The sequence below is a fragment of the Capsicum annuum genome, chromosome 12 (genome assembly GCF_002878395.1).
Source record: "Capsicum annuum cultivar UCD-10X-F1 chromosome 12, UCD10Xv1.1, whole genome shotgun sequence".
Taxonomy (NCBI): domain Eukaryota; kingdom Viridiplantae; phylum Streptophyta; class Magnoliopsida; order Solanales; family Solanaceae; genus Capsicum; species Capsicum annuum.
Window position 1 is genome coordinate 104,774,252 of NC_061122.1, and position 72,089 is coordinate 104,846,340.

Consider the following 72,089-nt stretch of genomic DNA (forward strand, 5'->3'; position numbering starts at 1 on the left):
AGGTATTAATCTCTTCAAAAGCTCTATAGGAACAGCCCAAGATTCTTTGGGAGGCACCAAATTAATATTCTCACTATATGCCATTATATATTTTTCCACTGAATAATATGGAAAAGGGCACTCACAATTTTTAGTTCCATATTTTGCACCATATTGAGCTTAAAGCACTGCCATAACATGTGGACAGGGTATTTTTTCCAAGCGAAAAACTCTGCACGTACAAGATCTTGTTTGAATATTGACCATGGCAACATCACCATGAACGTTGATACTAAACTTGGAATATGGTATTTGATGAGAAAATAACCTATTACCAGAATGATATTTGTTGATATTATTTTTCCGCTTTTAGAACAAATTTGGTTCCTGCGTTCTCGAACTTCATACGCCTTTCATGAAAATATTTGTCATACTTCTGGTTTATTATATCAAATAGAGCCATGATGGAAAATCTCTTTCATCACCAAACAATGAATTCACTGATTCAACTATGATTGACGTCATAATATTATACCTATACAAAAGAATCACTTAGTACGACATCATACTAAACCAGTAACTCAAACAAGACATTAATTTTAAAAGAATGTACCTATTTGCTAAACAGAATACCTAGCTCTATATCTTAAAACTGACACGTACGAGATGTTTTGCTGCCTTGGGATGCATATCCGTTATTTGATTGAAATGGTCTAAAAATTCCTCTATATTATATGCTTTAGCTACTCTATAAAAAGGGTCACGACCCTTACATTGTGAAAGTTGTTTCAAATATTTTCTCCAAGATGCCTTATACAACAACCAAAGTGAGCAGAAGTTTAGAAAATTGAACCCATCTTTGGAATACTTAGATGCCTATCTGAAACAAAACATAACTCTTCGGTATCTTTGATGTTGTTCCAGATCAATTCAAAAAAATATTCATAAGAGGCCTTACATTCCATGTTTGCTACATAAAAAGCAACAAAAAAATGTTATTCTCTGCATCTTGTGCCACCGCCGCTAGAAAAACTCCATTATACCTGCTCCTCAAGAAGGTCCTGTCGACGGCTATGCATTTTCTCAAATGTTGAAAACCTTAAATCCAAACAACATAGGATACAAAAAAGTACTTGAACCTTCTGTTTTTATCAACATGCAATGTTGTCTTACTTTTGGGATTTGTGGACTCAAGCATGTAATGGTAGGCACCAAAGACAGTATACTCGTGCCCGTGTGTCTCCCTAACCAAGTCCTTGACAATCCCCATGGCCGTATATATCTTCCAATAACTGGCCTTGACACCCAATTCTGTAGGTAATTGATTGTCCATATCCCTTGTAAAAGGGCCCTTGTCACTGGGGAATCTATTCTTGAAATTGACTGAGGACCTTTGTTGTGCATGAGTATTTTGGCCCGAAATGTGCTTCAAACCACATGTGTGATACTTTTCATATTTTTGAATGACAAATCTGTCAGAACTTAAATACTCCACTGCTCTCAACCACCACTTACAGTTTGGATTAGTACATCTAAAGCAAAAGACTTTGCTCGAATTAATCACCTTTATTATTCTGAAATCATTTTTCAAGCAAGCAATAAACAATGAAGTAGATAGTTCATCCTTATCCATGAATGAAATTCCCTTGTAAAAGATGGTCTCATCATCCTAAAGATTGGTAGACTATGTCGATAGAGAAGAACTGCCCATCGTATTGCTTGCAACAATAGGCATAGGTGTTTTATCATCATCTAGAATCTTCATGTCCAAATCATCCAACTTATCATAGAATATGTCTTATTGTTATTCTTTTTCTATATTTTTGTTCTCACTCTCTCTCTCTCAGTTTTTTAACCATGTACACCCATAACATCGGCCTGGATAAAACACTAAGAAAAGCACGTAACCGAACATGATCGGCTCTCTTGAAAGGTAGTACCCTATGATTTTCGAAGGAGCTATGCATATAGCTGATGGCGAGTTCTTTCGGTTGAAAATTTAGTCCACAATAGTTGATGATTAAGTTCACAAAATCATCATATGAAATATCCTTTTAGACTATCATAGTTACCGTCTCTATTATTTCACCCTTCTTCCAATGTCATTGTAACGCCCCAAATCTGGTACCCAAAATACCACACGGTGCTCATGACCCCAAAGGACCAATCTAACCCATGACTAATATCTGTAACTAAGCACTACATAACATACTATATAAATGCGGAATAAAAGGCTGAAATTCCATAAGGTTCAAATATCTGATAAAACATAACATCTGAAAAATACGGTACATCAATACCAAAGCAACTAAAATAACTGTCTGAACATGTTGTAGTCTGAAAGCCTCTAAAACTGACTGAATAAGGAGTTGATGGGACATGTCCCCAACTAACTCCAACTACTGAAATAAACTAAGTACTAAAAGAATGAAATAACAAAATAATAATATCCTCGAATGATGAGGACTCACTAATAGTCTGACTGATGAAACTGGAATGTTACTGATGCTCTAGAGCTTGTGCTACTAACCCTATGGTATAAAACACCATAGCTCAAAAGAAAAGTATGCATCAGTACGATTGAATGTACTGGTATGTAAGTGAGGTAGGATGAATGCAAGGGTTCATATGCATGAACAATACTGACTGACTGAGTAACATAAATGTGGGAATGCATGAACAATACTGTCTGACTGAGTAACATAAATGTGGGAATACATGCATAAATACATAACTGTAAATGAGATTGTGACAACACTAATTACTGAGTCTAAATACTAATACCATGGATTTTTGATAACTGATATAACTGATATTGAGCAACTGTGTCTGACAGTCTAGGTTCTGATGGAACTAGCTAAGTTTCGTACTGAGCTGAGTGACTGTATCTGATAGTCCAAAATTTTGTAAAACTATCTAATTTCTATTAATGAGATAGAGACTGAGACTGTAACTGTAGGAAGTAGTCATCTTACCGATATGCCCCAAATAAAATAATATAATTGAGTTGGGCAAATCTGTAACCCCAATTGGAAGGGTGTCAATACCATGCTACTGGTAAGGACAAGCTGTGAGTAATCCCTTATCTAATAAGTACTCTATGGAGAATGGTGGGACCCACATCTAACAGGTTAAGTCACCTCATCAACCCTCAACTAACAGGTTATATGTCTCAACCTATGTTGGCTACGTAGTTGTGGAGCGCAAACATTGCTTCTAAGAATCACACCCTCTACTCGCAGATGTGTTCCTATCCTTGGGCTCACTCGGTGTTGAATCCTACTCCCATTTGATTAGACACTAAATAATTATACTAAACTGACTAGATTGAGTTTACTGAGTTCCATTGACTGACAAAATATTACTAAGATCTGATAACTGACTAATATTACTGAGATTACTTAGTTTTCCTGAGTCATGAGACTGATTGAATTCTACTAAACATGGCTTGACTGAGAGTATCTTGAAAACTAACACTGGTTCTAGGCAAACAGCTAAATTGTCGGGTACAAGTACCCCTAGGACTCAATAGCATGAAACTGACAAGACGTGACCCTTCTTAACACATGACCATAGTCAACAATTCATAGTACAATCATTGGGGATTTTCATGAATTATTCGCATGCTATAAGCTTACACATGAATAGGAATGCATGTAAACATATCATAATTTCATAAGCCTAATCACATGAGCATTACGTGAATCCATTACAAAGCATAACAATAACGTGGGAGTCATATTGAACATAAGGGAGAAACATGGATTCATCAATTTTAGTCACAAGTGAGTCATAAGGCATAATTCCTATTCTCTTAGGCATTTTATCAAACACCTTGCATGCATATCTTTAGGCTTAGGCATGAATATTGAAATAATATTTCATGGCTATATTGAACACTTACAATGCAAGAATTTCAACTACATACTAACATATTTTCATGATAGTCATTAAAGACTTCAACTTGGAAATCAAACAACAATATAAACATTGATATAATTCAATTCATACCATGGAATCCAAAGTTTATATCTCAAATAGGGTTTCTTGAGCTTCATGGGTGAAAGAAACCCATGAATCAACACTTGACATACCTGGGTGGATAATTTCTTAAAGATTGGTGGAGAAAACCTTAAATTCTTGCCTTGGGACTAGACACCTAGGGTTTCTTATTCTTGGGGATTGATCTTTGAGAGAAACCCTAATTTGGTATTGTGGATAAATAATGAAGTTATAAGCTCTGGTTTGGTATAATTAGGGTTTAAAAAAGGTGTAAAAATACCCCAATACCCTTTTAAAAATGGCTTAAAATCATTGATCAGAAGTGGCGACGGTTTGGGCAACGGTCCACTGCTGGCTCGACGGTCCGGCGCTGGCTCGATGGTCTGTCAGTCTATCCCATCATACTTTTCCAGAACCTGAACTTCCTGCCTTATCTATGATGGTTTGGACAATAGTCCATCGCTATCTCGACGGTTCGTCGGCCTAACCGTCACTTCTGGGAAATTCCAACAGTTCTTTGTAAAATGTCTATAATATTTTTGTTCGATACCGGATTTGGATGAAATTGGTATCGTTCGAAAGATAATTCAATTTCCCACATCATAAAAAATTAAAATTATGGAAATTCTATCTGATTTAAATATTAATCATTTAGGAAGTCATCAATAACTCTTCTGAAGACTAGATTTATCTTAAAGAAAGTTTGGGGTATTACAGTCGTACACATCGATTGCTTTTCTCGATCCATTGACCATGAAAATTCAACCCTATTCTTATTTATCCCTCTATTAGTGGTATCTAAATAAAGTCATTTGTTCAAAAAAAGTTAATAATGATATCATAATAAAATTAATAGTGATTTCATAGTGTTGTAACATGAATCCCAATAGATATGTAATTTATTACAACAGGTGAAAAATATGTTGCAACAGGTAAGTGATCAGTTGCAATAGATTACTTACCTATTGGGATTCATATTATGCTCCTGAATCTTATTTTAACAAATGCGTCATCTATTGTAACAGGTGAATCATATATTGCAACACTCAATAAATCTACTACAATAGATGAAGTTCCTGTTGGGATAGATGTTATGTTATGAAATAATGTTTGAAGCAACAAATGAGTGACATGTTACAATAGATAACTAACCTATTGCGATAGGTGACTTACTTGTTGTAATAGATGACGCATCTGTTGGAATAGAGTTTAGGTTTTATTACAATAGGTGATTAATTTGTTGCAATAGATAACTAGTTTATTGTGACAAATAACCACTTTGTTGTAACAGAGGGGTCATATGTTGCAACAGATGACCTATCTGTTTGATTCATGTTATGGCACTATAGAACCATAAACATGAATCCAACATATGAGTCTTCCATTGCAACAAATGGCTTATCTATCAAAACAAATGAGCGATCAATTTAAACAGATGGCTCTTATGTTGCATTTATGTTCACGTGTCATCTACTGTTGAAAAAATAGCATAATAGCAGTTACCCAGATGAAAAATTCAACTAAAAACCATAATTTGACTTACCAAAGTCTCCTATAAAGTAATGTCAAAGTAAAAAGTAATGTACGAAATAATATTTGACCTAAGAAATGTGTCAAGTAGCAGTAGTGGTGGTAACAACAATAACAACAACAATGGTTAACAAGAAGAAGATGAAGATGATAATGAAATAAAATATGAAGATGAAGATAATGAAGTAGAAGATGATGAATAAAGCAGCGGCAACAATGAACAACAAAAATCACTAAGAGAGAGAACATAATAATAGATGAGAAAAGAGAGAAATATGGCTTTTTTCCCTCCGTTTTTGGTTATATTAGGTTAGTATTTGGATAAAAGTATAAATTTAAAAACTTATGGTCTATTCTCAAACTTCTTCAACTTTCTTAATCCATAATAAAGTAATTGTCACCTACACTCAATTACTAAGACTTGAGTCACCTACATCTCATTTTGAAACTCTTTTGTCACTTTTAACAAAATGCCCCCTGTTTCTATATCAAATAGATTGAGTCTCAATGGAGAAATTGTTAAAGTTAAGTGTCTATTACTTTTCTCTTTACTTGTTATATGTTTAAAGTACTTATCTGTTTTGTTTTAACACAATAATAGTTAATACCATTCACAAGACATTTATTTAAGTCTAGTGACCCTCCTAATCAATATTTCTTCCATACCTCCTGAACATTAAGATTAGGATTGGGTTGGATAGGTAAGAATTATTTAGGGTACGCCTATAAGTAATAATAAATTAAAAAATCCAAATAGAAATAAACATGATGGAAATTGGCCCAAGTAGGATACGACAATAAAATTTGAAATTATCTTTAGTAAATATGTTAGGCTCTGACTCGAATAGGATAAAATCAACCCTTTTCCAAATATTTTAAACCTATACTATCCTCAACTAGTTATTTTTATTTAATTTCACTTCGCGTATTTTATTTTGGGGCAATATAGGTTTATTGTCTAATAATTTTTTCATTATATAATTGTGTCCCTTTTATCTTCTCGCTTATCTGACTCATGTTTTTATTATTTATTTATGTGTTTAATCAATTTATCATTTAGATAATTATTAGTTAGATAAAATTGAATCATGCACCTAGTTTATCAAAAATAAAGATTTTCATGTTTAAATGCCTATTCTTTAATTAATAAAATAACTAATCATGCTTATAACATAAGATCCCTCATGTAATCTATGAATTCAGTCGGGACTCATATTTGAGAACCTCGAGAGGTTCTTAACACCTTCCTTTTGAGGTTAACTTGAATCCTCACCTGAATTTATAGTGATGTAGATTAATAAATAACATATTCGTAAATAGTTTATAATGGTCCCCTAACACACCTCAATTTGTTAGGTAGAGACTTTGTTATTTTAAATATTCCTAAAAGAGTGGTCACATCAAATTTTGTTTTTTGCGAGAAAAATAAGGTGCGGCAATTGTAATTTATTTTTCATCACATTAAAATTTGCGGCATCAAATTAACACGCTAGTGGAATCAAATCTGACATTCATCTCCTCTCTCACAAATTAGATCTGCAAATCTGAAGCAACAAAAATGCGAAGATGAAAGCATCATTTTTCTTTGAGTTTCATGAGTTTACGCTCCGATGAGCCTTGAAGAAGGGTAAGGGAATATTTGTAGGCATTGAAATTTTGTTGTCCAATTCTATTAGGTTTCTAGGAGGCTAATCTGTCCTAAATCCTAAATCACATCTAGTAAAATAGTAACATATGTTCTCAGGCATCTTGCGATCCTATAAGTTCTTTGGGATATTCATAAAGAGATCATCATGTCAAATATCATTTTTATGAAAGTAACTGTCTAACAATCCTAAAAATTAAATACATCACAAGAAGGTCCAACTCATCCTACATTTGAGAAATATGCTACTTCTAAAAGCTCGTGAATTATTGAATCATGAAGAAAATTTAGTTAGAAGAGTCAAAGGAGAAAGAAAACTGTACTCACAAATATTCATCAGCAAAATCTTGTTTAATCATATCTTATTTGTGATTACAATCTCTTTTTTATCACTTTAAAATTTGTTAAAAACATATATAAAGAGTGGTTTTAACATATGTGCTACTTGCCAATTAATTTTAGAACAAGAGTGTTTTGGTAATTTAACATTTATTGCTTTACATATTATTTTACCCTGCGTGTCTTACATTTGTTATTCAATTGACACATAACATTCAGATTTATCCTTTGAAGTTTTATGTCTCCATCTCTTTTTCTTTTCTTTTCAATGCATGTGCATATACAGGAAAGAGCATCTGCGCCTCTTCTATGTGGTATCTCTCTTGAAATTCTCGACCTTCTATGTGGTATGTTTATTTATCAAAAAAAATTATACCATATTATGATTTTTAGGTTATGCATTTTATATTATGTTTGGGTTTCTCTCCAACTTCCAAAATTCTAATGAAAGAAGATCTAATATGATTGTTGTGTTTCTAACTTGAGAAGATTGTGTTATAAGATCTATAGAATTTTGTTTTGTATTATAAGAAATTTCATAATTGGATCTGCAAATTTAAGGTGATAACAGAGATGCTAGCTAAAAAATTTAAAACTTTCGACTTTTATTGTAGAGTAGTACATTTGAAAAAAATAAAATAAGAACCAACAATTTTTTTCCTAGAAGAATAGAATTTCTTTATTTTTTGAATGAAGAAGAATAATAGAATTTTTTTATTTATTCCTATCTAAGTAGATTTTGGTGGATCTCAAAATGAATTTATTATTTTGATTTTTGGATTAATAAGCACAAACATTATTGATTTGCTTATGGTGTTGGTTATTGATAGTTTGTTGTGTTTCTTTATTTTTCCTTCTCTGTGATTACAGTTTTTCATCCTCGATCTCTTTTTGTATGGTTGTAGCTTGATGTTGTTCAAATAACACCTCCTAAAAAGTATAAAATGGTATTTTAATCAAAAATAGAATCCAACAAGGTTGGAATCAAACCCATAGAGAATAGGACGAAATTCAATCATGTTTTTGTCTAGGTAACTGACGAATAAGTAAAAGAAGGAAGAATTTTGTGAAACAAAAGAGCAATAATAACAATTATTGATTACTGGAGTTGTAATCAATATGATAAAGTACTATGATTTTGTTCCCTATGACTTAATAGCTACACGGGTTTCTCATGCTAGCAAACTATTCCGATGTGTTGCATGCAAAATTTGACAATATAAGATCATCTAAACATCTATTTACGTTGGTTAGATGAATTTTACTCTGCTCATGTCAGACTCTAAGTGTCTTGCTACTAAGATATTCTTGATCTTCGATTAACTATCTTTGTCATGGCTCAAGTTATTAGATAAAGGTTGGTAGCTTCAAAGATCTATTGTTATTTGGTTTTTCTCATATCTAGCTCTCTCTAAGAAAGTTTAGAATACAGGAAATTTTCAAATGTTTGCATCCATTAGACGATTAATCATAATGAAGGAAATACAGATACATGCAAGGACACCAGTTTAGAATTGCGCCACACGTAACTTATCTTGTTAATTCATCATGGTTCCCACAACCCTAATTATGATTGTTAGATACTCATGATTTCAAGAACACAAGAAGAATTCATTAATGAAAACATTATTGTGAATTTACAATAAGAATAAAACTCCAAAATCTCAACTTGAATCAAAACCCTAGAAACAATGTTCATAAAATTCAGAAAGCATGCCTTATAATCTCACAATATAATATTGTAAAATATAAAATAGTGTAAACACATATAAAATAGTATAAATCATAAAAATAACCCTATAAGAGTATTTATAAACAAAATAACTCTTATCCTAAACAAAATATGATATTTGGGTTGGTGGCCTCGAACGACAAGAAGGTACGATCGTGGTTAGAACCCATGATCCATCCTTTGATACTCATGATTTGGATCATGGATTTTCATCTTCAAATCTTCACTAGTATGGTTCTCAGTAAGGTTGGTATCAACCTATGATGGTTCTATATTATTGTTTGATCATCTTTTACCTCAACCTCTAGGTCTTGCAATTCTGGACTTCCTACCCACAACCTTATGCTACGATCATTACTTCAATGTATGATCATATGATGCTACCATTTGATCCTCTTCAGTTAACTTCTATAGATGGATTTTGAAAAATCTTCCTATGATCTCTTAAAACCATCTTATGATTCCTTATACGACATGCTTGTTATGACCATGGTCAGATCCCATAATCATGGATTTGATCATCTGATGCTCCTTAAGCTAAACTTTTAGCACTTTATTTCTACGAGTCTATTTATCCTACAATCATGCAAAAATCCACCATTTCTCATGCTTGTAAATATTCACAGTTTTAAGTATCTTAAATGCAGAAAATCCAAGACACATAAAACCTCTCAACTTAGAATATTTGCATGTTTTTAGGCAAAAAATAAACTAGACTAACTATGACGCTTAACTTACAGCAAATCAAGATCACTATGGTAGTTACTTGTATAAAGACAATTTTCATGCATACAAACAACATAAACATTTTCAACACCCTTCACCTTTATGAATAGATAACCTAACACATAGACCAATACACTACCTAACTAAGCAGCACCTAGACTATAACCCTTACACCCTCATATCAAAAAAGTACCCTAATCACTCAGTTGATGTGATGAATTTATTAACTGGAACTGAATTAAATCTCTCACCCTCACAAAAAAAGTCATGTTGTGTGTGTTTGATAACATAGGCTTGCCCTTATTTTCTATGCTTCAGCTTTTGAACAGTCGAGTTAGGATCACTATAGGTCTTTTCTAGGCTTGTAAATAGGCTTGTAAATAGGTGTGGCGCATTTGGGTATAGTGACTTAATCCTCTTTGGTACTACACTACTTATGGCTCCACTTTCCTACTTTCATGCATTATTCTCCCTTTTCCATATTTTCATTTCCTGTTTAGACCTTGAGTGCGGTTTTATTTTCATAATTCACTATTTTTTTCTTTTATCTTTCTATCTTTTCTCCCTATTTTTTTTCTCCTTTTCTCATTCTGCACCCGAATCCTTTTTCCTTTTTACTACTAATCCTTCATATAAACTTTCTACGCACCCCTACACAATAGCCCCCTCAACTTAAGTGATTTATCTGAGTTGGGGAACACAATTTCTAAGAAAGGACCAGGGACAAAGAAGGTTCATTGTAAGAATTGGGAAGGTGGATTAGGTGGTACAAAGAAAAGGACTGTTAAGGCTCAAAATATGGGTCCAAGAGATACATGATCATTTGGTAGGTCATTTAAGGTATAGTGAATTTTTTCAAACATGGTCTATGATACTTTCCGAACTTCCTACCTATATATTTGGGAAGACTAACTGGGCAAGTTCTAGATTGCACACACACTCCGACTAGGTAAAAACCTTACCCACTCTTGGCTTAGGGAATTTGTCTAAGTTATTACCTACTGAGCTCATGCAAGGTTGGTCAGGTTATCGCACTAATGATCCTAATGTCATATCTAGATCCTATTTACAACACAGGAAAACACACAACACTTAAAAACAAAAAAACAAAACTTTTGGAGGGGCATCATTTTTAATCTTTCAAAACAAGTTCACATTTTTATATTTCGAACGTATCAAGTTTTCTCAAATTACACTTAATTACATAGAAAACAATAAAAACACATAAACATGTTTTTTACTTATTTTTCTTTATTCTTTTTTTCTCATACCACACCCGACTCCTTTTTTCTTTTACTACTAATCCTCCATGCCCACTTTCTACATACCCCTACATAAAAAAAACCCTCAACTTAGGTGATTCGACTGAGTTGAGGTACACAGTATCCAAAGGAAGAACTAGGGCTATGGAAGATTCATTGTAAAAATTGGGAAGGTGAATTGGATAGTTCAAAGAAAATGTCTATTAGGCCTCAAAATTTGGGTGCAAGGAATACATGATCATTTTTTATGTTATTTAAGATATACTGAACTTTTTCAAACATGACCTATGATTCTTTCCCAACTTCCTATCCTATATATTTTGAGAGACTAACCCAGCAAGTTTCAGATCACACATACATGCCGACTAGGTAAAAATCTTACTCATGGCTCAGAGGTTCGTCTAAGATACATCCTACAGAGTTCATGCAAGGTCATCCAATTTATCATAAAAACAATCTTAATGGCATATCTAGATCCTAACATTGGTTACAACTCATGCAAACACAAAACACTTACAAAATAAAATAGAACTTTTGGAAAGATATTTTTTTTAAGATTTCAGAACAAGTTTGCATGCTTTTTTATTTTTTCTACTCCTTGTTTTCTCAAATTACTCTAAGTTACACAAAAAATAACAAAACAACATAGAGAATAATAAAAATACTTTAAAATATTAGTTCTAAATAGATAGCACAACGAAGGAAAAGAAACATAACAAGAAAAATCCTCTATCATGATACACCTTCACCTTTAACTTGGAAATTATGCGATGTTCCCACTGAACGAAATCATTGAAATCTAAAAGCTAGGGTAAGGGACAATCCTGTGGTTCTTTTGGCACCAATAGAACTCTGATTAGGAGGGAATAAAGGTTGATACCTAATAGTCTACTCCAATCTAGTGGCATCGTCTATGGTTGTGGTACACTCAAATGAGTTGGCATCGGTGGGAGTACAAGGTACTCAATTTGGTGAAAAACTCCGTACCCTTTCTAGTTTGTGCAACCACCTCTGTGGTAGGTGGTATCCCATCCCTCTCTAGTATCAATGCCTCAAAGGTTTGCCCAGTTGTATTATCTTTTTTCTCTTCTTCTTTTGCTTCTTATGCAACTTCTGTTTTTCCTCTTTATCAATCTTAACACCTCTCCTGCTCTTTCGAGGCTTCAAGTGTTTTCTCATCACCTCAACATCTATCTCCTCTTATTTGGTTTAAAAGTATAAACATTAAGAACCAATGAGTCCACGTCCATCATAGAAAATACGAATGAAGTCATATGTGGTGGTAAAAGAGGTGGATCATCAATTCTCTCAGTCAATACCCTAATTACTTTCTTAAGCTTGGTTAGGTCTACCCTAATATCAGTCAAATTTAGTGCCTAGACTACATCTATCCTAGTCGGCATTTGGCTCCCAAGCCTATCTGCTTAGGTTTGTACTATCCTAAATAACCCCAAATCTCATCACTAACATAGGGATTAACCCTAACATCTAACTTATTAATCTTAATATTGTGTTAATAGGATCGAAATGATCTATTCCAATGGTGAAGTTAGAATCAATATATATTTAGCCAAAACTAATGGTTGACTATGAACGAATGTCAGTGGTGCAGAAGAGAAAGCAGTACCGATATTGGACATCGATAAGTCACTACTTGTCGTACCACCAACTACATCTAGAATATCAAGACATCTCATTGGGGAAATTAGGTTAATTATATCCTTTATGAGCGCCATGTCAGTCACCTTAGTAAGCTGAATGGTAATGTGGTGCTAAATTGGAGTACCCTATCTCGTATCTCCTCTATGATGATTCATGGGATGTTCAAATCTACTCCCAAAATAAAAGCAACTACTAGATAGGCATTGGTTGTATCTAATGTATTATCACTGGTTGTAGGTGTGATTTGGTGTGTGAAAATTAATCACAAAACATAGGTAGTATCCTTTAGACTATGCTTGTATATTACAGTCCCATTGATCCATAGGGCATTGTCACCTACTTCAGCAATGTGGCACTCCAACCATATATAGTGCATCACTTTATCATCCATATTTAGAATTTTAACTTGCTTTAAATCATTCATCTAGAATTTATACTCTACGGTCTACTCAGTATGCTTAAATATGTCTCTGAACAAGGCTTTAGAGATGGCTCGATAGAGATGTCGACCTTAGTATCCCAGACTCATATAGTGAGTCTAGGCTATTTTTTCATGTCGTTCTCCTTCCCCGACCAGTATAGTGAGTCTAGGATATTTTTTCATGTCTTTCTACTTCCCCAAAGGAGTCATATTATCCAGCATAGCCCTATAGTTGGTTTACAACTTACACACCAACTTCGACTCATAATTCTATAGGGATCTTGTCATTAACCCCGCTCATACTTCTCAAATACTTGAACTAAGGCTGGAATATTCTAGAGGGACTCTAGCAGTATCTAGGGTTCTTCTTAAATATTCTTTTTCTTGTTCCCTGATCTATCACTGAGACCCCATCATTGTAATAGTCCCTATACTTTTGGGACTATCCAACATATCAAATCCATTCCCCTTTAAAGTATAGTAATAGCACCCTCGGAGGATTTGGGGTTGGACATATCCTTCTCTTTCTTTGATAAACTCTCTTTTTCAGAATCCTCTTACAACCTTAGTTCCTTCTCTCTTCAGACTGGTGGGTTTATTGGGGTTGTGACCTCAACCACGGACATATATATATGAACTTGGCTTGGTATATCTTTTTTACCTTATCCCTCGTGATTTGAGGGAAGTATTTTTCTTATATGGAACTGGGGAAAAGTCCATCTCAATTCCACTTGAGTTGTTGTACTCATTCTCCAAGACTGGAGGTATGTCATTGGGTTCATTTATCTTGGATATTTTCTTTTGTAGCTTTGTTTGTGCCTTTTTTGCCATTGTACATGTATGGGAAAAAGTTAGTATTAATTTTGAAAATTTAAATAGGTTTAGTAAATGTATCAGAAGAGCCTTCCTACAATTATTCAATGAGGGCAGGATCGTGCCTTTCGATCATAGGAAGGGTTCTATAAAAACACTGGAAAGACATGTGCTCAGACGTCTCTATCCTATAATCCTGTAATAAAGGTACGATTATACCTTTTGATCATAGGATCATCACTAAAGTAATAAGGGTATGTCTTATTAGATGAGTATATAACATAATCGTACCTAGATAGGGTGATTATGGGATGTGCTCATATAATGAGCACTTACTAGATTTGAACTAGGACCCATAATAACTCAACCTATGATCATATATAGGTACCACGATCGTAGGTTGTGTCATGGAGTATACTAACACTTAACCAGATTTTAACATAAGATTTTGGCCCTCTTTTAACCTTCATTGGCCATAAATTTAACCGAATGCTTAGGTACTCAAGACTTCTCAATCGGTCTTACTCATTCTAAACTCAATCTATAATTTTCTTATACATTACAAACTTGATCTAAACTTATTTTCTATGATTTGACATTAAAAATAAAAAAATATAGTTTTACTTACTGATTTTTTGTTAATTTGTGGAGTACTTGATGAACAAAGAGGTTGAATCACTTAATATAAATAAATTAGAGGTTGAATTTCTTTAATTTTACTCTCTTGATTGTAATTGATCCAATTTGAGTTTTAATGAATTGTATCTTAGTTATAGGATTTTAGGGTTTAGTATTGAGTTGGATTAGGTCGGGTTTCAATTTCATTTAACAAAAAGACATAATAGAAGACTTGACTATATGATCATGGTAATGAACCAGATTGTAATTGTCTCTTGTACTATGGCTATTTAAGAAAACATACCTTAGAACCTAAGAAGCTTAAAAACGATTGTTATACCTAATAATGATCATTCCATAAACTCATAGGTTCGATGCCTATATTGATGGCCTACAAGAGTTTCATCAGACAATGTGTACCATGATCTTGACAGCTAAGTACAATCTCTATAACCCATCATAGCATAACTCCCAATTGTGTAACTCGTGAGACTTCCATCCACATTACTTAGATAATTGAACCCACAACCATGGGATCTTCCCGTAGCTGTACAATTCTTATATGGGTTCAGTCTAGTTCAACATTGAAAAACATAGTCTTGAATCATTGAAATACAACTTTATTTTTGTGCCCCTAAGTTAGGTACGACTAAGAGACTTGAGTTGCACCCTTGGTCACAACTAATACCTACATTGCCCTCCTATTTCGTACCTTGATTAGTGAATGAGAGTATCATACTATTTCCTATACGACATGACCTCTCTTTTGTCATAGCTAATGCATACAAGTCATATACTACTTAACTGTAGAGACGGGAGCCTCAAACCAAGTGCATAATTTTTGTTATGAGTGAAGCTTCCGAGTTAAGGGTAAGTCATACCCTTTGGATATGACTCAAGAGTGCCCACTTGTACCCAAAATAGTATGGTTGACCTAGGAAAAGCCTAGGGTTTGATTTAGGGTACCACTTGTACCCTAGGGTATGATTTCTATGGGAGTCGTATGGGGGAGTCGTACCCCTGGATGAGGACACTTTTAATATTTTAAATAAAGAAATTGTGGTCATTTTTCTTGCCTAAAATCCTTTTTCCTTTAACTATGTAAGGCATTATTGCCTTCTAACCCGCCATTTACAAGACTCAAATACTCTAAAACACTCTGAAAGCTTCTTGAAGCAAGGTTAGAGGCTCGGTTTTGGAGGGAGCTCATCTAGTGGCAAAAAATAGCCAAGATTTTTGGTGTTTCATCTTCTTTAAGGCATATATCTTCTCCCCTCTTTAAATATCTCCAAACTCTTGGATTATTAAGTGTACATGGTGGTTTTGAAACCAAATAAAAATTATTTTCTTGACTAATGATGTATGATGTTAAATCTTTCTTAGACTTATATTTATAGGTGATATTGATGATGAACTATATGTCTGGGTGCTTTTTGTATGTGGATTAACATAAGGGTCTTGAGTAACCCTAATCTTTATAATATATACCATAGCAATGGCCTTGTTAAAGGTATGTATCCAACGTGTTTGTGAAAATATCTAAGTGAGTTGTCTAGTCATATGTTGATGATGTATTAAACTAGGTCAATGGCCCAATCAATATGGATGAATGATACATAATGTGTTAAAGGAATTATGAATAATGTGTGATGAAATTTGTAACCTTGGTTGTTTGATAATGAAAGGGTAAAGTCCTTAGATATAAAGATGAACTTAAATTATAGGTTGCACCCAAGTGTGGTAAGAATGTGGTATAGAATTGTGGTAAAGGTTTTAATGACTATAACTTTCTTTGTATGTTTAATTAAGTGAAGGCATTGACCTATTGAGGTAGTTAAGCAATGAAGGCTCCCATATGGACCATGTAGTCATGCATAGTCTTGAATTGGCTCAAATGGTTAAAATCCTTAAATGTTCAATTGAATGTATGTTGATGCATAGGAAAAGGGTTAAAGTCTTAAATTCCAACTAATGATAGTCGTGATTTCTTGAGGTCAATGTCCATTGCCTTATATGATGGCTTGAGGTTGACGTCCTTTGCCTTATGAATAGCTTGAGGTTGAATTCCCTTGCCCAATGATATTTCTTAAGGTTAAAGTTTCTTTCTTAAAATGATCTCTTGAGGTTATAGAACCTCACCAAATGGAACAACTTATGGTTAGAGTCCAAGTGTAGAATGAGGTTAAAGTCCCTTTCCTAATGTGTGAGATAGAGGTATAAGTCCCATGCTTAATTGAATATGTGTACATATAGTTAAAGTCCTATGTCCAATTGGATGTGTGTATGGCTAGAGCCCATTATTTGAGTGATTGCATATGCGGTTAAAATCCTTGGCTAAAAAATGAGTAATCATGGTTGAAGTACCTTGTCTAAGTGCATGTGAAGGTGGTTAAAGTACTATGCATACTATGAATTGTTGAACCTATAAGTGTGGAGGGTTGGAGTCCCCTACTTCATGTCTAATGAATGAATGTTTGAGAAAACTAATGAGCCTTGATATCTTGATTAGCATGTGATATATCTATATGTATATATTAGTGTGTGAATGAGATAAAATATGATATATTGACTTGATGTTTATTGATGATGATATTTTATCACTTATCCTCTAGCTATATGTTAGCATTCCAACCGCTAACCATCTCTGGATGTTATATCCCAATGCGACATAGGGGTCGAAGTATCTTCTTCTCTTCATACGCAGTGATTAGTAGATTCAAGCAGCACGTGCATTGACTTGAAATTGAGAGCTTATTTACTTCGAAAGACATGCACCTCTTGGTCTCTTATCTTTAGGGTTTGTCTTTTTAAGAGTTGTTTTGGCTATTGTGGGGGGATTGTCTCGTCATATGCATTTATTGACTTTGTTTTTCCATATAGGTATTATAAACAACTATTAACTTCGGTGCGAGTTAGTTATCATGAATCTAATGTTGACTTATGATTTTATTTTTGCAATCGTAACTTGTGAGTTAGAGTTCCTTCAAATCCTATTGTATAATGAGATGCATGGGTTAGGTTATTAGGGAGACCTCTGGTTCATGTGAGGTTGGTGTGCCCATATAACATGGCCTAGGGTTTAGATCGTATTAAGTTGGTATCAGAGCCTAGTTGGTCAGTTGGTTTTTCACAATGTCATGTCAAGTACAGTCTCTTTTATAGGTATTTAGCGCACCAAACTTGTAAAAGATATGCTATGAGACATCTTAGGAATGTTTCTTTTTCTTATGTTTCAATCTTAGGCTATAATGTCTAAGGTCTTGAATTCCTCTAATTTTGTTGGCCTTTTTTCAGATCATGCCTCCAAGGAGATCTGAGACTCAGGCAAACACTTTGGCCCCAACTGAGGGTCCTATGGACAAAGTTCGTCCAACTTTTGGTGTTCAGACCTGGGCTAAGGATGCAGTATCTAGCCATCCTCATGTGGTTTCACCCACCAACCCTGCTTATGAGAATGATGCTCCTCCTCAATCCCCTTAAGGAAATGCTTCTAATGTAAAGATTCATTACTCTATCAACCTCTTGGCTCAATTAGTGTCCTCTTAATCAGAGTGTGGTGCTCCGGCTATTATTTATTCTGAGGCCACAAGAATTAGCCAATTTATAAAGTTGATCCCTCCTATGTTCACAGGTGCGAATGTTGAGTAAGATCCTTAAGGCTTCATCGATGAAATAGAGAAAATTTTCCAAATCATGCAAGCTTCAGAAATTAAGGGTGTTGAGCTTGCTTTATAACAATTGAAAGATGTAGCGTACCAATGGTACAAAGGGTGGGAGTTTTCTAGAGGTGTTGATACTAGTCCGGCTTCTTGGGTGGATTTCTCAGAGGCTTTCTTAGACTGCTTCTTTCCTCAAGAGTTAAGGGAAACAAAGGTGGAAGAGTTTGTGAAATTAATGCAATGGAGGATGTTCTTTCAAGAGTATGTCTTGAAATTTCATCAATTGTCAAGGTATGTTCCCGAGATGGTTTCTAGCATAAGGGCTATGCGTAAGTTTGTCTCGGGATTATCCCGTAAGTTAGTTCTTGAGAGCGAAGCAACCTTGTTGATTAAGAACATAGATATTTCTAGGTTTATTATGTATTTGAAATAAGTAGAGAAAGAGAAAAAGAAGCAAGTTGAGCCTAGTGAGAGGCAGGTCAAAATATTTAGGCCTTCTGAGAGTTATGGTAGAGATAGTGGCAAGTGGCCATGAAAGAAGTAGGGGAGCTTGGATTCTTTCTCCTCATCTAATATTTGGTCTCCTTACCTGAAGTCATCCGGTGATCGTCGATCTCATTTTAGTGGCGGATTTTGGGCACCAAGTGCCCAATTTTAGTCTAGTGATGCTTAGTCGGCTCTACCCATCCCTTCTTGTAGATTCTATGGTAAGAGTGATCACGATTAGTGTAAGAAATGAAGAAACAGGTGTTTTCATTATAGTTAGGTTGGGAGCATGCAGTGTAAGTTCCTCTCTCTAGCAGCTTCTTGGGCCAACAAGGCCCCTATTGCTACTCCACGTCCTTCCATACCAAAAAATGCTATGTCTGTCTCTGCTTATGTTTTTGGTGCCAGTGTTGTCCGGAACCACTTGTATGCACTTGTTACTCGCCAAGATTCTGAGGCGTCTCATAATGTTGTCACGGGTATGTTGTGATTTTTCTTCCATGACGTATATTGTTTGCTTGATATAGGGTCTACTCTTTCTTATATGACCCTGTATGTGGCTATGAATCTTGATTATGGTCTCGAGATTCTATCGGTTCTTTTTTCTATTTCTACTCCTGTTAGAGACTCTGTGATTGTTAGAAGAGCTTATAAGTGGTGTGTAATGTCTATTGGTTATAAAGATACTCTTGAAGACTTGATACAGTTGGACATAGTTGAATTTGATGTCTTTTGGGGATGGATTGGTTGCATTCTTGGTTGATTCCTTAGATTGTCAGACCCGTAGGGTCATCTTCAAATTCCCTAATAAGTCAGTAATTGTATGGGAAGGTGGTTCTCTAGTTCCTAATGGAAGATTCATTTCTTATCTTATAGGTAAAAAGTTGATTGTAAAGGGGTGTTTGTATCATTTAGTCTGAGTTAAAGATTCTAACTCGAAAGAGCCTTCCCTAGAATCCTTAATGTGGTGAATGAGTTTTCTGAGGTGTTTCCCAATGATCTTCTTGGTGTTTCTCCCAATAGAGAAATCAGTTTAGAGATTGATCTTGTTTCAGACACTCGTTCGATTTCCTACCTCCTTATAGAATGGCTCTAGTAGAGTTAAAAGAGCTTAAGGAGCAATTGAAAGACATCTTAGATAAAGGTTTTATCCTTCCTAGTTTGTCTCCATGGGGTGCTCCCGTGTTGTTCATGCACAAGAAGGATGGTTCCCTTCGTATGTGCATAGATTATCGTTAGTTGAAAAAAGTGATCATAAAGAATAGATATCCTCTTCCTAGGATCAATGATTTTTTTGATCAGCTTCAGGGTGCGAAGTGTTTCTCTAAGATTGATCTTAGATTGGGTTATCATCAGCTTAAGATCAGGGATACGGATATCCCTAGATGGCCATTAAAACCTGATATAGTCACAATGAGTTTCTTGTTATGTCTTTTGGGTTGACCAATGCCCCGACGGCATTCATAGATTTAATGAATAGGGTCTTCTATCTATTCTTAGATATATTTGTCATTTACTTTATCCATGATATCTTAGTGTACTCTAAGGGTGAGGTGGATCATGTAGCTCACCCCCGTGCGATGTTGTAAACCTTGAAGGATCACCATTTGTATGCCAATTTCTATAAGTGTGAGTTTTGGTTAAAAGCCGTAGCTTTTCTTGGTCATGTCATCTCTAGTGAAGGGATTATGGTAGATCCCCGAAAGGTTGCGACAGTTAAGAAGTGGCCTAGACCTACGAATCCAACCAATATTCTGAGTTTCTTAGGTCTAGCCAATTATTATAGAATGTTTGTGGAGATTTTTTCCATGATAGCTTCCCCTTTGACCAAGTTGACCCAAAAGAAGGTCAAGTTCTTGTGGGCCGATATGTGTGAGGGAAGTTTTGAGAAGTTGAAAGATAAATTGACTTTGGCTTTGGTTTTGACCTTACCCAAGGGTAGTAATGGTTTTGTGGTTTATTGTGATGCTTATCGTATGGGTCTTGGTTACGTGTTGATGCAAAATGGTAGGGTGGTGTCCTATGCTTCTACGCAATTAAAAGTTCATGAAAAGAACTACCCCACCTATGACTTAGAGTTATTAGTCATGGTCTTTTCTTTGAATATTTGGCGGCATTATATTTATAGTGTCCACATTGATATCTTTTCTGACCATAAGAGCCTTCAATATGTGTTTAATCAAAAGGAGTTGAATCTCTGGTGAGTCTTCATTACCATCCCGGTAAGGCACATGTAGTCGGCAATGCTCTTAGTCGTGTGTCCATAGGAAGTTTGGACCATACAGATGAGGGCAGGCAGGAATTGGTGAAGGACATTCACCATTTGCAAAATCTTAGCGTTCTACTAGTGAACTTTGAGAATGGTGGTATGTTTTTGCATCAGGTATCTCAATCATCTCTTTTTTTGAGATAAAAGAGACGCAAGTATTGGACCCCTACTTTATGAAGATAAAGAGTAATGTGGGTCAATATAAAGTTGTAGACTTTCTGATTGGTAGTTATGGCATCTTGAGGTGCCAAGGTAGGCTATGTGTTCCCGACGTCGATGGATTGAGGGAAAGGGTCATGGTGGAGGCTCATGGAGCCCGCTATGCTATTCATCCCGGTTCCACAAAGATGTATCATGACCTTAGACAGTTCTATTGGTAGAGTAATATGAAATAAAATATGGCTAACTACATGGCCAAGTGTATGGTGAGCCAACCAGTGAAAGTTGAGCACATGAGGCCCAGTGGTTTGTACCAAGAAGTTGTGTTGCCCAAGTGGAAGTGGGAGGCAATTAATATGGATTTCATTACCAGTCTCCCTAGATCTAAAAAATAATGTGATTCCATTTGGGTTATTACTGATAGAATGACCAAGTCCGCCCATTTCTTATCCATGAGAACTAATTTCTCAACTGAAGATTATGCTAAGTTATATCTTGCTGAGATCATGAAGTTTCACGGTGCTCCATTGTCTATTATCTCGGATTGTGGTCCTTTATTTTCATCCCACTTTTGGAAGTCATTCAAAAGAGATTTGGGAACTAAGGTGTGCCTTAGTATCACATTCCACCCACAAACGGATGGGAAAGCAGAGAGAACTATCCAAACATTGGAGGAATTGTTGCGAGCTTGTGTGATTGATTGTGTTGGTAGTTGTTATGACCACTTGCCTTTGATTGAGTTAACCTATAATAATAGTTACCACTCTAGTATTGGCATGGAACCTTTTGAGGCATTGTATGATCAGAGATGTCAATCTCTTATTTGGTGGTACAAAGTTGGCGAGGGTAAGTTGTTAGGCCCCTATTTAGTTCACCAAGCCTTAGAGAATGTGAAGGTGATTCATGATAGATTGAAAACCGCTCAAAGCCTCCAAAAGTCCTATGCAGATGTGAGGCGTAGGGACTTAGAATTTAATGTAGGCAACTGGGTATTCTTGAAAGTATCTCCCATGAAAGGAGTGATACAGTTTGGCAAAAAAGGGAAGCTTAGTCCCCTCTATGTTGAGACCATCTAGTATGGACTCCATTCACCCAGTTTTCCATGTTTCCATATTGAAGAAATGTGTGGGTGACCCTTCATTGGTTGTTCCCTCAGAAGATGTTGGTATCTCAGACTCTTCGTCCTATGAGGAGGTCCCAGTGAAGATCTTAGATTGTCAAGTTTGCTGGTTCCAAATGAAAGAGGTCGCTTCATTGAAGGTTCTATGGAGGAACCGAAAGTCTGAGAAAGCTACTTGGGAGGTGAAAGAGGATATAAAGTCAAAGTTCCCACATTTATTTCCCATTACGAAAGCTTGTGATGGAGGTATGTGTAAGATCTCTTTGCTTGATTTATGTCTTTGATAGACAATGTGTTGATGTCCTTAATGCTTGAAATTGAGTTATGCCTTGTTACATAAGGGGCTAAAGTCCCGAAGTTTGAATTGATTTGTGCCTCGTTATACTATGGGTTTGAGTCCCTAATGCTTGAAACTATGTGTGTCTTATTTTGATGGGTTTAAGTCCGTAGTGCATTGAATTTATTCATGTCTTTGATAGGTGTTGGGTTGAAGTCCCTAAGTTATGAAATGAGTAAGTGATTGATAAGTAGTCTGTTTGAGTCCCAAGACCAATGATATGAAATGGTGGATTAATGATGATCATGAAATGTGTTGTGTTGTATCCTTATTGTGTTCTTATTTCTAACTTATGTCAGTTTGATGCATGTTTATGTGTTAATTTATGTTTATACTTTCCTTACCATTCATTCGCGGACAAATGATTCAAGTGGGGGAGAATTGAAACACCTAGGCTTGAATGATTTAAAAACAACTTCATTTTGGTGCCTCTGAGTTGGGTACGACTAGGAGGCTTGAGTCTTACCCTTGGTCATGACTTGTACCTGCCTTGTCCTCGCCTTTTGTACCTTGATTAGTCTATAAGGGTATCATACTGTTTCCTATATGACATAACCTTCCCTTAGTTGTAACCAATGTATACGAGTCGTTTACTACTCAACCGTATAGAGGGGAGCCTCAAACAAATTGGACTATTTTTATCACAAGTAAAGCTTATGAGTTAGGGGTGAGTCGTACCCTTGGGATATGACTCAAGGGTTCCCACTTGTACCTACAATAGTATGTTGACCAAGGAGAATCCTAGGGTACGATAGAGGGTACTACTCGTACCCTAGGGTACGATTGCTAAGGGAGTCGTATGAGGGAGTCGTACCCCTGGACGAGGACACTTTTCAGATTTTAACTAAGGTCCTTGTGGTCATTTACCTTGCCTAAAACCCTAAGCCCTCTCACTATATAAGGAATTTAAGCCTCTTAAGCCCTCAATTACAAGACTCAAACACTCCAACACTCTAAAAGCTTCTTGAAGAAACATTGGAGGTTAGGGTTTGGAGGGACCTCATCTAGTGGCAAAAAAGAGCCAAGATTTTTGGAGTATCATCTTGCTTGTGGCATGTATCTCTTCCCCTCTTTAAATATCTCTAAATCCATGTATTTCACTCTTGGATTAGTAAGTGTACATGGTGGTTTTTTAAACATATGAAAAGAGTTTTATTGCCTAATGATGCATAATGTTAAGTCTTGCTTAGACTTATGTTTATATGTAATATTGATGATGTATTGCATGTGTGGGTGATTTTTGTATGTGGATTAACATAAGGGTCTTGAGTAACCCTAATCTTGATAATCTATACCATGGCAATGGCCTTGTTAAAGGTATGCACCCAAGGTATTTGTGAAAATATCTAAGTGAGTTGTCTAGTCACATGTTGATGATGTATTAAACTAGGGAAATGGACCATTGAACATGGATTAATGATAAATGATGTGCTAAAGGAATTATGAATCATGTGTGATAAAATTGATAACCTTGGTTGTTGGCTAATCAAAGGATAAAGTCCCTAGATATAAAGATGAACTTAAATTTTGGGTTGAGCCCAAGTGCGGTGAGAATGTGGTATAGAATTGTTGTAAAGGTCTTGATGACTATAACTTGCTTTGTATCTTGAATTAAGTGAAGGCATTGGCCTATTGAGGTGGTTGAGCAATGAATGCTCCCATAAGGACCATGTGGTCATGTATAGTATTGAATTGGCTAAAATCGTTAAAGTCTTTAATGTTGTATTGAATGTATGTTTATGCATGGGCAAAAGGTAAAAGTCCCAAATGCCAACTAATGATAGTCGTAATGGCTTGAGGTCAAATTCCCTTGCCTTATGTTATGGCTTAAGGTTGAAGTCCTTTGCCTTATGAGTGGCTTAAGGTTAGATTCCCTTGCCCAATGATATTGCTTGAGGTTAAAGTCCCTTGCTTAAAGAGATCTCCTAAGGTTAGAGAACCTCGATGAATGGAATGGCTTGTGGCTAGAGTCCAAGTATAGCATGAGGTTAGATTCCCTTGCCTAATGTGTGAGCATGAGGTCAAATTCCCATGCCCAGTTGAATGTGTGGACATGTAGTTGAAGTTCTATGTCCAATTGGATGTGTGTATGGCTAGTGCCCCTTGTTTGAATAATTGTGTATGCGGTTAAAGTCCTTGGCTAATGAATGAGTAAGCGTGGTTTAAGTCCCTTGTCTAAGTGTACGTGAATGTGGTTAAAATCCTATGCATAATGTGAACGGTTGAACCTATAAGTGTGGCGGGCGGAGTCCCCCACTTCATGTCTAATGAATGAATGTTTGAGAATAATGATGAGCTTTGATATCTTGATTAGCATGTGATATACCTATATGTATGGATTTGTGTGTGAATGAGATTAAATGTGATACATTGACTTGATGTTGATTAATGTTAATATTTTATCACTTATCCTTGAGTTACATACTAGTGTTCCAACCGCTAACCATCTTCGAATACTATGTCCCCATATGACATAGGGGCTGGAGCATCTTTTTCTCTTCCTATGCAGTTATTAGTAGATTGAAGCGGTTCATGCATTGACTTGAAGTGGTGATCTTCCTTACTTCAAAAGACATGTACCGCTTGGTGTCTTATCTTCAAACTTGGTCTCTTTAAGACTTGGTTTGTCCATTGTTGGGGGCTTGTCCCGACATATTCATTTGTTGACTTTGGTTTTGTATAGAGGTATTGTGAACAACTGTGAACTTGGGTCTGAGTTAGTTATCATGAATCTAAGTTGACTTATGATATTATTTCCACAATTTAAATTGTGAGTTAGAGTTCATTTGACTCTTATTGTATGATAAGATGTTTGGGTTGGGTTATTGAGGTAACCTCCGATTCATGTGAGCTTAGGGTGCTCGTACGACATAGCCCAGGGTTTTGGTTGTGTAAATGATAACGCTCAACTTACACGTCAATTTAGTGCAAGGCGGTCATCATCAATATATTTACCTAACTTTTGGAGTCGGGGTCGAATCCACAGGGAACAATGTGAGTGGTTGGGAAATCTCTAAGAGTTGATCAATTTCAAGATCATCATCAGTATAGGATTCTTGCTCCTCATATTCAAACTCTTCGATTAGTCTAAATGATTCCATAGACAAGATATCATCTAAACATAATGTAGAAGAGTGCTTTGGATGATTGACCTCGATATCCATCTCCCCTATCCTTTATCTTTCCTTGTTAAATACCCTAGTGTCCTGATTTATATCACATATGATATCATTCGTTGTATCCATACGATCCAACATTAGTTTAAACACAGCTTCAATGCACTCTTTTCGGTACTTCATTCTTTCTTTTATTTACCAAAAGACCTATCAAAATCATAAGAAGAACTAGAATTTGGGTTAGCACAATGGGGGCAGGGGGCATTTGGGCAATCACTCCAATGTCCATCTTCACCACCACATACAGAACAATTATACACCCAATAGGATGGAGATGGTTAACACATCTCTCTTCGGGGAGCATATCTACAGTCTTACCAAAAGTGAGGTCCATCACAATATGGACATGGATCATCAAGATAATATTTCCAACCACCAAGATCATGTTCATTCCATGATTCCATAGTAGTAAGTAAACTAAAACAAAACTCCACCTAACACAAGAAATAAAAATAAACTAAAAACAAATATTTACAAGTTTGAATTCACGAAAGTAGGATAGAATTCCAAACCAACTCAATACGCCAAATTGTTCCCCGACAGCGAAGCCATTTTTGATAATGCTCAACTTACATGTCAATTTAGTGCAAAGCGGTCGTCGTTAATATATTTACCCAACTTTTGATGTTGGGGTCGAATCCACAGGGAACAATGTGAGTGGCAATTGAACTAATTCGAAACTATAGATACAAGTTTAACTTAAAAAGATGATATAAAGAGCTAAAGTGGGGGTTTTAGATATTATCCAACAAATGTTGGTCACTTTAGCTTCAGTGTTTGTAATCAAGAGTTTAAAGAAAAATCAGACTTATGGTCACTAGGGATTTTATTACTTGACAAATTCTACTAGTGGTTCAAGATTCTCATGGTAGGTAGGACGACAAGTTATATTTATCGAAGTTACACTTAAATGTCTCTCGACCTACTTAAGCATTTAGTTACCTAATCCTCTTGGACTTAGGGAATTTATATTCACTATCCAGATTTTTCCTCAGGTTAACCAACCTTGTTACAACACTGATTATTAAACTGAAGTTTAGTGTTTCCAAGTCCCTGTTGATAATTCACTTCCCACTATATTTGATTTCTTTCTCAAGAAAATCAAAGCAATTGTTATCTATTCCCTCTACAACCAACAGACAATAATTAAAACATCAGAATTATCAAAAAGTCCTACTAACTTTCAAATCCTGAACACTCAACACCTAATCAAGACCTAACCCTAGATCCCATAATTCAAATTAAAGGAATTTAGCCGCTTATGACATAATAATCGAAGCAACTAAATGAATTCATGCTTTGAAAGATAAACTTACGACAAGATGAATAGAAACTAAAGATCTTCTTATTAAATCACAAATAAAATCCCAAAATAATGATTAAATTCCTTTCAAATAATTGCTTTTTCAAGCCAAGAAGTTAGAGAGAGAAAATATCAAAGTATCATCTCAAAACTCAATGTTCGGAGCACTTAAGAAAACCCTAAACAAGGCTTTAAATAGTTCACCCTAATTATAGAAACAAGATAATAAAATTCAGAAATTCCTCAGATTAGGTGACACCATTTGTGATAGCCTATCAGGAGGCTAACGACTTATTACAAATGTCGTCAGCTTCCTTTATGCTTTTGGTACTCGCTGCCTAATGCTGACGACAAACGGTGACGCTCTGTCAGCTCCTTGACGACCTATCATAATGTCGTCAAGGCTTTTCCTAAACTCTTATGTTTGCCTTAGGCCGACGACAAGCTTAACGACTCATCAGCTCCTTGACGTCCTATCACAAAATGTCGTCACAGCTTTCAACTTAGGCCAATTCTCTATCTACTGTTGATGACGAAGTTGATAGCTTATCACAGGGCTGACGACTTATCACAAATGTCATCAGCAACACTTTGCCTTTATCACTTCAGATTTTAGCTTATTTGTTTCCATTCTTGTTGGTTCTCTAGCAACTTAGCTTCTACTACAAAATCAAATATAAAGCAATCAAAAACGACATAAGTTGCTTAAGACTTCGCAATTATTCTTAGTTAAAAGCCTCAAATGTGTAAGCATTAGCTTACACATCAACACCCTCAACTTAAAACAATTTCTCGTCCTTAATCAATTCAGCACAAGATCAATTCAGCATAACTAAGAGAATACAAAGTACATTTGGCAGTCAATCATCTATATTATATCAAAACATATTCACCGTCTCCAAGGTCAGTCAATTCAAGAACAATAGTGTATATTATTGAAAAACAACAATGCAACACACAGGAATTAAGATATGGCACCAACTCAGCAATACAACCATGCCTGTATCAAGTTTACACTATCCAAATAAGCTAGTAACTAGCAATATAACCAGTGTGCCCTCACTACAAAGAAATCCCACTTCACTTAAATCTGACATTACATATGTAACCATAGGGACAATCACCAAACACTCACTCTCAGAATAAAGTTCCAATCAGTGTATGTCAAATACCATAGGCTTACCCTTATTTTCATTACCAAAATTTATAGACAGGTCAGCTAAGATCATAATAGGCCTTCTCTTTGGCTTGTAATGTAGGCTAGGGGATGGTATGATACTCGATGATATTTAAAGTGACTAAGCCTCCTTGACACTACACTATCTTTTAGGGTTTCACTTATTCGCCTTTTTCTATTCTTCTCTTTTCTTAATCACACTTATTCAGGATAGGTGAGGTTCTTTTCTACAATCACTTCTTAGTTTTCACAACTTTTCTTTTCTTGCTCTTTTCCACCGCACCTAGCTTTTTTTTTTTTTTTTACTCTACCTTTCTTCATACTCATTTTAAATCACGCACCCTTATGATAGCCACCCTTAACTTAGGCCATTTACCTAAGTCAAGTTGCACAGTGTACAAGGAGGACCAGGGCAAAAATAGGTTCACACAGTTATAAAACAGACCTTTGGAGAGGTGTTCAAAAATCGACAAAAATATGTCAACTACCATAGTTACTTATTTTTCTCCCAGTTAACCACAACATATCACAAAATAAAATACAATACACCTAAACATGCCAGCTCTACTAGGAACAAGACTCCAGGGAAAAAAGGCACGGCAACAAAAAACCCAGGAGGACATCAATACCCACAAGTAGTCCCCACACCCTCAACTTAGAATCATGCAACGTCCCCAATGTGTCAAACTTAAACAACAGATTTAGAAACATACCCGTGGCATCATGGGTGCAAAGATCTGATGTCAATCACATAATACGAATACAAACAACAAAAGACATTGGGTTGCCTCCCGAGCAGCGCCTGATTTAATGTCGCGGAACAACCAGGTTATCTTGACTACTCAGAATTTATCGAGATACCTTGAAAGTGATTCATCCTTTACTTCTGTAAGATTCATTGGGAAAAAGTGAGGGCATGATAAGGAATGTTCTATCACACCACTTTGAAGACTTGAACCGCTTGCCCAATTTTGCATCAAACTTTTGTGTGGTTTCATTGGGAAGCAGTGAGGATCTTAAAAATCCACTAAATGGACATTGATCTTTAGGCTTCTTAGCTTTAACGATTGGGGTTGTGGTATACCCTTTTGGAAAATAAACTCCAAAATGTAAGAATTTTTCTCCTTATTTTCAAAATTCATTATTTGCTTGGGTGATTCATCTTTCATCACATCCACCAGGCATAATGTTGAAAAGTGGTTCGAATGAGGACTAACTCTTACTTCTGGAGTAGCATACCTATTAGTATCTTTACCCCAAAATGGACTAGAGTATTCACAAGGATTGTGCTTGATTTTTTTTTTGCCTCTAGCACCATTTGCCCAATCTTGGCATCATTAATCATGGTTGGTTCAGTTGGTTGGGAAATATCCAAGGTTTGATCAACTTCAAGCTCATCATCAGTATCGAAATATTGCTCTTCATATTCATACTCTTTGATTAGTCTAAATGATTCCACAGACAATATATCCTTTAAACATAATGCAAAAGAGTGCTTTTGATAATTGACCTCGATATCCATCTCCCCTATCCTTTATTTTTCCTTGTTAAATGCCCTAATGTCTTGACATATATCACCTATGATATCATTCGTTGTGTCCATATGATCCAACATTAGTTGAAGCACAGCTTCAATGCCACTCTTTTCGGTGTTTTGTTCTTCCTTTTTTGGAATAAAAGACCTATCAAAATTATAAAATGAACAAAAATTTGGGTTTGCACAATGGGGGGAGGGGGAAATTGGGCAATCACTCTAATGTCCATCTTGACCACCACACAGAATAATCATACTCCTGATAGGATGGAAATGGTGCACACATCTCTCTCTGGGGAGCATATCTACAATCTTGCAAAAAGTGAGGTCCATCACAATATGGACATGGAATATCAAGATAAGATTTCCAACCACCAAGATTATGTTCATTCCATGATGCCATAGTAGTAAGTAAACTAAAATAAAAATCTACCTAACACAAAAAATAAAATTAACTAAAAACAAATATTTACAAGTTTGAATTCAAGCAAGTAAGCTAGAATTCCAAACCAACTCAATATGTCAAATTGTTCCCCAGAAATGGCTCCATTTTTTATAACACTCAACTTACACGTCAATTTAGTGAAAGGTGGTCGTCGTCAATATATTTATCTAATTTTTGGAATCAGGGTCGAATCCACAAGGAACAATGTGAGTAGCAATTGAACTAATTTGAAACTATAGCTACAAGTTAAATTCAAACAGATGATACGAAAAGATAAAATGGGGGTTTTGGATATTAGCCAACAAATGTTGGTCACTTTAGCTTCGGTGTTTGTAATCAAGAGTTTATGGAAAAACCAGAATTATGGTCACTAGGGATTTTGGTACTTGATAAATGCTACTAGTGGTTCAAGATTCTCATGGCAGGTAGGACAACAAGTTATCTTTATCGAAGTTATGCTTAAATGTCTCTCAACCTACTTAAGCATTTAATTGCCTAATCTTCCCGGACTTAGGAAATTTATATTCACTACCCAGATTTTACCTCAGGTTAACCAACCTTGTTACAGCACTGATTATTAAATAGAAGTTTAGTGTTTCCAAGTCCTTGTTGATAATTCACTTCCCACTATATTTCATTTCTTTCTCAAGCAAATCAACGCAGGTGTTGTCTATCATTTGCAACCAACAGACAATAATTAAAACATCAGAATTATCAAGAATTCCTACCACCTTTCGAATCCTAAACACTCAGTACCTTATCAATACCTAACCCTAGATCCCATAATTTAGGTTAAAGGAATTTAGCCACTCATGACGTAATAATCGAACAACCTAGAAGAATTCATGCTTTGAAAGATAAACTTACCACAAGATGAATAGAAACTAGAGATTCTCTGATTAAATCACAAAAGAAATCCTAAAATAATGATTAAATTATCTTCAAAGTAATTGCTTTTTCAAGCCAAGAAGTTAGAGAGTGAAAATAACAAAGTATCATCTCAAAACTCAATGTTCAGAACCCTCAAGAAAACCCTAATCAAAGCATTAAATAGTTCACCCTAATTATAGAAACAAGATAATGGAATTAATATATTCCTCGAATTAGGTGATTTGATTTAGGATAGCCTATCAGGAGGTTGACAACTTATCACAAATGTCGTCAGCTTTGTTTATGCTTTTAGTACTCGCTGCCTAATGCTGACGATAAATGGTGATGCCCTATCATCTCCTTGATGACCTATCAGAAATGTCATCATGGCTTTTCCTCAACTCTCATGTTTGCCTTAGGCCGATGACAAGCTTAACGACTTATCAGCTCCTTGACGTTCTATCACAAAATGTCATCACAGCTTTCAACTTAGGCCAACTCTCTGTCTACTGCTAACGATGAAGCTGATAGCTTATCACAGGGATGACGACTTATCACAAATGTCATCAGCAACACTTTGCCTTTATCACTTCAGATTTTAGATTATTTGCTTCCATTCTTGTTGGTAATCTAGCATCTTAGCCTCTACTGCAAAATCAAACATAAAACAATCAAAAAATGATAAAAGTTGCTTAAGACTTCACAATTATTCTTAGTTAAAAGCCTCAAATATTATAGCATTAGCTCACACATCGACACCCTCAAGTTAAAACAATTGCTTATCCTCAAGCAACTCAGCACAACTAAGAGAATACAAAGTACATTTGGCAGTTAATCATCTATATCATATCAAAATATCTTCACCATCTCCAAGGTCAGTCAATTCAAGAACAACTGTGTATACTATTGAAGAACAACAATGCAACACACAGGAATCAAGATATGACACAACCTCAGCAATACAACTATGCCTGTATCAAGTTTACAATAACCAAACAAGTCAGTAACTAGCAATATAATCAGTGTGCCCTCACTACAAAGAAATTCAACTTCACTTATATCTGACATTACATATGTAACCATGGATACAATCACTAAAAACTCACTCTCATAATGAAGTTCCAATTAGTGTATGCCAAATATGATAGGCTTGCCCTTATTTTCATTACCAAGACTTTCAGACACGTCAGCTAGTATCACTATAGGTCTTCTCTTTGGCTTGTAATGTAGGCTAGTGGCTAGAATGATACTCGATGGTATTTAAAGTGACTTACCCTCCTTAACAATACACTAGCTTTTGGGGTTTCACTTATTTGAATTTTTCTATTCATCTTTTTTCTAGATTACACTTATTCAGGATGGGTGCAGTTCTTTTCTACAATCACTTCTTTTTTTTCACAACTTTTCTTTTCTTTCTCTTTTTTAGCGCACCCAGCTTCTTGTTCTTTTCTTTTAATCTAACTTTCTTTGTACTCATTTTACATCAAGCACCCTTATGATAGTCATCCTCAATTTAGGTCATTTGCCTAATTCAAGGTGCACAGTGTACAAGGAGGACCAGGGCCAATAGGTTCATTATGATATAAAAATAAGACGGTGATAGGTATCATAAAAAGAGATAGGTTATTCAGGCTCAAAATAGGGATTATGAGATATTATGCATACAGGGAAGGTCATTTAGGCTAAAGTGGGCTAATATTAAAATAGCCAATGATCCTTTCCTAACCCCTATCCTTCAACCTAGGTAAGACTAATCGAACAAGTTCTGAATCCAACATACAAAGGGAGCTAAGTAAAATCTCACACGCACATAACACACAAGTATATCACAAGTTACTACTTCTCCGGTTCATGCAATTTTTTAGCAATGGTTATCATGTCACTTGTATTAATGTCATAACAAGATGCAAAGTGGTAACACATAAAAGCATATCACACAGTTATAAAAGAGACCTTTGAAGAGGTGTTCAAAAATTGACAAAAATATGTCAACTACCGTAGATACTTTTTTTCCCAGTTAAGCACAACACATTATAAAATAAAACATAATACGCCTAAATATGTCAGCTCTGCTAGGAACAGGACTCCAGGGAAAAGAGGCATAGGAACGAAAACCCCAAGAGGACATCAACACCCATAAGTAGTCCTAACAACCTGAACTTAGAATCATGCAATTGCCCCAACGCATCAAACCAAAACAAGAAAGTTAGAAACATACTTATGGAACCATGTGTGCAAAGATCTGATGTCAATCACATAATATGAATACAAACAACAAACTACCTTGGGTTGCCTCCCAAGTTGCAGCTGATTTAATATCGAGGCACGACCAGATTATCTTGACTACTCAGAATTCATCAAGATACCTTGAAAGTGTTTCATCCTTTATCCCTCCACTTAGATGATTTAAATTGTTGGCCCATCTTTCAATCTTTACTTCTTTTAGGTCCATTGGGCAAAGGTGAGGGCATGATAAGGAATGTTCTATCACACCATTTCAAAAACTTAACCGCTTGCCCAATTTTACATCAAACTTTCAAGTGGGCTCATTAGGAAGTAGTGATGATCTTAAAAATCTACTTAAGCATTTAATTGACTAATCTTATTGGACTTAAGGAATTTATATTCACTGCCCAGATTTTACCTCAGGTTAACCAACCTTTGTACAGTGCTGATTATTAAATAGAAGTTTAGTGTTTCCAAGTCCCTGTTGATAATTCACTTCCCACTATATTTAATTTCTTTCTCAAGAAAATCAAAGTAGGTGTTATCTATTATTTGCGACCAACAGATAATAATTAAAACATTAGAATTATCAAGAAGTCCTACCACCTTTCGAATCCTGAACACTCAGAACCTTATCAAGACCTAACCCTAGATCTCATAATTCTAATTTAAGGAATTTAACCGCTCATGACATAATAATCGAAGAAACTAGATGAATTCATGTTGTGAAAGATAAACTTACCACAAGATGAATAGAAACTAGAGATTCTCTGATTAAATCACAATGGAAATCCCAAAATAATGATTAAATTCTCTTCAAAGTAATTGCTTTTTCAAGCCAAGAAGTTAGAGAGAAAATATCAAAGTATCATCTCAAAACTCAATGTTTGGAACCCTCAAGAAAACCCTAAACAAGGCTTTAAATAGTTCACCCTAATTATGGAAAAAAAATAATAAAATTCAAAAATTTCTTGGATTAGGTAACGCCATTTGTGATAGCCTATTAAGAGGCTGATGACTTATCACAAATGTCATCATCTTTCTTTATGCTTTTGGTACTCGCTTCCTAACACTGATGACAAACAGCGATGCCCTATCAGCTCCTTAATGACCTATCTAAAATATCGTCAAGGCTTTTTCTCAGCTCTCATGTTCTGCCTTAGGTTGATGGCAATCTTGATGACTTATCATCTCCTTAACGTCCTATACAAAATGTCATCACAGCTTTCAACTTAGGCCAATTCTCTATCTACTGTTGACGATGAAGTTGATAGCTTATCACAGGGCTGATGACTTATCACAAATGTTGTCAGCCATACTTTGCCTTTATTTACCTCAGATTTCAGCTTATTTGCTTCCATTCTTGTTGGTTCTCAAGCATCTTAGCCTCTACTGCAAAATCAAACATAAAGCAATCAAAAATGACAAGAGTTGCTTAAGACTTTGCAATTATTCTTAGCTAAAAGCCTCATATATGTTAGCATTAGCTCACACATCAGTCAAACATATCCTTTTTCCTACATAATCCCTACACTAGTAACAAATATTACCCTATAAAATATAACATACAAAACATAGGTTGTATCCCAAGAAGCACTTGATTTAACATCGTGGCACGACATGACTAAATTGGTTTCTCAGACTTCGCCAACTAGTCTATAGGTTGCCTCCTATGAGTGCCTGATTTAATATCATCAAGGTTTAAATTTTCATATGCCCTTATCTCTTCTATAGTTCCCACATAGGGCTTCACTCGCTATCTATTTACATCTGTAGTTCCCATATAGTGCTTCATTCACTGGCTATTTACCCTAAATGGGAAACCATCATCCCCTTTTATCTTGATTGCACTATATGGAAATACCCTTACCACAGTGAATGGTCTAGACCATTTGGACCTCATCTTACCAGGAAACAATCTAAGCCTTGAATTATAATGCAGAACCAAGTCAGTTGAGTGGAATTCTCTTTGCTCAATCTATCGGTCATGGTATGATTTTATATTTTCTTTTTATAAGGAGAGACTCTCATAGGAACAGAGATGAAATTCATCTATCTCGTTCATCTACTCTAATCTCAATTTTACCGTATCACTCCATTCCACATTAAGCTCCTCAATGCCCATAATGCCTTATGCTCAAGTTCAATAGGCAAGTGGCATACCTTTTCATACACAAGCTAATTTGTAGATGCACCTATAGGGTTCTTAAATGTTGTTTGGTAGGCCCATAATGCATCATCCAACCATCTACCCCAGTCTGTTCTATTTGCATTCACAGTCTTTGCCAATCCAGACTTGATCTCTTGATTGAATACCTCAACATGTCTACTTGTCTGAGGATGGTAAGGTGTTACCTCCTTTTGTTTGACACTATTTTTATCAAGCAACATTTTGAAGAGAATATTGCAAAAGTGAGAGCCTCCATCACTAATGATATTTTGGGGGTACCAAATCTAGAGAAAATGTTCTTTTTCAAAAAGGTTGTGACATTCCTTCCTTCATTACTTGAAAGCGCAATTTTTTCCACCAACTTGGACACAGTCCACAATCACCAAGGTGTATTTTATCCCATGCGAGTTCATAAATAGGTCCATAAATTCAATACCCCAAACATCAAATGACTCGAGATCAAGGATAGTCATAATTTGAAGTTCATGTTTAAGGGTGCATTGTTCATATAAGTTTTTCATTCTTAGTTGTGTTCCTAGATTTTGACTAAATTTGAAAGAATTAAAAAAAATTATATTTATTTGGTTTATTTTAGTTTTTGGTGCCAGTCTAGTAGGTGCGCACTCACCCACTCCTTAGTTTTTCTTTTTGGTTATGTTCTGTTGGGGTGCCCATTGAACCCAGTATCCTATTTTTATTTTTAGGAGTAGATTTTAATATTTTTTTATCAGTAATAATTGAGATATTCTTTCTAGTTTCTATATGTGATTACATAATGAAAGTAGGTTTAAATATGAAAGCATGCTGAATGTGATTAATAACTACTTAAGAGATACCTAGGATCATGTTTGTGACTCTTGTACGATGTGGGCTTAAATGCGATTTTATGTTATTGCTTGGTTTAGAGTCTATAATAAGCCTACTTGATTTGAACATGTGTCATGTGTCATGTGAGGTCCTTTGTTATGTATTCCTTGTTGCATATTAATGTGTAGAATTGCCTAGTGTATGTGCAAAGCAAAATAAAGAATGTGGGTTTAGAAGATGATATAGACATTTCTTTGATAGAGATATTTCATACCTTCTTTTATCTACCCTTGTGTAAAATAATTGTTATCCCCATTGAGTCTTAGCCTATTTCTTTGGTAGCCTCATATGTAGCGTGTTACCCTTCTTTTATTAACCATGAGTTCATCCAAAGATTCTAATCACGTTAGTTAAGAAATTAATAAGGTTAAGAAGTGTGAAATTTAAGAAGGAAAGAGGTAAAAGTGAAGTCCTAAAGTAGTAGCTAGTGGTGTTGAAAAAGTTTATATGTTGTGGTTCGTAAATGTAATAAAAGGATAAAAAACAATCATGTGGTGATAGAGAAAACTCCTTCCTTAATATATGCAAATAAGGTTAAAGAGATGGGAAAACAAAAAAGATATGTGAAGGTAGAGGTACTGAAAGTGTAGTTGCTTAGAAAGAGTTCAATTTTATATGTGATGTATTAATGCGCTTAGAGAAGATAGTCCTATTACTGGAAAGACTAGTGCATACCCATTCCTTAGCTTACATTACAATCTTTGAAGTCCTATTTAATCTTAAAACTTAGCATTCTGGTATTAGCAAAGTACTATCCTAAGGAAAAGCCTATGGTTCATTTTATGTGACGTGCATTTTTTTGTGAAAGCAAGAAAAATTTGATTCTATTGCCCATTCAAATAATAAAGTTGCATCTTTATGAGTGAATATGGGAAAATCTCTCTTGTGGTGAGGGAACATGTTTAATGATACTAGGTAATTCATGTGATCTATTTGATTAGGTAATATGCATGATTTTACTAACTTGGTGGAGTTAATTCTTGAGGTGAAAGTGTTTTGAAGTATTATTCATGAGTTTCAAAAGTATGTGACATGCTTGAGAATAAAACTTGCTATTTGTGTAGTCATTGTAGTGCTAGCTTGAGTATCTTACATATAGTCGTAACATGGATTTTTCCCTAATATGGTGATTAAGTTAAAGAGTTGTTCGAGGATGAACAGGGTTTTAAGTGTGGGGTGATGATCTTAGGTGAATTTATGCACAGAAGTGTTCTTATCTAGACTTAATTTGCCTAATATCGATTACTTCTCGTGTGCATAATGATTTATATTCACATAATTGAGGACCTAAGTGTTACGAGACTTGTTTTTAATGTTTAAGGTGTGTTTAAACCAAGTTTGGAGTTAAAACATGCACTTAAAGTTAAGATGAGAAAGCTAGTGTTCTTAGCTTGAGATCTGTGATTGTGCTTGTTGATCTTATCAAATTCTATTGTTTTTAAGATCTAATTCGTGTTTTTTGATGATATAGGAAGCTTTGTGGGATGTTAAAATCAAGTACGGGATGATATACAAGCTGATTTTACAGGGGGAAAATAACCATGAAGTAAGGAACTCAAAGCCAAATGGAAAGAGTTAGTATGAACGAAATCTAGAAAATTTGAGCACAAGGGCATGTCACACCCTTGGATATCCCCATTAAGGGCATTCCACGCCCTTTGTCAAAAACTAAAGTATAATTTCCAGTTAACCTCTTCGATAAGGGCGTGCCACGCTCCCTATCCTCCGCGATAGGGGTGTTTCATGTTGGAGTGTCAAAATCGGCCAATTGTTTCCAAGTGTAAAAGAACACTCCTATTGTACTATACACATCTTGGACGACCTTTGGGGCTTGGAATACACTTGACATGGCTTCTCTTAGGTTTTTTTATCATTTCCCTTATTTTACTTTTGTATTATGAGCATGAATCCCTTAATTGTGATTCTTTGTAATTCCATGATTAGATAAACACCCTCATTCGGGGTTGAGGAAAAGAACATGAGTAGTTATTCTTGTAATTAAGTTGGTTTTTGTAATTTAGCATTATTAGTTTTTCATATATTCTTATATTTACTATTCTACAAATTTGTGACCTTAGAATAAACTCATAATTCTATAATAAATCCGAAAGGAGGAAGGATAGATTAGAACGTGGGATATATGGAATAGGATCTTAATCATTCAAGGAATTGAAGTTAGGATTTATGTTTAGGATAGGAATATACCTAATTTTCCCTATGTGGTTCATATACGAGAAGAAATACAAATGCATTTAACTTAGTTCTTGCATCTCCACTCAATGATGTAGTTGTGAAACTAAGTTAGATAGTTTATTAGAGGCTCAGAAGACCATCGTCATGTCATCAACCTCGTGAACCAAAAACCAGGATAATTAACTAAACCAATGAGATTTCATAGCTAAGTAGGATTGTTCGTAGTGCCTCAGCCCTGAGTTTCTCCTTATTATTGTTCAAGTACGTCAAATTACCTCATATTTTACATAGTTACTGCTAGTTTTCAATTCCTCAACATTATTGGTTACTATTGCACTTGTTTAATCTTTAATAAAGACTAGAATTATATCATTATTGAGCACAAGTCCTTGTGGGATTGATACTTGGCTTGTAAAGGCCATTTTATGACATGCCCTAAAATTGGCCATGTCGTATGGGAATCTCAAGCCCATCTTGGACCAAAGATTGTCCCGTTAACCCAACCCAATCATCATACCAAACCACAAATGTCGGATAAAATCTGAACATACATTAAGGTGGAGGAAATTAAGACTAATAGTCTTATCTTAAGAAATATCTACAAATTTCTCTAATGTCGACATTCTAACCAACACACCCAAGTCCACAGTAGTCACAATGCCTCTATATAAATCTGAAGTCTCTATAAGTATATGACGATACATTCCCTCAACAATAGCCTAAAAATAGAATCCAAGACAAGTCGATAATCATAAGCTAAAGACTAGAAATGTGTGACTCCCAAAATATGGAATCTCACCACTCCAATGTCAATCACACAATCCGCTCGAACACCTTTCACTGCGCAGGAAGGAAAAAGATGCTCTTAGACCATATGTCTCATGGGAAATAGCGCCCGGAGATGGTTAGCAGTTGGAGAACTAGCATGTAACTCAAGGATAAGGATAAAGTAGCATTATCATTCAAAGCCAAGTCATTACATCATGTTCAACAACATTCACATAAATAATCTTACATGTATATATATATATAGCATGTTCATATAAGTGCCACGAGGAAACAAGATTTAGCAACATTCACAATATACTCATTAATATGTCATGTGGTGGAGGACTTCAACCTTCCCCACTTATAGATTCAAACATTTCATATTAGTCAAAAAACTTTAACCTCATACCCATATTCATTCACCAAGTGAATTTTACCATATACACTTCATTAGTCAAGGGACTTCAACCACACACGTCTTTGTTGGGCAATGCCATTTCATCAAGCATGGGACTCTAACCTCATGCATTTTCATTTGATAGGGGACTCTATCCCCATAAGATAGGGATTCTAACCCCAATCCAGCATATTAGATAGGGGGCTCTAACCCCAAATGAGCTCATTCGATGTAGGACTCCACAAGATATTTTATTAAGCAAGGGACTCTAATCTCTTGCATTTTCATTAGGCAAAGGACTCTAACCTCAAGCCATATTTCCAGGAAAGGGACTTTAACCTCAAGCCATTTCATTAGTCAACATTAGGACTTTAACCCTTTGTCCATACAATAATATACAATCCATTCAACATGAAGGTGCTCCATCCCATTTAACCAATTCAACACTTTAGGGACTTTAACCCATTTAATCAATTCATACCATATATGACCACAAGGTTATCATGGAAGCATTTATCATTCAATTGTGTTAATAGTCTAATGCCTTGATTCAATTCATCATTCAATTTGATTCCATTTATGGTCATCAAGACCCTTATAAACCACTCATCTCTCATTAGCAATCTCATACCATATTTTAGTTCAACCATAATTCAATTTCATGTTTAGGGTCTTTGACCCCTTTTTAACAATCAAACCAACAAAGTCATAATTTAAACCATTACATGGCTATCAACATCGTTACAATACCATTCATCAAGCATTCATACTATTTGGGCCATTGCCCTAGTTCAAAACATTGTCAACATGTAACTAGACATTTCACTTAGACATTTTCATAAACACCTTATATGCATACCTTTATCAAGGCCAGAATCATGATTGAAATCGTTAATATTAGGGTTAATCAAGACCCATTTGTTAAACATACACAACAAGCACCCACATGTGCAAATCATCACCAATAGCATGTACAAATACAAGTCTAAACAAGAACAAGCATTATTCATCATTTGACAACAAAACCCTTATTATTTGCTTTCAAAATCACCATTTATAACTATTAATCCATGTGTGAAATACATGATTTTTGAGTTATTTAAAAAGGGAAAGATTTTTATGCTTAAACAAGAATATCCACCAAGAAATTTGACTCTTTTTTGCCTCTAGATGACCACCCTTGAAACTCTAGACTCCAAATCTTTAAAGAATGTGTTTAAGAGAGTATTTAGGATGTTTGATCCACTCAAAATGTGTTTTAGGAGACCACATACACTTATATAGTGAGGGGACTTTCGGTTTTGGGGATAGGAAATGACTATAAAGCCCCTAACTTAAAAGTTGAAAAGTGTCCTTCCAGGTGGGTACGACTCACTTGAGTGAACCATACCCTAGGGTACAAGTGGTACCCTAACTCGTTCCTTAGTCTTTACATAGGACACATACATTGGTTAGGTTAAGACTACACACCCTTGGCTTATTTCCAAAGGGTACAACTTGTACCCTAAACCATACCCCTAACTCGTACCAAAATCAGTCCACTCAAGTTCAAGACAACACTCCATACGACTAGGTTTGGTATGACTGGTACCCTAATGTATGATTGAGGAAAGGCTAACTCATACCTAGGATAGTAAGTAACCCCCACCATACTACCTAGGGTAAGAAAGGGGGGTCACTAAGTCATATCCATGGGGTACGACTAGTACAGTAAGTCGTACCTAGTCTAGTGACTTCAAATGAGGAGATTTTCTTATGGTTCAAAGCCTAGGTGTTTCAATTCTCTCCCACTTAGATCATTCATCCTCAAATGATGGGTAAGTCAAGCATAAACACGAGTTAATGCACATAAACCAACCTTTAAACAATTAGAAAACAAGTACACAGCAAAGATACAACACACATCACAATCATTATTAATCAACCATTCATTTCATCGACTATAGGACTCAAACCTGTTACCTATCAAAGACACTAGTTCAATTCAAAACCTAGGGACTTTAACACATCGTCTATCATCACACTTACTCAATGTAAAGTTTATGAACTTGAACCCTGGTCTAACAAGGACATAATTCAAGTCAAAAAGATTAGCACATACCTCAATCATGAGTTTTTGGAATGGAAAACAAATGCAAATACTTGGATTTCGTGTCCTGTTCCATCTCCCAAGTAACTTCCTTGGCCTTTTGGTTCTTCTATTGAACCTTTACCAAAGCCACCTCTTTTGTTCTCAATTGGCGAACTTGCTGATCTAAGATCTTCACTGAGACCTCCTTATAGGTCAAAGAGTCAAAAATAACAACATTCTCCAAAGGAAAAAACAATGAAGGATCACCCACAGATCTCCACAACATAGAGACATGGAAAACTGGGTGAATGGAGCTCTAACTAGAAGGCAACTCCAACTCATAGGCAACATTTCCAAACCTTTTCAAAATCAAGTAGGGACCAAAATATCGAGGACTAAGCTTTCCCTTCTTACTGAATCTCATCACTTCCTTCATGGGAGATACCTTTATGAATACCCAATCGCCAACATTCTAGATTCCTATGCCTCACATTCACATAGGAATTTTGGTGACTTTGTGCGGTTTTCAACCTCTTACGAATCACCTTCACCTTTTCTAAGGCTTGGTGAACTAACTCGGGTCCAAGCAACTTACCCTCACTAACTTGATACCACCCAATAGGAGAACGACATCTCCTGCCATATAATGCCTCAAAAGGTGCCATACCAATGCTAGAGTGGTAACTATTGTTATAAGAGAACTCAATCAAAGGTAAATGGTCGTACCAATTACCACCATAATCAATCACACAAGCCCACAACATATTCTCTAATGTTTGGATGGTCCTTTCCACTTGTCCATCCATTTGCGAGTGGAAAGAGGTACTAAGGCACACCTTATTCCCCATACTTTTTTGGAACATCTTCCAAAAGTGAGATGAAAATGGAGGACCATGATCTGAAATAATAGAAATCAGAGCACTATGCAATTTTACAATCTCTGCAAGATACAACTTGGCATAATCCTCCCCCGAGTAACTAGTCCTCATAGGCAAGAATTGAGAAGACTTGGTCATCCTATCAACAATGACCCAAATAGAATCACATTGATTCCGAGATTGGGGAATATCGGTAATAAAATCCATATTAATTGCTTTCCACTTCCACTCGGGCAAGGCAATCTCTTGGTATAATCCTTTGGGACTCATGTGCTCAACTTTCACTTGTGGACACATCATATACTTAGCCACATAACTAGCTATATCTTGTTTCATATTAACCTACCAATAGAATCCTCTAAGATCATGATACATCTTCGTAGAACCAGGATGTATCACATATCAAGATTCATAAGCCTCGACCATAATCCTTTCCCTCAATCCATCGACGTCAAGAACACATAACCTACCTTGGCACCTCAAGATACCATCACCACCAATCACAAAGTCAACTACCTTTTGTTGACCCATATTACCCTTGATCCTAATCAAATCGGGATCTAGCACTTGGTTTTCCTTTATCGTAACAACAAAAGATGATTGAGATACCATATGCACAAATATACCACCATCCTTAGAGTTCGCAAGATGAACTCCATGATTAGCCAAATGGTGAATGTCCTTTACCGATTCCCACTCATCCTCATCCACATGAGCTAAGTTTCGCATAGACAATCTACTAAGATCATCGGAAACTACATTGGCTTTACCCAACTGGCAATGAAGACTCATATCATAGTCTTTCAATAACTCAAGCCACCTTCTTTGTTGGAGATTCAAATCCGTCTGAGTAAACACATACTGAAGACTGTTATGATAGAAAATGATGTCAACATGAAATCCATAAAGATAATTTCGCCAAATCTTCAAAGAAAAAACCACGGCTAGAAATTCTATGTCATGATTAGCATAGTTCTTTTCATGAACTTTCAATTGCCTAGAAGCATTAACCACCACCCTACCATGTTGAATCAACATGCAACTAAGCCTAATATGAAAAGCATTACAATGAACCACCAAACCATCATTACCCTCAGGAAAGGTGAAAATTGGTGCCGAAGTCAATATATCTTTCAACTTCTCAAAACTACCCTCACATACATCCAACCGCAAGAACTTGACTTTTTTCTGGGTCAACTTAGTCAATGAGGTGGCTATGATCGAGAAACTCTACACAAATCTCCTATAGTATCTGGCTAGACCCAAGAAGCTCCAAATATCAGTTGGAGTCACAGGTCTAGGCCACTTCTTAATTGTCGCCACCTTTTGAGGATCTACCATAATCCCTTCACTAAAGATCACATGACCAAAAAAGGTCACATCTTTCAACCAAAACTCACACTTAGAGAACTTTTCATACAACTGATGATCCTTTAAGGTTTGTAATATAGAACGGAGGTGATCAACATGATCCACCTTACTTTTAGAATAAACCAAGATATCATCAATAAAAATAATAATAAACAAGTCTAAGAACGACCGAAAGACCCTACTCATCAAATCTATGAATGCCATCGGGGAATTGGTCAACCCAAAGGACATGACTAGAAACTCATAGTGACTCTACTGGGTTCTGAAAGTTGTCTTAAGTTGATAATAACCTGATATAAGATCAATCTTAGAGAAATACTTTTCTCCTTGAAGTTAATCAAACAAATCATCGATTCTAGGAAGAGGATACTTATTCTTTATGTTCACCTTGTTCAATTGATAATAATTGATGCACATACAAAGGGAACCATCCTTCTTGCGCATGAAAAACATAGGAACATCGTAAAGTGACACACTAGGATGGATAAAACCTTTATCTAAGAGGTATTTCAATTGCTCCTTAAGATCTTTTAGCTCCATCAGAGATATTTTATAAGGAGGGATAAAAATCAGATGAGTGTTTGCAATAAGATCAATTTCAAAATCAATTTCCCTATTGAGAGGAATATCGGGAAGGTCATCGAGAAATACTTCTAGAAACTCATTAATCATGAGAATGGGTTCTAGGAAAGGACTTTCCGAGTTAGAATCTTTAACTCAGGCCAAAGGATACAAACACCCCTTAGAGATCAACTTTTGGGATTTAAGATACGAAATGAACTTCTCTTTAGTCACTAAAGAACCCCCTTTCTATACAATGACCGGCTTATTAAGGAATTTAAACATGACCCTACGGGTCTGACAATCAAAGGAAGCATAACACGAATGCAACTAACCCATCCCTAAAATAACATCAAAATTGACTATGTACAACTCTATCAAGTCTACAAGAGTTTCCCAACAACTAACAAATACCACACACCCCTTATAGACCCTTTTAAAATCCATAGAGTCTCCTATCAGGATAGAAATAGAAAAAGAAACTGACAAACTCTTAGGAACAAAACAAAGATGCACATCCATATATGGGGTCACATAAGAAAGAGTAGACCCTGCATCAAGTAAACAATACATATTATGGGATAAAAGTTTCACCATACCCGAGACCGTATCAGGAGATGCCTCAAAATCTTAACAAGTCAAAAATATATACAAAATAATTTTGGTCAGTTCTGGTACTAGAAACAAAAGCACAAACAGTCACAGCACCTATCAATGCAGGAGTGGAGAAAATAGTAATAGGGGCCCTATTGGCCTAAGAAGCTACTAAAAAAGGACATTCTCGTTGTATGTGCCTAATCTGACCATATCTAACATCTTTCTTTCTATCTCTTCTTACATAGACCAGATAAGGCTGACCATAAAATCTAAAAGGTGAGTAGGAGGGAGCTAACTAAGCTTCACCAAACTAAGATTGGGTATCTGATGCCCAAAACCCACCAGTAAACTGAGACCAATGATCACTCGATAATTTTTGGTAAGGAATACTAGTCGAGTATAAAAAACTCTAACTCCCCCATTTATTTCTAGGACACTTACCCCCATCTCTACAACTATGCTCAGAAGGCCTAAACTTCTTTTCTTGACCTTTAATAAACTCAACTTTCTTTGTTTTATCTTCTTCCACTTGTTGCGTATACACGATCAACCTAGAGATGTCCATATTTTTTATCAATAAAATTGCCTTGCCCTCAAGGAACAACTCACCGTGAAATCCCAATACAAACTTATGCATCCAATCCCACATGCTAGAAATGATCTCCAGAGCATACCTTGACAATTGATGGAATTTTAAAGCATACTCCTGAAGAGATATCCTCCCTTGCTTCAAGTTCACAAACTCTTTCGCTTTTGATTCCCTCAACTCTTGAGGAAAAAAGTGGTCTAAGAAGGCCTCAGAGAAATCCTCCCACATGGTAGGACTAGAATCTACACCCCTAGACAACTCCCACTTTTTGTACCATTTGTATGCTACATCCTTTAATTGGTAAAAGGTAAACTCAATGGCCTCAATATCCAAAACATGCATGATTCAAAAAATCTTCTTTATTTTATCAACAAAGCCTTAAGGATCCTCCTCAACCCTCGTACACGCGAATATTAAAGGGTTTAACCTCATAAATTGGCCAAGTTTTGTGGCCTCAGAAAAAATAATAGTTGGAGCACCATGCTCTGATTATGAGGCTATCAATTGAGTCAAGAGGATGATAGAGCAATAAAACTCCACATTAGTAGCATCCTTTAAGGTGACAAAATAGAAGGGTCATTCTCATAGTCGGGGTTGGTATAGACAGGTGAAACCCCATGAGGATGGTCAAATGTTGTAGCTCTAGCTTGGGTCTAGACCCTATAAGTTGGATGAGCTCTGTCCATAAGGCCCTCAGTTAGGGCCGAGGTGTTTTCTTGAATATCAAATCTCATTAGAGTCATGATCTAAAAGATAAGCAAATAGAAATTAGAGAAATCCAAGACCTTAGACACTATAGCTTGAGATTGAAACACAAGAAAGGGAAAGATTTCTAAATGTCTCATAGCCTCTCTCTTTCATACCTATAAAAGAGACTCTACTTGACATGGTATTGCGGATACCCAACTGACCATGAACCTAGGCTATGATACCAACTTGACATTCCCCAAACTCAGCTATGTCGTATGGGTATCTTAAGCCTAACTGGGACCAGAGATTGCCTCATTAACCCAACCTAATCATTATACCAAACTATAAATGTTGAATAAACTCTGAACATATATCAAGGTAGCCCAAATAAGGACTAATAGCCATAACTTAAGCAATATCCACATATTTCATTAATGTCAACATTCTAAATAACACACCCAACTCCACAGTAGTTCACACTGCCTCTACATAAATTCAAAGTCTTTATATGTATATGTTGGGACATGCCCTCGGCAATAGTCCAAAAAACAAATCCAAGACAAGTCGATTATTATAAGGTAAAGAATATAAAATTTATGACTCCCGATGTATAGAAGCTCACCACTCTAATGTTAATCACACTATCTGCTCGAATACCTATCACTATGCAAGAAGAGAACAAGATGCTCTGGCCCCTATATTGCATGGGACATAGCGCCTGGAGATGGTTAGCGGTTTGAGTGCAAGCATGTAACTCAAGGATAAGGATAAAGTAGAATTATCATTCAAAGCCAAGTCATTACATCATGTTCAACCACACTCAAATACATAATCATACATGTAGATATATATATATATATACACATAGCATATTCATAATGTGCCATAAGGAAATAAGATTTAGCAATATTATCAATGTACTCATTCATATGTCATGTGTTGGAGGACTTCAATCTTCCTCACTTATAGATTCAAACATTTCTTATTAGGCAAAGGACTTTAACCTCATACATATATTCCTTCACCAAGGGACTTTAACCATATAAACTTTATTAGTCAAGAGACTTCAACCACACACATTATTTTTAGGCAAGGGACTCTAACCTCATGCCTTTTTATTTTATAAGGGACTCTAAGCCCAATAGAAAGGGGACTTAACCCTAAGCAGACATATAAAATAGGGTCTCTAAACCCAAATAAGCTTATTTGGCATGGGACTCTAACCACACATAATTTTACTAAGCAAGGGACTCTAACCTCTTGCATTTTCATTAGACAGGAGACTCTAACCTTAAGCCATATTTGTAGGCAAAGGACTCTAACCTCAAGCCTTTTTATTAGTTAATATTTGGACTTTAACCCTTTGTTCATACATCAATATACAATCCATTCAACACTTAGGGACTCCAACATAATTAACTAATTCAACACTTTGGGGACTTTAACCTATTTAATCAATTCATGCCATATATGACCACAAGGTCATCATGGAAGCATTTATGATTCAATCAATTTAATAGTCTAATGCGTTGATTCAATTTATCATTTAATTTGATTTAATTTATGGTCATAAAGACCCTTACAAACCACTCATCCCTCATTAGCAATCTCATACTACATTTTAGTTCAAACACAATTCAATTTTATGTTTAAGGACTTTAGCCCCTTTTTATCCATCAAACTAACAAAGTCATAATTTAACACATTACATGGCTAACAACATCATTACAATAGAATTCCTCAATCACTCATACTCTTTGAACTATTTGTCTATTTTAAAACATTGTCAACATGTAACTAGACATTTTATTTAGACATTTTTACAAACACCTTATGTGCATACCTTTATCAAGTCCAGAATCATAATGTAAATCATTAATATTAGGGTTCAACAATACCCATTTGTTAAACCATACACAACAAGCACCCATATATGCAAATCATTACCAGTAGCATGCACAAATACAAGTTTAAACAAGAACAAGCATTATTCATCATTTGACAGTAAAATCCTTATCATTTATTCTAAAATAACCATTTATAATTATTAATCAATGTGTAAAATACATGTTTTTTGAATTATTTAATAAGAGAAAGAGTTATATTCCATAAAAAGGATGATCCACAAAGAAATTTGACTCCTCTTTGCTTTTAGATGACCACCCTGGAAACCCTAGCCTCCAAATCTTCAAAAAATATGTTTGAGAGAGTATTTAGGATATTTTATCCATACACAATGTGTTTTAGAAAGCCACAAACTCTTATCTAGTGAGGGGACTTTAGGGCTTTGGGGTAGGAAATAACTATAAAGCCCCAGACTTAAAAGCTAAAAAATGGTCTTTTACTCACTTAAGTCAATCATACCCTAGGGTACAAATGGTACCCTAACTCATAACCTAGGCTTTACCTAGGACTCATACACTGGTCAGGGTATGAATACACACCCTTGACTTATATCCAAAGGGTATGACTTATACTCTAAATCGTAAGCTAAACTTGTACCAAAAATAGTCCACTCAAGTTAAAGACAACACTCTATATGACTAGTTTTAGTATGACTTATACCCTAATATATGATTAGGGGAGTCTAAATCATACCTAGGATAATGAGTAACCCATACCACACTACCTAGAGTATGAGAAGAGGGTCCCCAAGTCGTATCTATGTGGTACGACTAGTACCCTTGTACATCTACCTAGTCCAATGAATTCAAATGAGGAGATTTTCTTATGGTTCAAAACATAAGTGTTTTATTTTACTACTTGGGTGATCATGTACACTGGGGTGTAATATGGCTTTGCCACTCTATTTGGAATTGGAGTATTTAGTAACAGATAGGTCTTTTTTCTCTCAGGTTGTTGATCACTCAAGGGCCATAGAGAGATCTTGTATTATGAGTTATAGAGGTAGCGATAAGAGGATATATCATTGGTATAGTGTTATTGGTATTCCATCCAAGCGTGAGGATCTTTCTGGAAGATCAGCTTCACTTGTAACTTATCAATTCTACATAGGTAGCTCTTAAACTACTAGTGGCTCTCAGATGAGTATTGGTATCACAATGAGTAGATTTCTAATTAAACCTTATGGAGTATTCAACATAGATCTTTAAGGTGTGCCGAGATGCAATTCCAAGAGCTTTTCATAATTTTATAGATATTGGTCATTGGTTTAGATAGTGCCCCAGATGCAATTTGGTTTTTTAGATAGAGTTAGAATATGTTTCCTTCCAGCCTAGAGTTTCGAAGGTATGTTATGATTATAAGGATAATCATTTTAGTAGGAACAATCCTTAGCATCGATTGGTTAGCTTATTAGGGTTAGCTTATATTACTCAGCAAGTTAAGGTTTTAGGGATTTGCTATGACTATATAGAGACCAGTTATTGGTCCAATGAGGGATTATTAATTATTTATCTCACTTAGATCAGTCTCATAGTATTGAGGCACCTTTAGTTAGAGGTAGTACACTTGGTACCTCAATTGGTGATTTAGAAACTCAGTCTGAGTTTGGACCAGGTTAGATTTGTACTTCTTCTAATATGTCAAGTATGTGATTTCAAATTCTACCTTGATAGGTGTGCCTTTATTTCCTGTATTTACCCTTTCATTTAAGTGTATTGGGGTTTTTATACCATTGATGATTATATGCCTTTATACTTTTATAGTGATTGTTGTGTTCCTTGGTGTAGATTTTATAATTATGTGACTAACTCCGATAGATGATTTTTAATAGTGGATAGGGGGATCAATATTGGTATTTCCCTAGGGGTGTAGAATTTGTGTTTGAGTCCCATTTACCATAGTTCATTGGCCTTCTTATAGCCCTAGAGTGGTACTTGTTATTAGTATTTATTTTGGTACCAGCTACTCCTTATACTGGTATTTCTATTATTATTATTATTTTCATTATTTGATATTGACTGATCTTTACTTGATAGATGATTAGACTAGTATTATCTAGTTAGAATTTCTTTCCTAGAAATTCTTATTTATTAGTAAGGTTAATTCAGTTGTAGAGTGTTCTATGGAAGTGAAGGTACGTTGGCCTAATGGTTCTATAGTTGGTGATTTGATTACATTGTTTATTTTTGAGTTGAGATTCTAGGACTTACCTTCAGGTTTGTAGAGATTTTAGCATCAGCTATTCTTCTCTATATAGCCTATTTCTAAGGTTGACTAGTTTGGAATCCGTTCTTCCAATTCAGCTAGTTTATTACCCGATAATGGTCTTGATGCTTATGTCAAAAGGTCTTTGGCTTGCCTTTTTGGTTTGTTGGGTTCATCACCTAGTGATAACTTAATCTTTCTATTAGTGTGGAGTTGGGTACTCCGTTCTTCCTGTGATGTGGTTCTTGTTCTAGTGGAGCTAAGAAAGATGAAGAACGGTGATCTCTTACAATGGCCACTTCTTAAGTTGGAAAATTGGAAATTCATTATCTTGACTTATTTAGTTTCTTTTTCAGTAGTTTCCTTGACTTTGGCTTTGATATTTAAATTGGTACTCTATTCTTTGGCGATGTGATTCATGGTTTAATTAAAATAAAGATGGAACAAAATGGATGGGTTTAGGAAATTCTCATTTTGGATTTTTTCAACTTAATAAGGTTGCGTGGGATGCTTCTCCTTGGTGATATGTGCCTATGAAAATTCATTGCTACGATGGAGTATTGGGTTGACCTATTTTTGGCTAAGGTTGCATTTCTCTGAGTTGGTAGAGTTTTTGTTATCTCTAGTACGGTTTGTAGCCTTGGTAGGTTCTTGGTTATGCTCTGATAATTCATGCCCTCCAGCAGATATTGTAAGACCTCGTAAGATCCTAGCTCAATTCAGCTCACCATAGTATGTTAAAGGGGTCAAAGACTTAGGAAATTTCACAAAGGGTTAGGACTTAGTCATTTCTAAACCTCCTAAACTTTGATGATTTTATTTCCAACCTTCCCGGCATCAAAAAGTTAATGTTTAAGTTGATTCATCATTGGGGATGTCAAAGGTATATCTCAAGTGAGTTTTGGAATTTTTGAACGAGCATAAGGGTATGTTTTGAAGTCCAAAATAGTGGACCCCATGGAATATGCCCGCGGTGCGGGGCTTAGACCACCAGTCCAGACCCCGTGGTACCCTATTCACGCCCGCACCTTAATTTCCAGCTTTCAATCACATTTTTCAAGGGCAATTGGGTCTTTTCCTTCACCCACTTGGTCTATAAGACGAGATTAAGGGTCCCAAAAGGCAAAAATTGATCATTTTATTCATAATTCTCTCAAAAGAAAGCAAACCTCTCTCAATAACAAACCCTAACCTCTTCAAAATTCAAGCTCAAACTTTAAGAAATCACCAAGAACCTTCATGAATCCTTCAATTAAGGTATGTGTGATGTCCATTCATGGGTCCTTTTCACCCATGGAGTCCAAAATTCATTCTCAATTTTAAAATTATGATCCTTACATGTTATTATGAATTATATCCATGAACTTCCATGAATTTTGATTTTATCTCATGTTTACAAATTATTTTCGTTGGAATTAGCCCTTGACACGTTTTGAAGGATGATATTCACATGCTAAATCCTTAACCCATGATTTTCATATTGCAATTTTGTTATCATCACATGATTTAACTATTACCATACTTTAATTCATGACCCATATGTGTTTGATTAAATGCCTAAAAGATTAGGTTGTGAACAATGATTACTTATTATGTTTCCGAAGCTTTAGTATGATCCTGTTGTTATTGCTATCGAGTCCTGGGGGTTATGGATACCCAAAAACTTAAGTTGTTTACTTAGTCTCAATATGGTTTCAGATACGTATGTGTATTATTAGTTCAGTAAGTTATCATATCAGTCAAACTTAGATCTGTTCAGTAATCCGAGCCAGTTCAGTTGGGAATAGGATTTAGCACCGAGCGAACCCAAGGATGGGGGCTAACTTCCAATTGAGGGTGTGATATTTAGTAGCAGTTCCTAGGTTCCATAACTACCTAGCCAGCGTAGGTTAGAGATATCAACCTGCCAGTTGAGGGTTGATAAATTTTTTACCTTCCAGATGAGGGTGAAATGTAACTCATTAGGGCACCTGCTAGTAGAGGGTGACACTCCATTGTTAGTACTCGTGGCACGGTACTAGCACCCTTCCAAATAGGGTCACAGGTTGGACCTCGATCATCTCAGACTGAGGCATGTTGGTTAGATAATACCTCCCACAATTTTAATTTCAGTATTCAGTTTAGAATTTAGTTCAGTTATGCTTAACCATAGCCTACTGTTTATCATTTAATCAGTTATCAGATTTTAGTACTTCAATTTACAGAATATTTTAGAAACACATTATATGATTGGTTATGCCTTCTCAGACTTTACGATTTTCATGTATCTATGAATTAGTTATCTCATGTTATTCAGACAGCTAGCTATCAATTTTATTCAGTCAAATTTCAGTATTTCCATGCATGCCAATTATTACTAGTTTGATGCACTTGAACCTATGCATTGCATGTACAAGACTCTACTAGATGCGGCTTTCAAACTTCCTAGGACTATATTGAACCTTAGGCTCTGATACCAAGTATGTAACTTCCTAATTTTCTAAACCAGAATACTACATGGTGGTCATGACCCTGAAGGACCATAAGCTAACCCATGACTGATATCTATACCTATATACTGCATAATATATCATAAAATGTGGAAACATGAACATGAAAGGCCATAAGGTTCGAACTAAATAAACATCTGATAACAAAGTATCTGAAAAAGGTATACCAATACCAAAACAAGTCATAAATACTGAAAATAATGAGATCTGAATATATAATCTGACATCTAGTTTGAAAGCCTCTAACTGAACTGAATAAGGAGTTAAAGGAACATGTCTCTAACTAACTCCATCTAGCAACTGAATAGTAAATGTAGCAATAATCATATCGTCCTCGAATGTGAAAGACTCACTGCAAAATCTAAACACTAGAATGCTACTTCTGATCTAGAGAACGTGCCTCTAAACCTATGGTGTAACATAAAAGAAAGCACCATAGTGCAAATCCATCAGTACATCTGAATTTACTGAGTATACGAGTGAGGTAGGCTAAATACAAAGGGTTATATGCATGAACAATGCTGACTAATATGAATGTGAGAATACATATATGCATACACAACTGTAACTGAACTCGTGGAGATACTGACTACTGAGTCTGAATACTGACAACATAAGTGTACTGATACTGACATACTGAATAGATGAATGACTATTTCTGACAGTTTGAATTATAAAGAACTGGTCTGGTTGACTATTTCTAGCAGTCTCGAAGTTGAATACTGATATCATGAATTCTGATAACTGATATAACTTATACATGAGATCAGAAAACTGATATAACTGATATAACTGTGATGATCAGCCTAACTAATTTAACTAATACTGAGTGACTATATCTGACAGTCTAAGTTCTGATGAAACTATCTAAGTTTTATTTTATATAGAGTAACTGAATTTGAGATCAGTCCAATCTAGTGGGTGATATTTAAATCTAATGATTCTAATATTGTTTAACTATAGTTGAGATTAGTCCTGTCTAATGAGTGATCTTGAAGTCTATTTATAATGATAAGGATTGATTGTCTCTAACAGTACTGAATCTGTACTACTAAACTAAGTTGACTGTATCTGACAGTCCCAAATCTGTAAATAAAACTATAGGATGTATTCATCTAACTGACATGCCCCAAGCTAAGCTGACTGGGGTCCAATCTCTGCCCTGACTAGAAGGGTGTCAGTATCATGCCACCAGTAAAGACATTTGCTGTAGAGTCAGTCCTAATCTAGTAGGTGACTCCTAAGATCAGTCCTATATATATAAATGTGCTAATGGGTGATCCTTGAGTATGTCATTCCTATCTAATGGGTGACATCTCGTACCTACGCTGGCTATATAGTTCTGGAACTTAGGGATTGCTTGTAAGGATCTCAGTCCTAATCTAGTGGGTGAGACCCCATCCCTAGGTTCGCTCAGTGCTGAATCCTACTCCTATCTGAAAGATACTGGACTGAATAACTGGGCTGAACTAAATAACTTAACTAAACTGATTTGCTAAACTAATACTGATTAACTAAACTGATACTAGTGGTATTGTTTAGCGGAGCTAAAACTGAGTTTACTGGATTCTGATGACGGATGGAATATAATGAGTTTTGAGGACTGACTAAGAGTACTAAAGCTACTGAGATTTATTGTGATTACTGAGTTTACTGAGCACTGATATTACTGAGAATACTCAACTACTGAGATTACTAAGTTTTCCTGAGTTACATGACTGACTAATTTCTATAGATCATGGCTTGACTGAGAGTCTCGTGGAAACATGACATGGCTATAGGCACATGGCTATATTTTTCAGGTACAAGTACCCCCAGGACTCGATGGAAGGAAACTGACACACATGACTGACTTGATCATAAGAGTAGAGTCCATAATCCACTATATCATAAATAAGGAATTTCATACTAAGCATGGTTCTCAACAATTTATTTCATGGAAGGGAATTTCATACAACATGTATATACTTGCATAGTTTTCAATATCATGCTCATTACATTTTACAACCACAATCCATAATATCATAACTTGAGGAATTTCATGAAGTACATAGGTATTCTACATCTTGTACAGGAATGGGTTTTGCAAGTAAGCATCGCATAATTCCATAAAACTAGTTCATGAGTAATCCAACAGTGTTCACAAGACACATTATCAACATGGATGATATTGAATCATAGAGGCCTATCATGCATCCTTCACTTAGTCACAATTTAGCTATAATGCATGATTTCTAGTCTCTTAGGTATTTTATCAAACACCTTACATGCACAACTTAGGCATAGGTGTAAATCATACAATTACTCATCATAAATAATCAAACTTACATGTTTTCAACTTATATGATGTCATAGATTCATAATATCACATAAAGATTCTATCTTGGCATCATTCAACATATAATCATGATCAACAATCCATTCATAACATGAAAACCATAATATATAGTTTTAGAAAAAAAACAGGGTTCTTGAACTTCATAGATGAAAGAAGTCCATGAATGAACACACGCATACCTTAGAAAGGAAACCTTGATGATTTGCTGGAGAGTTCTTGGATTGGGGAACTTAATTCTTGATTATCTTGGAAAAAGGCTTGAATCTTGCTTTTGAGAGATTAGTTTGATAGAAACCCTAATCTTGTTGTTGAGAATGTAAGAGAGGATTTTTAAGATGCTTAACTAAAAAAAATGGAAAAAATTACACCTCTTTAGGGTTATAAGTCATGGAAGGTGAAGGAAATGACCAAAATACCCTTGTAAAAATGCCCTTGAATTACTGGAAAAAATATACTTGACGTCATCCGTGACAGGCCATCAGGTCTATGATAGGCCGTCATGAATGGATGTCAAAAAAGAGGTCCAAATTCTTGATTTTCTGCCCAGGGCTGACGACATCATCAAAAATGTCATCAAAATGTGACGAAATCATCAAAAAGGTTATCAGAAACATGATAGCCCGTCAGAAACGTCGTCACCATTTTCCAGCTTGACATGCTGGAATAAAATAGGGATAACTCTTTGCTCCGATATTGGATTTAGGCAAATTTGGTATGGTTGGAAAGATAATTCAATTCTATATCTGTTGATATTTCATGAGCTCAAAAATTCCAAGTATAATGAGATATATTCTTGTTTGAAGTTTACTATACCAATATCCTTCTCAAGAATTCAATCGGTAAGGAATGTTTTGATTCTTCTGATAGCTGGGAGTTATTTCAAGCCTTAATATACATATAACTTACTCATAAAACTATAAAATAACCATGATGTACTATGCATGATCTTGGTATATGTCTCTAATGTTGGTTTGGATTTTTGGGGTATTACAACTGAGTTAGCTGCATATCAATTACAGGATGTGGCTCACACTTTGTTTAAGTAGTGAAAGGCAGATAGAGGCACAGATGCAGGGCTCATAGAATGGGAAGAGTTTGCTACTATTTTCCTTGATAGGTTCTTCCCACTGGAGTTGAGAAAAGCTATCGTTTTGGAGTCTATTAATCTTAAATAGGGCAGCCTGATTGTGAAAGAGTATTCCATCAAGTTTACTCAGTTATCTAGATATGCCACTTATATCGTAGCAAATAACAGATCTAAGATGAGTAAGTTTGTGTCAGGTGTGTCTCACAGTGTGGTCAAGTAATGTAGGACCGCAATGCTGATTAATGAGATGGACATATCCATGGTCAGGTACATACTCAACATATAGAAGAGGTTAAGAATAAGGAGGAGGAGAGAGAATAAGAGAGCTAGAATAGGTAGCTTCAACTTTACTCAGCCTAAGTTAGAGGGTGGTAATCATTCTCAGTTCCACCTGAAATCTTTAGTTCCATCTCTTTCCTCAGCCAGCTCCCCAGAGAAAAAATTCAGAGATGGTAATAAAATTAGGGCACCATGCTATAAACCCCAGGGTAGTGTTAGCAATGCTCAAATAAATCCCCTTTTCTAGAAGTATGGTAGAGACCATCAGGGTTTTTGTCGAGCTGGCAGTGATGTATGTTTAAGTGTGGAAAGATAGGCCATAGGGTCAAAGAGTGTCCTCTGGTTGGTTTGCAGAGTTAGCATAATCATCCCCAGGCTTAGTCCAGTCGCCTGAATCAGTAGGTGCCACTTCCAGTTCCACCTGTAGGCAACGCCCAAATAGACTCTATGTACTTCAGTCCCGATAGGATCAGGAAAGTTCTCCTGATGTGGCCATTGGTCATTAAAAGTTTATCATTTACATGTTTTTTCTTTTCTAGATCCTGGAGATTATCTGTCCTTTTTAAATCCTTATATAGCTATTGATTTCAGAGTTAGTTTTGAATCCTAGCATATCCCTTCTCAGTCTCTACCCCAGTGGGTAAATCTATCATAGCCCGATGGGTTTACAAAAATTGTCCCATTATGGTATCTTAGAAAGTTACATCAGCAGACTTAGTAGAGCTAAAGATAACGGACTTTGTTTTCATTCTCGGCATAGATTGTCTCCACTCATGCTATGTTTCAGTTGACTACAGAAACAAAATTGCCTATTTTCAGTTTTTGAATAAACCTATCCTTGAATGGAGGGATAGTACTTTAACACTTAGGGGTCAGCTTATTTCTTACCTAAGGGCGAGAAAAATGATATCTAAAGGGTGATTCTAGTTTCGAGACTCCTATTATTGAGTCAGTTCCAGTAGCTTATGAATTTCTAGATGTGTTTCCCAAAGATCTTCCTAGAGTCCCTCTCGAGCAGGAGATTAATTTTAGAATAGACCTTCTTCTTAACACTCAGCCATCTTTATTCTGCAATATAGAATGGCTCCAACTGAACCAATAAAATTAAAAGAACAGTTGAAAGAAATTCTAAATAAGGGATTCATCAGACCTAGCGCATCTGTTTGGGGTGCACCAGTTCTATTCGTGTGCAAGAAAGATGATTCTCTCAAAATTTTAATTGACTACCATCAGTTGAATAAAGTCACCATTAAGAACAAGTACCCACTTCCCAGAATCGATTTCTTATTTGACCAACTTTAGGTGCCTGTTATTTTTCTAAGATACACCTCAGATCAAGCTATCATTAGCTCAGAGTCAGAGAATGTGACATTCCAAAAATAGCTTTTAGAACTCGGTATGGTTATTTCAAATTCCTAGTTATGTCATTTGGTCTTACTAATGCCCCAGTAGCTTTCATGGACTTGATGAACCATGTGTTCAAGAAGTAATTGGACATGTTCGTCATAGTCTTTATTGATGACACTCTTGTCTACTCCTGCAATGAACATGATAATGCAAAATATCTCAGAATAGTGTTATAGACCCTTAGAGCCCATCAATTATTTGCCAAATTCAGTAAATGTGAATTTTGGCTAAGGTCAGTAGCTTTTCTTGGTCATATAGTTTTCAGTGATAGCATTAGAGTTGACCCTCAAAAAACTTAAGAAATTAGAAACTAGCCCAGAACCACCTCTCCATTAGATATCAGGAGTTTTTTGGATTTCGCTAGCTATTACCGATGGTTTATTAAGGGATTTTTGTCTATTACGTCCCTCATGCCCAGATTGACACAGAAGAAAGCCAAGTTCTAGTGGTCAGATTCTTGTGAGAAGAGTTTTCGAGAGTTGAAACTCGACTTACTATAGCCCTAGTTTTGACTTTACCAGATGGTTTAGACGGGTTTATGGTAAATTGTGATACTTCCAAAGTTTGTTTGGGGTGTGTTTTGATGCAGAGAGGTAAGGTCATAGCTTATACATCTAAAGATCTTAATCCCCATGAAATGAAATATCTCGCTCATTTTCTTGAGTTAGCAGCTGTAGTGCTTGCCTTAAAGATTTGGAGGCATTACTAGTATGGAGTATATGTTGATGTGTTTACAGATCACAAGAGCTTGTAGTATTCATTCTCTTAGAAATATTTAAATTTGCTTCATAGAAGGTGGTTAGAATTGTTGAAGGACTATAACATGAGTGTTCTGTATCATCCGGGCAAGGCTATTGCAGTGGCTGATGCTCCTAGTAGGATGTCTATGGGTGTGCTACTCATGTGGAGGATGGTAAGAAAAAGTTAGTTCAGGAAGTTCATCAGCTTGACTGACTAGGCATCCGCTTAGTTGATTCAGCAGGGGGTCGCATATGGGTTCAGCATAATTCAAAATTATCTCTGGTTTCTGAAGTAAAACAAAAGTAGGATAGGGATCCCAATCTAGTTAAGCTAAGAGAGTCAGTTAGAGATTAAAAAGTAGAGGTTTTCTCCCAAGGGGGAGATGGTGTGTTACGCTGCTAGGGTAGATTATGTGTGTTGTGTGTGGATGGCCTGAGATAGCAGATTCTTGTAGAAGCGCATAGTGCACGCTACTCGATTCACCCAAAGACCACCAAGATATACTGCGACTTGTGGGAAGTCGATTGGTAGAGTGGGATGAAGAGATACATTGCAAAGTTTGTAGTGAAGTGATCGACATATTAGCAGGTTAAGATCAAAAATCAAAAGCCTAGTGGATCTAGGCATGAGTTTAGTATTCAAACTTGGAAGTAGGAGAAGGTAAACATAGATTTTGTGATGGGTTTTCCTCGTACTCATCATCAGCATGATTCGATTAGGGTCATTGTGGATAAGATGACCAAATTAGCTTATTTCTTACAAGTTCACACCTCTTATTTAGCTGAGTATTATGCTAAGCTCTATGTTAGAGAGTTGGTCAGATTACACGGAGTTTCATTGTCCATCATTTCAGATAGAGGTACGCAGCTCACCTCTCATTTCTTGAAATCCTTCTAAAAGGGTCTTGGTGCCCAAGTTCACCTCAGTATGGCCTTTTATCCTTAGAAAGATGGTCAAACAGAAAGGACCATTCAGACTTTAGAATATATGTTTAAAGCATGTGCCATTGACTTGTTGGTATCTGGGATAACCACTTGCCTTTGATTGAGTTCACATATAACAACAACTATTATTACAGCATTCAGATGGCTCCATTTAAGGCTCTCTATGGGAGGGAATGTAGATCTCCCATTGGTTAGTTTGAAGTGGGTAAGGCCACAGTGGTAGGGCCTAACTTGGTATTTGATACCTTATAAGAAGTTCAATTAATAAGGGAAAGGCTTAAGACAGCTCAGAGCTAACAAAAATCATATACAGATGTATGAATAAAGGATATTGAGTTTGAGATTGGTGATTATATATATTTGAAAATATCTCCTATAAAGGGAGTGAAGAGGTTTGGCAAGAAGGGGAAGCTTAGTCCCCTATATGTCGGTCCTTACCGAATTCTCAACCATTTCAGAAAGGTAGCTTACGAGGTTGAGTTACCTTCAGACATAGCTTTAGTGCACCCAGTGTTTCACGTCACTTTGTATAAGAAACACATTGGTGACCCTGCAGCTGTAATCCCTATAGAGGGTATAGATGTTCAGAACAATATCTCTTATGAATAAGTTCCAGTCAAAATTCTTGATAATCGGGTTCGCAGACAGAGGAACAAAGAAGTTCCTCTAGTCAAAGTTCTTTGGCAGAATTAGTCTATAGAGGGAGCTACTTGGGAATCAGAAGCCGATATGCGAACCAAGTATCCTAACCACTTCTCCGCAAACTTAGACTCAGCTCAACGTAATAGTTTTCCTTGAATTTACTCAGTTCCATGCTCAGATTACCTTTATAAACTGTATATCGCTTCCATCTGCATAGCATTTTCATATCATGCATACCTTCATGAAATAGCTCAATCATGTGTCATACCTTCAGAGTTCAGTCATGCTTTAGTTATGCATGTTCAGTATGAAAACTCAATATATCAGTAGTTTCAGTCATGAAATCATGCTTCGGTAGTGCATGTTCAGTATGTAAAATTAGCCTATCAGTATCCTTAGTTTAGGTAGTCTCATTCAAGGATGAATGCTCCCAAGGGGGAGATATTGTAAGACCCCGCAAAATCCTAAGCTTAACTCAGCCCGTTAGAGCATAAAAAGAGGTCCCAGACATAGAAATTTCAGATAACTATTTATACTTAGAATTATTTTAGCCTTCATAATTTGGCGATCTTATTTTACGACCCTTATGACCTTAAAATGTTGATCCTTGGATTGAATCATGATTAGGTATATAAATAGGTAACTTCGGGAAAGTTTTGGATTTTTCAGACCGCATTTGAATTATATTCGGGTAACCAAAACAGTGGGTCATGAGATCTCAACACGTCGCATCACCCATTGCATCGACGAATATTTTTCTCAACTTTTAGTACAAATTCCAGTGAACCAACATGAACTCAACGCAATGCATTGGTCATCACATCGACACCATCGATGCAGCGCGTCGGCCTATGCATTACTGGGCACATTTTCAGTAATTAAAAAGTCCATGTCCAGAGGGGTATTTAGGTCATTTTCCCACCTTATATCATCCCCAAAAGCACGTGATTCCTACTTTATAAAGTCTAAATCACTCATTCTGTCTCAAATTTTCTCAAGAACAAACCCTACGGTATCTAATTTCAAATTCAAGCTTCAAGAACACACCATCAATCTTCAAGAATTCGATTACCAAGGTATGTTAGGTGTTTATCTAAGGATTTCCTTCCACCCTTAGAGTTCAAAAACCTTTTTTGAAATTACAAGTTAATTGTTTTCATGAATTTCATGTTGAATTTTATTGAATTCATGTTCATGATATTATTTGGGTTTTAATCCATGATTTACTACAAGTTTCATAAAATAAAATTAGCATGTGTGGTGAATTATATGATTTGCATGTTAAACCCTTGAAATTACAATTGATTGTTGTATCCATAATGTTCATTTGTTGACTATCCTCATGTGAAATAACCATGCGCGCTAAGTATTTGATAGAATGCCTATGTGTATTGAATAGTGAAATAATGATATGTCACCATGTGGACCCATTCATGTACAAGTTCATGTATCTCAAGTGTTTGACATAATGCCTGGTGAATGTATCATTAACAAGTATTTATTGTTATGATTTCAAGATCATGTCATGCTTTACTTTCCATACTTTCGAGTCCTGGGGTATTCAATACCAAAAAATTTAGTTGTTTACCTAGAGCTACAGTAGTGACATAATAGTCTCAAGAATGTCATGAACAATAGTACTCAGTAAGTTAACAGAACTCAGTGAACTCAGTGCAGTTCAATCAGTTACCATGATCAGTAATAGTTCAATCAAGCCTAGTGCAGTCTAGCAATCATTTTAGTATCTACTCAGTTGGGAGTAGGAATCAGCACCAAGCGAACCCAGGGATAGGGGCATTCCTGTCAGTGAAGTGTGTGACTCTTAGTAGTAATCCTTGTGTTATAGAACTACGTAGCCAGCGTAGGTTAAGAAATATTCCTGCCATATAAGGGTTGATGCATCTCATACGTGTTTTCCTGCTAATGAGGGTTGATGAAATATCTTCCTGTTAGAGAGGGTTAACACATAGACATTGTTAGTATCCCTTGGCAAGGTGCTAAGACCCTTCAAACTGGGGTCACAGGTTAGACTCCAACTCAATTTATAATCCAGGTATGTCGGTTATATGAATACTCCCAAAGTTATAGTTTTAGTTTCGGACTCAGTATAATACCTCAGATCAAATTTTTAGAATCAGGACTGTCGGCACAGTCACCCAGCTCAATATAGAACTCAGTTTAGTTCTACAGAATCAGGACTGTTAGAAATAGTTACCTAGTTATTAGTAACTCAGTTCTCAGCAATTTAGTTATCAGCAATCTCAGTTACAGTAAAGTAGATTTACATGCAACATTGCATAATCAATATTTACAGCAGTTTCAGATAGATATGTACTCTTATTCAGTCATATAGTACTCAGTCAGTTATTGTTCATGCATATGAACCCTTGCATATCAGCTTACCTACTTAGCATACCAGTACATTCTAATTACTGGTGCATACTTTTTATTTTGTGCTATGATTTCTTATATCATAGGTTCAAACGCATGGGCTCTTGACCATACTTAGCGGCACAGCCTATCAACAACAGATTTAGTGGTGAGTCTTCATAGTTTGAGGACAAAGTTATCATTTCAGTATTTTAGTAATTTAGTATATTTGGTAGTCAGAGTTAGTTGGGGACTTGTCCCATCTACTCCATGTGCAAATAGTTAGAGGCTTTTAGGCTAGATTATTTTAGACAGGTGTTCAGCTTTCAGTATTTATTTATCAGTATTCATTATTTTTTTCAGATTATGAACCTTATGGCATTTTAGCCTATGTTATGCACTATTTTAGTATTATTATTCAGTGCTCATAGCAGGTGCCAGTCATAGGATAGCTTGTGGTCCTTTGGGGCTATGATCACTGTGTGGCTTCTGGGGTGAAGACTCGGGGCTTTATATGATCCTCTGTGCTTCTCAAATACACAAGAATGTAATTGTTAAACACAATCATGAAGGAATATAGATAAGGTTAGAACATGTGGCTTATCAAATCCATGAAGATAAGGTTAGAACATGTGGTTTATCAAATCCATGAACACTACCGGGGCATTGGTAAACCAAAAATACATCACCATGAACTCATAATGACCATAGCGAGTGCTGAAGAGTATATTAGGGTTGTCCTCATTCAGAATCCTTAATTGATGGTAACAGGATCTCAATTAAATGTCAGGAAAACCATCTATCCTTGAAGTTTGTAAAAGACGTCATCAATATGAGGTATAATTACCTATTCTTCACCAACACCTTAGTAAGCTCCCTATAAGCAATACACATACTCAAGGAACCATCCTTTTTCTTCAAGAACAAGATAGGAGCACCCAACGAGACACACTCAGCCTAACGAAATCCTTACCTAGAAGATCCTGAATATGAGAACTGAGCTTCTTAATCATAGCAGTAGACATACAGTAAGGTGCCTTAGAAATAGGTTAGGTGCCTGGCTCAATATAATAAACTCAATATCTGTCTCAGGAGAAAGGTCAGGTAGATCATCAGGAAAAATATCAAGAAAGCCAGGTACTATAGCAACAAAATCAAGAAAATGACTCTCCTTACTAACATCATGAATATAAGAAAGATAAGACTCGCAAACCCTTAAAATAAGTCTCCTAGCACAAAATAATAAATAATCATTTTCGGCGCACAACTAATAGATCCCTGCCATACAATAGAGGGTATGACAGGTATGGCCATGGTAACGGTCTTTGTAAAATAGTTTAAGACCGCATGATATGATCATAACCAGTCTATGCCTAAAATCACATGAAATTCCACCATATATAATATAATATGATCATCTAGAGTATCAAATGCTCGATTGATCACAACACATGACCTATAAACCTAATCTTCTTCTAAAGATCACCCATGGGTATAGATACATATAATAACACAAATAATGAACATCAATACAACTCTAACCATTGTTCATAATAAGTACGTATATAAGAATAAGTGAATCCCAGATCAAATAAAACAAAGGTCGGTTGGTGGCACACTAAGATCGTACCTATAATAATAATATTTTAAGACTCTACCTTTGGTTTACTAGGTATATTACATAAATGACCTTACCCACTACCTGGCTGGGTGTCTAAATAATCACCTATCCTACCTACCTAAGGACCTCTACGAAAACTTTAGGGACCACCTCAACGGCCCTGTATACTGCATCTAGCTCGAAGCGGTATTGCCGTAATTGGCGGAACACTACACTAAAGGCCCAATTTTCTATATGCCAAGGACACTCTCTTGAGAAATGGTCAAAGGCCCTACACTTATAGCATGCCCCAGGCACGACTGTGTATCCAAAAGATTTAATTGACCTGAAATAACCACCTAGACTAAACAAACCCTGAATATGCCTCTCTCGAATGTTGACCACTACTCTTGATAGGGTGATCACTGTAGCTGGGTTGGCCCATTTCAAAAAGCTAAAGTGCGGCATAAATAGGCATATTAGAATGACCCTGATACAGATAAGACTAGTATGGATGGTATCTACCCTCAGAATCATTTTCTCTAAACTGTGAGCTACTCCATCTCCCACTTAAACTACCCCAATAATATAGACTCTAATTGATGCCCTTTTGGGCCTTGTGATGCACCTTATACATTATCTAAGCATAATTAGAAACTTTATTAAAATAAATTCCAACAGTAACCAATCACTATGTAGTCATGCGAAAGGAAGTCTAAATCCCCAAAAAAACACTAAATCCATTCATACTTGATCAACAAGATAGATGGAGCATTCCTATCCTAGAATCAGGAAAACCTCTACATAAATTTCTGGCCACCAAGTCTCAACTAAAAAGTGTAGTCAAACCCATGAGTCCCAACTAGGCCCAACTTATGCATCCTATCCTCACACGCAATCTAGAACACATATATGTCGTCCTCTAGTTCCCTAGGAAACGTAGGCAGAGTCAATCTTAACAATCTATCAAACATCTTCTGTTACTACACAAATATAGTAGGGTTGGAAACTATCGATTAAGCAACTACCAGTACTAGAGGGATCTTAATTGTAGGAGCTGCAGTTATAGTTTTTCCCCTACCTCAGTACCACTTTGATCCACGATTGAGCACCACAAAGCAATCCTTATAGATGAACCAAAGAATATTTGTGAAGCAATGGAGAAATAAACCCCGATAAGCCTAGGCTGCCTCCTAGCCTACAACTGGCTAAGGTAGAGGAATATCTACTATTAGAGTTAGAAAAAGTTATAGTGAATGGGCTATCTTGATCTCTAGATAAGGTTATTGATATCATCTTTCTATGACCTCTAGGTCATCCACGTTCTCCACTAAGATCCCTAGTTGTGGACATGGGGTCCTCATCTTTAGTAGAAGAGGCCCACATCCTAACCATCTCAAAAAAAGTTAAACAAAATAAATCTTGGAAACAAACACAGACTCTTAGAACAAAATGAATTAAGGTAGTGGAAATGCTTTAAGAATGTCTTATAGCCTCCCCATAATAAGTAATGGATGTCATCCATATGATCTATGAGAGTCTACTAGAAATTCCTCTTTTACCAAGATTACCCGTGAACCTAGGCTCTCATACCAATTTGTCATGACCTATTTCACGACTAATAATGGCACCTACTTTACCCCATAATAGGTACCAAAACTATAAGCAGTCATCTTGTGTGTGGAAAATGGCATAAATACCAAAATTATAAAGTAAATAAAATACAAGCCATAAAACATAAGAATAATAATGTAACTTAAGAGAAATGATAGGAGTGATAACATCCCATGACCTAGTAAGGTCGGTACAAGAGCCTTTAACAAAAGAAAAAGGGTACAATCAATGTCAAATATATTATAGTCTCAAAATAGAAAGACCATCCAAAAACAAATGAATGAGAGAAAGTCAACTTTAGATCTGAGACTATCTCTGAAATCTAACCCACAATAACATATTAGCAGGTAGTACTTAGATCTGCCCCAGGAAAGAGTACAATAGTTTTGTATGAGTACCAACGCAAAGGGTACTTAGTAGGAATCATCAACCGACTAAGTAAAATTATAATATAAGTATAATAAAATGCGAGATAATAATCTATGTTAGGGGAAAGGGGGAACCTGTAACACCCCAATTCGCTGAACCAGAATGCTACACGGTGCTCATGACCCCGAGGGACCACAAGCTAAAACATGACTGATATTTGTACCTGTATACTGTAAATCATGATATAATAATGCAGAATACGTGGAACTGTAAGGCCATAAGGTTCAACTGAATACAATCATGTGGGCAAAAATACCCAAAACAACTAAATCTGGACGTAAATCTGAACGTAAATCTGAATATAAATTTGAACATAAATCTGAAAGCCTCTAACTAACTGAATAAGGAGCTGAAGGAACATGTATCCAACTACTCTATAAAAATGAACTGAAGAAATAAATAAAGGAATCAAATCATATTGTCCTCGAATCAATGAAGACTCACTGTGTCTCTGCAACCAAAATGCTACCGCTACTGCTGGGCTGGAGCTCGTGTCTCGAAACCTATAGTGTAACATGAAAAGAAAGCACCATAGTGCAAATGCGTCAATATAACTGGAGTACTAAGTATACGAGGAGGGTAGGCTAAACATAAAGGGTTTCATACATGAACAACACTGACTGACTAATATGAACGTGGGAGTGTAAACACATATATATAGAAACTGGGACTGTGAATACGTGATAGCATGACCTATAAGCTAATACATGGTTTACTGATAACTGTCATGACTGATACTGAAATAGATAACATGTACGACTGTGTCTGACAGTCTTATATATACTGAAATCTGAATAATGCCCTGAGTTCTTTTACTGAGACTGATACTAAAACTGTGGAAAGTAGTGTTTAACCGGCATGCCCCATGTATGCCGTTATGCATAAGATAGGGTCCAATCTCTGCCCCGACTGGAGGGGTGTCAATACCGCGCTACTGGTAAGGACAGCTGTGAGTAACTCTTATCTGGCGGGTACTCAATGAGAATGGTGGGAACCCTAAACTAACGGGTTAAGCCACCTCATCAACCCTAAGTTGATGGGTTAAGATGTCTCAACCTATGCTGGCTACGTAGTTCTGGAACACAAGGATTGCTACTAAGAATCACACCCTGAACTGGCGGGTGAGTTCCCATCCTTGGGTTTACTCGGTGCTAACCTCTACTCCTATCTAGAGGGAATAGACATGAATAAATAACTGTGCATGACTTGATCTTACTAAATTCCATTGACTGGTAGAATGTTACTGATATCCAACAACTGACTAAGATCATGAGGTTTTCCTGAGTCACATGACTTACTAAAGTCTATAAAATCATAGCTTGAGTTTGGATATCATGAAACATGACATGGATCTAGGCACACAGCTATAGTTTTTGAGTACAAGTACCCCCAGGACTCGATGGAAGGAAACTGACACACATGACTGACTTGATCATAAGAGTAGAGTCCATAATATATAATATCATAAGTAGGGATCTCATACTATGCATGGTTATCAACAATGTATTGCATGGAAAGGATTTCATATCACATGGAAGTACTTGCATAATCTTAATATTATGTTCGTTGCATAATCATATTGGCAACACATACTAATAGCATGAAAGTTCATGTGGGTTGCATGGTTATCATACATCTTGTTCATAAGTAGGATTTGCAAGTAAACATAGCATAATCTCATAAGAATAGTTCATGAGTATTCCAACAACATTTACATGACACATTATCAACATAGAAGTCATTGGAATGTAAGGGCATATCATGAATCCTTCACTTAGTCACAATTTAGCTATATTGCATGATTTCTAGTTCCTTAGTCATTTTATCAAACACCTTACATGTACATCTTAAGCATAGGTGAATTCATCAAATTAGACATCATGAACAACCAAATTTACATGTCTCAAGAGGCTATGAGATGTTTTAGGAATAGTTTTCCTTCTTTCATGTCTCAAGATCGTGCTATAGCAAGTTTCTTTAAGGAAACCATATAGATTCATATCATGTACCCCTCATGTTCACTTTACCTTAACTTCAAGGTAATAGAAATAGTGAAGTTCAAAGTCCTAAAGACAGGGCTTTCTCAGACAGTCCCTACGGTTAGTTAGGAGATTAGGAATAGACTCAAACAGTATCCCATCAGTTTATTATTGTTCCAAGGTCGTACAGATTTTATTCATGATTATGAGAACTCATTCTTCAACCCAGAAGTTTAGTAGTAGTAGAGTTGGGATAGTATTATTCTATTTGATAAGATTATGTATTCATGGGGATTAGATCAGTTGACTTGAATAGTACTAGCTAAACACTTAAGTTTATTGACTCAAAATTAAGCATGAAGGTGTGAATGTGATATTAGCAGTATATAAGAAAACAAAATCAAATAATGTGTTTAGTAAGATAGACAGGTGTTGAACATAATGTAGGTATGTGATGGTAGATCAAGTACCTAAGCCAGAACCTCAGATTTCAGTAGTAAAGCCAGTATGTATAGAAAGCAGTAAGGGAAGACAATTCCAGACCCATTCTCATCTCAGTGCAGAGTTTTTCACTTCAGCTATCATGAAACCAACTTAGGCATTGCATACTAACTCTATGGTCATGAATTATAATCATATATGAATTCAATTTCTAGCATAAGGAGTCCCTTTTAATCCACAGTACGAGTCATGTTCTATGAGAACAATCTACTTTCACACACTTTCCATGGGATTATGTGCGCCTTCAGTTCCTAGTATAAGGGGTTCAGTTCCAGCTCCCTCAGTATTCGAATCATGTCCCACGAGTACAAAAAACTCTAGACTCAGGTCATACAGCTCATGACTCACGTACGCATATCATGCTGTCCAGTATACTTAGCTTCCATGACTCATGCTATGCCCCTACAGATCAGATACATTTAGACGATGTCATGTATATCCTCAGTTCAAACTATTGATATTTTATTCGTCAAGTTTCAGTCATGTGTCAAGTTTAGTTTGTATTTATTCATGTTTTAGGTCCTCTTGATTTACTCCTCCAGTTAGCTCTCCTTATGGAACAGTGTAGTAATGAGCAGTTGTTTAGATAAGAGAAGATTGTTGCATGCTTACTTTGAATGAGGGTGTAGTTGTGAAGATAGGCTTGATTATCATGATAAATGTGTAAGTAAACATCTAGAAAGGGGTCGTATGTAGAAGTTGGGAAAGTACAAAATGTAAGTGTACATTTAGATCCTTGACTTATGTCAGTCCCCAGCATGTAGCCATCAAAAACTCAGTTGCCAACTCAATTATAGTATCAGTATCCAGCACTTAGTGATCAGTGTTCAGTCCTTGAATTCAGTACTTCTGTACTAGCTATAGGCTTAGTTATAATGTCATCTTTAGTTCAGTAACTAGATTTCAAACTCAGTTCCGTTCCAGACATGCTTAACCATAGCATTCAGGTTGTCAGTACTCAGTTATCAGTGTTTTAGTACCCCAGTTTATAATATACCTCAGAGCCTTGTCGTACGCTTAGTCTGGCATTCGAAAATAATACAGACTTCATGAATCCATTCTCAGATACCTCATTCTACTCAATTAGTTCTTATCTTCTATGCATAAAACTTAAAAATCTTAGCCCATCTATTCAGACTAAGTATAGTTTAGCTTTACAGATCCAGTATTCAGCTATCAGTTATTTAGTTAATCAGATAAGTTAGTGTATTTATGCACTCGTGTTCAGCTCAGTCCATGTATCATGTCTTAGTTTTAGATCCTAGCTATTCAGTCATGACTCAATTTCTAGGTGTCTTGTGCATCGCCTCAATTCCCCTCAGTAGCTCATCCAAGTCAGTATTCTTTGAGGGACATAGTGTCCCAAGGGGGAGATACATCATACCCCCAAACTTCCATGACATAAACATACTGCTCTATTTTCTTTTGATGAATCCAGTTTGGAGAAGGGGTACTCATAAGTTAACCCTCAAACTCCAACTTCAGTCGTATGCCATATTTTCAAGATTCAGTTTAGATCATGATATTCAGTATATCTACCACGTCCCAGACTTAGTTATGTTCTCATGTTTCCGATCATGTATATGGAGTAATTAATCTCAAACTTATCGGTATTATCAGTTCAAGGTAACAGTTTTCTTAAACTTACTCATTCTCATGTTCATATTTTAGTGCCAAACTTGGTATTCAGTTCCATGCTCAGTTTTCAGTTCAAACTTGATACCTTTACCATTGCATGTTCATGAGTAAGTTTAGTGATGAATTTATGCATCAGATATGTGTGATCAGCTCATTAGTACTTTCAGTCATGCATTCACGTATTATGTCAGTCTTATAATCATGGATTAGATATGCATGGATTAAGCCTTTCAGTTGTACATCAGATATGCATTCTCATTTTGAGAAGACTTACTTTATTCGAATCCTCAGTCTTATATTCATGAATCAGCTTCCCATGCATCAGATATGCACGTTCAGTATGTTGTGCTCAGCTTTCAGTCATGCCAGTCATGAACCCATGTTTCAGTAATATATGTCTTGTACGTACTTCATCTTATCATCTCTCCCACTTTAGTTAATTTCCATTCGAGGACGAATGTTCCCAAGGGGGAGATATTGTAATACCCCGTATGTTTCTAAGCTAGGAGACAAACCATTTTTCCTACGTATGAAACCTCCTATCCTATGAGTAGCATTTTAGTGCATGACTTACAATGAGTATCCTAGTGATAACATAGCTTATGATACATTAAGCATGTTCATATGAGCCACTTAAGGTAATACAAGCTAAGAGTTTTTGAATCCATCAAATTTTAGTGTTTGATTTTGCAAGGGTCATATTTGAACAAGTATAACTCAATGTTAATGCGGTATTTATGCATATTTCTACCCAACAAATTGTAGATAATTGAATTATTTTTTCAACAATACCAATTTTGCCTTAATCCAGTACCCGAGCGAAAAGTTATACCCATTTTCGTGAGAGACAGTAAGGATAGGCGATTGGTTAGGCGCTGCATAAGTCAGTTCCAATGCCAAAAACACTCTGTTTAGAGTTATTTTGAGGGTAATTAAGTCTTTTAACACTTCTTACAAGTCCCTAAACTTAACCCTATGAAATATATACCTTCTAAACACATTACAACCCTATTAACATCTCAAAGCTCATCATCCAAGAGCACTAAAAGAGAAAAACAACTAGGGTTGCATAATTAAGCTTGAAGATCCAATTTCAAAGAAATTCCTCCGTCAATCATCAAGAACCTCCCTTCCAAGGTATGCGTAGTGTTCATCCACGGATTCCTGTCGTCCGTGGAGTTCATGAATCAATCTTTAAAATACAAAAGCTTGGTTGATTATGGTGATATGATCATACCCATGTTGATGCTTGTTTTTTTTTTTGCTATATAATAGTATT

General features: G+C 36.0%; 1 long non-coding RNA gene across 1 annotated transcript; it reads left to right on the forward strand.

The window, feature by feature from the left end:
- The first annotated feature begins 6,998 nt into the window (after positions 1–6,998).
- Positions 6,999–38,562, forward strand: LOC124889426. Its single transcript, XR_007048408.1, has 3 exons — positions 6,999–7,138; positions 7,782–7,842; positions 37,999–38,562. It is a non-coding gene; the product is annotated as an uncharacterized LOC124889426 (long non-coding RNA).
- The last annotated feature ends 33,527 nt before the right edge of the window (positions 38,563–72,089 follow it).